Source organism: Oryza glaberrima, chromosome 4 (genome assembly GCF_000147395.1).
Source record: "Oryza glaberrima chromosome 4, OglaRS2, whole genome shotgun sequence".
NCBI lineage: Eukaryota > Viridiplantae > Streptophyta > Magnoliopsida > Poales > Poaceae > Oryza > Oryza glaberrima.
In genome coordinates, this window is record NC_068329.1 from 17,582,176 (window position 1) to 17,649,879 (window position 67,704).

Genomic DNA, 67,704 nt, shown 5'->3' on the forward strand with positions numbered 1-67,704 from the left:
TATTCTTCATTTTTACCTACTTACTTTTACAAACATCGATACAATGTCTGCTAAAAATGAACTTATTTACTTACTATTATTCTTCATTTTATCTACTTACAATTTATTTATGTTGTACTTTTACAAACTCCGATACGATGACTGCTAAAAATCAACTTATTTACTTACTTTGGTATATACGAAAAGGACGAAAAATGGACTTATTCCCGGACAGCAGGAGTAGTTAGGTCTCAAAGGATTGGCAAAGTACTTTTTTTTTTTTTTTGGAGAACTCAACTTCCTAAGGATTTTTTTTCCCTATAGAGCCCTTAATTTGATTAATAGGAAGATGATAAGAAATTTTCTATAGGATTGTATCCCTATAGTCAATTTCATAGGAAACCTCTTAGGGAACTTTCATTTGGATTATTTTCCTCCAGTGCAATCAAAGGATTTTCTTTCTGTTTTACATGTTTTCAATAATTGGATGAACATATTACTTTAGTTTCTGTGTTTTTCTTATATCTATGTTTTTACTGTACGTGTTTTAAAGGGTCCTGGTGTCGAAAATGACCGAGTATAGATGCAGTTGTAGCCATCTAGCGGAAGAACCCACCTGACAAGCTCGTAATTAATTAATTACTAGTAAACGTGCACGTGAAATCCACGTGACATAATATTTGATGAATAAATAATATGCAAGGAAAATATGGCGTTGTCATTGATCAATGTACGTGCATGCAATCTCTTGAATGGGTAGAGCATGCTAGCCCAGAAGCAAATCAACTTGAAATTCACAATCGCCACCATCTAGCTAAAAAATCTGAAATCTTAGCCTACTACTACAGTTTGAGACAAAATGAGGCACTTCTTTTATTCAGTTTGACACGTTGCAGTATTTACACCTATAAATAAATCCAAATAAACCCTAAAAATCCTTAGGAAACATCAATAACCGAGCCTCTCAAATGGAAATTTATCAGATCTTCTCATGGTAGCCTCTGCTATTGTGTTCTCCCTGTGCAAAATAGAGCCCAGGTTTGCAGAAGCTTACTGCCCCCGCGTCAACTTAGCTGAGCTGCAAACCTTCTTCATGAAAGCCCACATCCTACAAAATCCTAAGGCAGAAGTATACGGCTTAAATCCAGATATGCATGCACGTCTGTCTTATGTAAAGCAAAGCACCCATCTTAGCTAAGACAGAAATCCAGGATTGGGTAAGATGACATCACATGATTCTGTACAATTACGAAGAGCATTTGCTATCTAACTAATTACTTAGAGCAGTTGTTGTATGATTTCGTACAAAATTATATAGCTGTAAATATAGTAAAAAAAGAGCAATTCTAGATGAGATTTTCATATTTGAGTACAGATATACTTATGATATTTTAGTCCAATGGTAACATCTAATAGGAGTTACTAACAGCCAAAAAAAAAAACACATCTAATAGGAGTTACTAACAGCATCCAATAGAGATATCTAGCAATCTTGATGGACGGAGTTTGACATGAATAGGAGCAGTCTTACTGCTAGTCATCGTCTCATCTTCAAATAATTCTGAATATAGATATGGGCTGTGTTTAGTTCACGCCGAAGTTGGAAGTTTGGTTGAAAATTGGAACGATGTGATTGAAAGTTTGTGTGTGTATGACATGTTGATGTGATGGGAAAAGTTAGAAGTTTGGAAAAAAACTTTGGAACTAAACACACCAATGATAGTGATGATAATATAGTATAGGGATATAGATAAGCTGTTACTGATATACCTACTGCTAGTCCTCATGAGTTGTTCCTACATGCTAGCAATAGTGTTTTTCAAGATGCAGCACAGTAGATCTGAAAGACATGGAATTCCTGCTTCGGTGTTACCCATCAAACCATAGCAATTTTAGCAAGTACAGTTAAAATTAGCATCAATTCAAGCCAAATATCATACCATAGCAAGGTAACAGGAAATTCCAACAATAAAGTATTGTCATGTAGAAACGACACCTAACTCCATACAAATTACCTTTATGTTGGCCTTTGCTATATTTTTTTGCCGTATGTTTCGTTTTTCTTTAGATTCAGAGTTCAGTTGAACCCTATTTTCCTTTTTCTCATCACATGAATCCTGTATTTCTTGAACCTGCAAGGACCTTATGAGGAACAATTAGCAACTCACATGAAGAAAAAAAATGTTACTGACATCAGCAGCAAGACATTTTACCCAATCTTGCTGAAGATATCGGTGTGGAGCCCCTAATAGTGACCATGGTGGCAGTGGTCGAACAAATTTTTATTGAGTATTTCAACAAATGCATGGTCAACATTTTAGCAAACAAATAGTGAGCACGCTGCTGTACAAAAGAATGACTGGAGGGAACCATATAACAAATAGTTGAAGAAACATAATCTGGATGCAGGTGGATTCCTTGGGCTAGCTGCAGATAACATTTTCATTTTTGCTAAGGTGCAGAGCATGGACTAAAGTATGGACTCAAAGATTTGGAACAGAGCTCTAGAATTCATTAGAGTTTACCAACATTTAGAACAGAGCTCTAGAATTCACATTGGCTGGGATCTAAATACAAATAACATGTCAACACTCTGTAAATACAGGAGTTGAAAATAACAATATAATGCAAAATATGATGCAGAATGTATAATCAAACACTGCAACAGATTTTGTAAATACAGGAATGTATAGTGCAAGATCGTCTAAACTACTGCAACAGATTCTGTACGTGAATCAAACAATAGCCTAATGAGCACATTGCTTGAGATGACTGATAACCTGGCACAGCGAGCTACCTCCGGCAGCCTGAGGGAAGCAGCTCCAGCCAGTGGAGTGGGCTGCACTGGTTCCATGACCAGTCAACGTGAAGCACAGCGGACGCAGGGGTTATTGGTGTCGGCGGCAAGGCAGAGGCATGGGTGGGTTAGGACTTAGGAGTGCGTACCGAGGACAGCGGTGGCCGGTGGAGATGGCGGCAGCGACCGCGGAGGAGATCGGCGAGGCGGGCGTCGCGGTTGGCGTGGCGGCCGCGCGATGGCGAGGCGTCGGCAGTGATGCGGGCGGCGGCGCCGGTCGGAAGATGGCGGGGCGTCGGCGGGAGTCGCGACGCCGATGTGCACTGGGTGGGGCTTCGGCGGCGTCGGAATCTCCACCGCTCCACCTCTACCAAAGACTCCCCAAATGCTGCATCACGTCACATCGATGCTCCACCTTGCGAGCCGGCTACCCCGCCGATCTCCACGGACAGAAGCGCCGGGATGAGGGTGGGGTGCCGCGGGAGGAGCCGGCGGCGACGCGGAGGAACCGTCGGCCGGTAGATGCGGGGCGGTAGGGGTGACGCGATGTGGGAGGCGTGGTGGGGGAGGCGGAGTTGGGAACCGCCCCCGGTGGCGGCGGCGGCGAGGGAGGATGGCGGTGGCGTGGGGAGGGCCGTGGAGATGGTGGCGTGGGGGAGGGCGGCGTCGGTGAGGTGAGGCGGGCTCAGGTCCGGCGGGCGGCGCGGCATGGGAAGGGGCAGGGCGGCGATGGTGGCGTGGGGGAGGGCGGCGCCGGTGAGGTGAGGCGGGATCAGGTCCGGCGGGCGGCGCCGCGTGGGGAGGGCGGCGCAGCGTGGGGCGTGGGGCGGGCGGCGCGGCAGGCGGAGCAGTGGCGTGGGGGCGGAGATTAGCGATTTCTTGCTGTGCGTGGGGGATGGCGGCGCCGTGGGTTAGTTCCAGCGGGCGGCGCAGCGTGGGGATGGCGCGGCGCGGCGATGGGTTAGGTCCGCCGAGCGTGCGCGTTATTTTTTTTTCGCACCGTCTCTTTTTTTTTCTCCGTGCGTGGTGCGGTTTCTTTGGATGACAGATGGGTCCTACGCGACAGTGGATCAGAAGGATTAGAGGATTGCTGGATGAACTTGTACTTTTTATATTAATATATTAATATTAGTATAGATATAGATCACGTCCTCTTCCACCGTCGTCAATCGTCATACCACGGGCAGTGGCAGGTGAATCACGCGCGTAGACACGTATTATCGACTTGTGAGTTGTGAGGTGTGTGAGCGTGACCCCACTCTACGAGCGGATCAGGCAGGCCAATGAAAGGTCAGGCCGTCAGGGCAGAGCAGAGCGAGGGAGGTGTGGCGTGGCGTGGGCTTCTCTCCTCGCGCACTGGGCAACACCCCCACGCAATTACGCAGGCCGAAACCGAAACAGCCGAACATCCCCGCGAATTTTCTAGGTTGGCTCGCAGGCTAGATTCTTAATGGGCTTTTGCAGGCCGTGTTTCAACTTTGTTGGAATAAGTCCACCTACTATCCCTCAACTTTACGTCGAGTACTTGAATCTGTATAACATCCCTAATCACCAATACCAGAAATATCTACCCCTCAAGTATTCAAAACCATGTAAAGTAAGTCCCATGACATGTCATGTGCGGTTTGCTGACGTGGTATCCTAGTCAGCAAAAAAATATGTGAACATGTAAGTGGCCCAGCCACTGAAGATTTCGCTGCCAAGCAGCGCTCGGTGTGCTGCCTTGTGCCGGCGCTCCTCTTGCCCACCATGCCGAGGCAGCCTCCAGCCGACCGAGGCGTCGCCGTCCCCTAGCACCTCACGTAGCCCCCCCCCCCCCCCTCCCTCCCTCCTCTCCTCGCTCGCGCTTTCGTCTACAATCTAGAGATCAACTCAAATGGGAAAACTCCTTCGCCGCCGTTGTCACCATCGCCGAGGCGCTCCCCCCTTCTCATGCCCCTACCCCACTCATCACTTGGCCCACCCCCAATCCTGAGCTGGGCCGTCGTCGCTGCCTCCATCGGATCTAGGAGCGCGAAGTTGCCTAGATGCCCTCTTCCCCACTCCCGCTCCCGTCCCTCGTCTTCCATCTTGATCACACCGGGGAGGTTGACGCATTCGCGTAATTTTGTAGAGTAATATATTTATAAAAAATAGTAGAAAAACCTAATTTAAAATACCATTATTTTTTTCTACTAAGTGCGTCTTTTTTTTTTTACTTTATCGTTTTTATCATAAGTCTGTACGTACGATTCTTTACCTACTTTTTTTTTCTTCCGGTGAATAGTAGGTAAGCTTCATTGTTTTTTTTTTCAGTTGGTACATACATACAAAGTATTTACATTTTTTTTTCTTTTTCCAACCCACAGAATACAGGAGGAAGGTATCACTTCTTTTAACAAAAACAATACACTAATTTAATGGTCTAAAATATTGTGTCCACCAATTTAAATGAAAATTGATGGTTCGATAAACATTATCATATGACAACTTAAAAGTGTTTGTAGGAGTGTCACGTGGTGGTTTAAGAGCATTTATAGAAAGTTTAATAAATTTTCAGTATATAATAGATTTTTTTCAATCTTTATCGTGACAAGTAGCTGTTGACATGCTCTGCTATTCACATTCCGCTGTCGTCGTTGCATCTCCACATTCTACAGTGTGCTCCATGCATTTTGCCTGCACGCTGAATAATACCTGTGGACGGCTTAATAGTGACCGCTTCATGCTTTGCAGGTACCAGAAAGCGCCATGGGCCTTATCCTCCTCCACTTACCGATTATGGGGCGGCTAATATACCAAGTTAAAACTGGTAATCCCCATGTTTTTAATAGCTGGAAGTGGCTCTTATCAAAAGATTATATATTTGGCCTGCCATATGCTCTTTAAGTCTTGTCCTGTTCTAATATTCTCTAGCCTGTTGATAACTTGATATTGACAGGGTCAACCTTTTTTGCCTGCTGAAGTGGTAGGCAATGAAGTCTTCAAAAGAAAAGATGACGAAAAAAAAAAAGAAAGAAGTGGTAGGCAATGAGACATGGCTAGCATTTATCAATGTCAAGCTCTTCAAGGCACATATACTATTTTCTTCATCCATGAAGCCATCCAGAATGTGCTATGGGGCTCTGGAGCCTGAAAATTTTGTGGTCCTTTCCTTTCGGTGCAGCCCTACAGTGTGCAGTCCCCACATAGTGGGATATATTCCTCCAGCTGAGACTGCTCAGTGATTCGTAGAGATGAATCTTGCTATCCTAGTGCTGCCAAAAGTGATATAGGATTTCATGCTTGTCGTTTGGACTACAGTAAATTCAGAAATACTCATAACCAGACAAACCAGTTGGCTACTGGATGTAGTACTAGATTTTGACTCATTATCTTACCTCAAAAAAAGAGAGTTGATACTGGATTCATGTTTAGTGTAATTTAGGGCGTTGCACGAGTTGACAAAGCTGAACATGTCTTCTCAACCGTCTTCTTCCACTCTCAATTAAGCAACGCAAGATGATGGTTTTTGTTGCTTGATCCGATATCTGTATAGTTGAAAGGCCATGACCGCTTTGACGCTTTCGGTTGGACAGTTGGACAACTGTTCGGTGAAGCCACTCAGCCTCTCTCCTCTCCACCACTTCTCGAAATGCAAGGGCAACACGAACACCTCACCCCGAGCTTTGTGCGTCGTCGTGTGCTCGCTCGTGTAGTCGTGCGCCTAGACGTGGCCAGGATTTTAATCTTTTTTTCCGTTCGCTTTGTCCATCTCCTCCTCTCCCGTGCATTGCATGCAACATTCGAGCTTGCAGGACGTGTGGTTAATGGGCGTACGTGCTCCTGTTGCCACGACAAGCACTACCTCCATTTCCTCGCAAAAATTGCATGTCATGTCACTGCAGAAAAAAGAGGGAGAAGTGGGAAAGAACGGCTGCAAAAGAGGGGCAAAACTGTGTCTATATATACGTGGTGTCTTCTGAACTCTGGTGGATAAACCGCCCAAGTTAGCACCTTCACCAGCAGCAGCGTTCTTGCTCTTGGAAATCTTCTGGCCTTCGAAGATTCCTGCAGCCGTCGAGCAAAGAGGTCAGATCACTATTGCCCCAGCATGATTGCACACTTTATATATGATCGATCTTGTGATGGCTGCAGAGAATCGACATCTTTTGCCTGTCCTTTTCGCAGGAACATCTACTAGTCGGAGCACGGCCACTTTGGTTCCAGGGACCAAACTCCAAAGGGTTGAAGCTGATCTGCATATAGCAAAGTAGAGGTAAGATGGATTGTGGTTGGTCCATGACATTGCCAGTTTGCGACAATGCGATTAAGCTCAATGCCTATATATTTGCTCATTCTACAAGTGGCTTGACTCCAAACTACTCTCTGTTCTTGCCCTGTGGTTTCTTCTCCGTTTGCAGGCTTTATTGCATTGCAGGAAAAGATGGCAGCTTCTCATGGAAATGCGATCTTTGTTCTGCTGCTGTGCACTCTCTTTCTCCCGTCCCTTGCATGTGACAGCGGTACATTCTTCTACCCTGCATTGAGTATTTGTCTGAACCCTGTCTACTCTGCTTGTGTATTTATCTACTGTTACAGTCGTTTCCATGCCTTCATGAGAGCATTCAGAATTCCTTGCTTCCGTTTCTGCTGTCAATTTGGACAATTTCACAATCAAGTTTCGCAAATATTATCATTTTCTAACGTTATCGTTGATGTGAGATATGTGAATTCTTGATTGGAAGCAGGTGGCGTGAAGTTTGGGTACACTGGTTCTATCGGCCCTGACTTCTGGGGGAATTTGAGTGCCGACTTCACGCGTTGCTCGAACGGAAAGCAGCAGTCCCCAATTGACATCGACACCAACAACCTGGTTCATGAACTGAATATGGAGCCACTCCATAGAAATTATACCGCTGCAAATGCTACTCTTGTCGACAACATCTTCAACGTCGCGGTTTGTTCTGAACCAAACCTCTTGCACTGAACACTACTCTGTCCCTCCTCTGATTGTGCAGTCTTCTGATAGTTAGTCGTTTTTGTTTCCTTCAGCTGCGGTACGAAGAGGCAGCAGGGGTTCTGAGCATTAACGGGGTGAAGTACACGCTGAAGCAGATGCACTGGCACTCTCCTTCCGAGCACACCATCAACGGCTTCAGGTTTGCGCCTGCCTGCACATAACAGAGACGAAATGCAGACGACGGATGGAAATATGGAGTGGATCATCCTTTTCTGTGCTGATCAGTGATCACAATTCGTTGTAACTTTTTTCTCTGGCAGGTTCCCACTGGAGCTCCACATGGTTCACACCAACGAAAATGGCAACATCACCGTTCTGGCCTTTCTCTACCGATTTGGCAGGCCAGACCCGTTCTTCGAACAGGTAGATCACCCGATTCATATGACGTGGCTGCACGGTGCACACTACGATTCTACCGTTGAAAGGCAATAATTTATAGCAGCATGTCTTCCTCTGTTCCTGATATGTGGTGTTTTGCCCTTCATGGATGATAGATTCAGGATAAGCTGGCTGCGCTCAACGCGGAGGGCTGCAAGGCAGAGAAAGGCAGCCCGGTCCCTGCCGGATCTGTGAGCTTGCTGACGATGAGGCAGCACGTGCACATATACTACAGATACGTTGGGTCACTGACCACGCCACCGTGCGCCGAGAACGTGATCTGGAACATCCCTGCCATGGTACGTATACTACACACGCGCTAGCTTCATCTCCTAAAATTTTCCATCTCAGCTGCATCATGACAGCAACATGGCTCGCATCGCATTCTGCCAAGTCTGAACTTTGTGAGCACGAATGCTTACTAAAATGTTGCAGCCGAGAGAGATCACACCGCAGCAGGCCGCCGATCTGATGGCTCCCCTGGACGAAGGCTACCGCCGCAACAGCAGGCCGACGCAGCAGATGAACGGCCGCACCGTGCAGCTCTACCACAGGTTCTGGGGGAAGAAGAAGAGGAGGAGCTCCCCGTAGGCTGACGACGACGACGTACGACGACGCGCTGGCAGCGCCATCGATCCATTCCGGCCGATGGAGATCGCTGCGTGTTTTGGGGTCCCTTGTGTTGTGTTCTGTCCAGCAGTAGTAGTTTGTTTCTGAAGTCGTGTTTATAGCGTCTAGGTTTGCTTTCTTATTTTGGTTACCGGCCATAGATTGCCCCGGTTTTGCTAGCAGTCTTGAACTCTGAAGTTGTTCAGTTTGTCATTTAGGGCTTTGATTTCTGTACTAAGAGACCGGTCTTTTGTCACCCTCTTTAATTACCTACTAATGAAGAACTACTGAGTTCTCAACAAACGTGTGCTCTTGCCGTTGGTGCGGGGCGCTAGCGTAGTAGTGCGCGCACGAACCGCGCGATTGATGGGGAGCTTCAGCACACGCCGACTCGCCTACAGGCCCCCGTCCTGTGTGCAACCTCGGCCGGACGGGGGCTCGCGGCCGCGGAGACTTCGTCCGGGCCAGACGAGAGGCCCATCAGTTGGGCCGGAACGAGATGGCGAGCAAATTTGGCCAGTTGGGATGAGGAAGATTAACGACGTCCAGATTGGGATTGCGATTGTTACATTAACGAGAGGAAAGAAATGGGATGATTGGAAAAATAAGAGATGGATTTGGCCAGATTGGAACGGAAATATGTTTTAAAAATAGAAAAAATAGAAAAATTAGTTAATAAGGGCCCATCCGGGTTCGAACCGGAGACCTCTTGATCTGCAGTCAAATGCTCTACCACTGAGCTATGGACCCAACTCACAAAAAATTTTCTAAATCTACTTAAAAAACAACAAATATTATACTAATTAACTAAAATATATTATTGTAATTGTAGATCATGTTGTGAATTTGTATTAAATAAAACATGTCCTTGGAAAACACCGTGTAACTTCACATTTGACTTAAGAAGTTTGGATGAAATAGGAGTCCATGTCAAATACTACCACAAACTAATAGTTTATTGATTCGGAATTTTAGAACCAAAGTCTAAACAGTTCGCAACTCTATATTTATTGAATTATGAAACATGCTAAATTAAAACTCCGACATAAATACAATTAGATATACTTATTAATTCAAAATTTGTAAAATGTTAATATAACATGAAAACAACGGAAGATATAGTAAGATGTTCCATTATGTCTTTATTTTTTTTACTAATTTTACTTTCGAATTTTAAAAATTAATATTAAAAAGTCATAATCGTTTTTTATCTAATCCTATTTAGTTTGAAGTATAGGTGACGTATCCAATATATTATTAAAATTTAAATATTTATATTATTAGTACTAAGTACCAATTCAAACTCAAACATCACAATTATTTTATTTATTCATATGCTTATGAAATAAATAAAAAAATATTTACGAGTAAAAATTTTATTTACGTGTCCTGAACGACTTAAAATCAAATGTTGCAAATTAAACTATGATGAAAATAATTAAATTTAAAATTGAGTTTTAAATTTTAATCTTTGACTTATATCTATTCTCTACTATTATAAATTGAGTTTTTACCGATATTTTAATAAGTCATCCGATTTTTAAGTCCGTTCGCTCTTGGAAATAAATATCCGTGTATGAGTTGGATTTTAAATTCGTTTGCTTTGGAAATACAAAAGAAGTCGTATAAGAAATTTATTTAAAAAAGCTTGCATGCTAACTTGAGATAAAAATCGGACTCCTAATTGCAGCTCATGATTTTCTAAAAAAAAAAATCCAAGCGAATTCCTACAGTGAATTTCATCATAGCTAAACCGTATATAATAAGATTAAAATAGCATTAAACCGTTGCAACGCACGGGTATTTTTTAGTAAGCATAAAAAATAAGCAAGACAATCTTTTAGCCCCCATATGCACTTCCTTGTTCAAAATTCTTCTACTTCATATGGCCCTGTTTAGTTCCAAAGTTTTTTTTTCAAACTTTCAACTTTCCATCGCATCAAACCTTTCATACACACACAATTTTTTCTTTCACATCATACCAATTTCAACCAAACTTCTAAACTTCATTATGAATACAGCCGCGCGTTTGGGCATTCGGCACACTGCTAATAGCCGGTCTGCCGATGTTACCGATGGCTGCGTGCAAACTAAAAACAACGAGAAAGCACCTCCAAAACTCCCCGGCAAGCCGCGCCTCACCCAACCACTCAACCCACCAACGGTACTCGCTGCCGTTCCACACCGCACGGGCCTCCCCCTTTTCAAAATCTCCACGTCTTTTGTTTGGCGCTCCCCTTAAATCCACTTGCTCTGACTCTCCAGAAACTATCAATCGCTCACCCACCAGTCAGTCAGTGCTAGTAGCTGGCAAGGATGCCGCAAATCAATCTGGAGTCCCTCTTCTGCGGCGGCGGCGAGGCGGGGTCGAGGGTGGCGTGCGAGACCATCGCGCTCCCCGGCTGCTCCGACGCCCCAGCGGAGTCGCGCTGCGTGCGGATAGGGGACGGCGCCATCTGGGCGGAGTTGGCCGGCGGCACGGTGCTGGAGAGGGATGGCTCCACCAAGGGCAGCTCTAATCCCAAGGCGGCCGCTGCGTCCGGGAAGGGGAAGAAGGGCGGGCCACGGCCGTCGTCGGCTGAGTCGAGGAGGCTGCCGGTGACCGGCAAGGCGGCCGTCGTGATCTGCGGTCTGCCGGCGGGAAAGATGGTCGCGCAGAAGAAGCGGCGGTCCCCATGCCTTGGCCGCGGATGGCGCCGGGCACCCGCGGCGGCGGGGGCCAGGGTCTTCGCGAGCGAGGCGGTGGAGACGGATCCCGGGTCCCCGAAGGTTTCGTGCTTTGGGGCCGTGCGGTCGGAGAGGTCGCCGGCGACGGCGGCGGCGGCGCCTGCGCCTCCCGTGGAGGACGAGGAGAGGAACGGCGGGTGCTGGGCGAGCGTGACTGCCACGCTGCGTCACCTATGTCGTTCTTCCAGCAATCCGCTCGAAGGTGAGCTGGAGACGAACGAGTGGAAGGCAACGGCGACTTCGTCACCGACGGTCGCCGCTCTTTCGCCGCCGCGGCCGGTGGCGGTTGGGCTGGGAGAGATGAAGCGCCTTGCTTCACGGCGGTGGCCGGAGACCATGGCAGTGGCTGGGCAGGGACCAGTCTCGGCGGCCTGAATCTGGTATATCGACGGATCACGGTCCCCGAGGCAAACAACCATCCGTTCTTAGTACTTGGAACAGCATCTCCCGTGCTAATATCCAGTTGTTAACTCTGAAAAAAGTCATCTTTATCTTCTTCTGCTTGTGCATGTGTGACACTTTTCTTTATTGAGCAAGCTGCTCCTTGTACCTTGTGTTGTCGTCGATGTTAGACTAGATTAATCACTCACTTGACTTTCTACACTGTAGAACCATTGCAATGCATCAACCAAATTCTCTTGAGATGGTCTCTTCCAAATTTCCAATCAGGTATCCAACTAAAGCAAATCCAATTAAAAAAAACTAAAGCACTAATCTGAAAGATCAAAAAGGCATATAAACATCTGAAAAACTAAAAAGTTGCAAACTTTATGGGCTCGCACGCGAGACTAAAAAAGCCCATAACTGAGAAAAAGAAACTGGCCCAACACTTTGCCTCCGTACGATCCAGCGGGGCAACTCTGACACGGGCCGCGCCACCTTTTTTCGACTTGCGGGCCTTCCTCCTCCTCCTGGCTTCTGCGCTGCCACGGGCACCAACCATCTGCCGGATTCGACCGTTGGAATTGCTACCAACATCGCCGCGCAGCGCACGAGAAAATTAAAAACAAAAGCCCAAATCTCCAGCGTCACCACGGCACGCAGTCACGCACCGCCCTCTCGGTCTCGGCCTCTCCTTGGTGACCGTTGCGCGCACAGTCACTCACACGGCGTTCAAAACGCACCACAAAACGCCCCACTACTCCCCGAGCCGGTCAAGCCATAGACGTTGCCCACTCTGGTCAAGGCTCGAGAAAGCGAGAGAGTGAAAAGCGCCGCCGTTTCGAGAGAGAGGTGGTTGGTTGCTCGCCGTCGCCGTGACGAGATGGGGTGCATCTCCTCGAAGCTGCTCCCGCCCGGGCCGGGCGACGCGAGAGGGGGAAGCGGCGCGCGCGCCACCGTGCGTGGCCGCGTCGACCATGTGGTGTCCCTCACCTCCACCACCTACGGGGTGCTCGACCTCCACCCCAAGCACGGGGCTGCGGCTGCCGCGGCAGCGGCGGCAGCAGCGGCGGCGGCGGTGGCGTGCCAGGAAAAGGTGCAGGAGACTCAGGCTCAGCCGCCGCAGGAGGATAAGCCGATAAGCAGGGAGTGGAAGCGCGCGAGGCCGCCGCCGCTCGTGGTCCCGAGCGCCAAGAAGCCGGCGCCGGCGGGTAAGCTGGACTCCGGATTGGAGGTTATCAACGCCTGGGAGATTATGGCCGGGCTGGAGGACGCCGACGCCGCGGATGCGTCGCCGGCGAAGAAGCCGGCCAAGCAGCCGAGTCGTTGGTCGCCGGCAAGGGTCATCGCAATGGCCCTGCCGTCGCCCAAGAAGTCGGCGACGAAGCGGAGGAACACACCCGGGAAGGAGAACAGCCCGCTGCAGCGCTGCTCCGGGAACAACAACAGCAGCAACATCAACAAGACCGGCGACGTCAACGTCGACAGGGTCCTCCGGCCGTACAATTCAATCGACAACTCGAAATTGTCCAGGATGTCCAAGAGATTCTCTCCGGTGAGCGCTCGGATCGTCCGGAAGCCCGGGCCGCCGGAGACCGGCGGCGGAATGTCGTCGTCGCGGCGGAGCCTGAGCCCGCTGTTCGACCCGGAGCTCCTGGCGTCCATCGAGCGCGAGCTGTCGGAGGAAGGCGCCCACATCAAGCGGATGGTCGGGTCGGAGAAGCCCAAGCACCCGAAGGCGGCCCCACCGGCGATGGTGGCCGAGGGGAAATGCCCGCCCGGCGGCGCCGACGCGGTCGTCCTGTACACCACCACCCTCCGCGGCATCCGCAGGACGTTCGAGGAGTGCAACGCGGTGCGCGCGGCGATCGAGGCCCACGACGTGAAGTTGATCGAGCGGGACGTGTCCATGGACTCGGGCTACCGCGAGGAGCTGCGGCTGCTGCTGGGCGGGCGGGAGGTGCGCGTGCCGGCGGTGTTCGTCCGGGGCCGGCACGTCGGCGGCGCGGCGGAGGTGACCAAGCTGGAGGAGGAGGGCAAGCTGAAGGCGCTGCTGCAGGGCCTCCCGCGCGCGCGCGTCTGGTGCGCCGGCTGCGCCGGCGTGCGGTTCGTCATGTGCCGGGACTGCAACGGCAGCCGCAAGGTGCGCGTGGACGGCGAGCGGAAGGAGACGGTCCAGTGCGGCGAGTGCAACGAGAACGGCCTCGTCCGCTGCCCCATCTGCTCATGATGGATCCGGCGATGGATAGCTGTGAATCGTGTGTGATGTCCAAAGTTGTGGAGCAATTCGTGTCGTGTTGGGTTGATTCGCGTGTCTACCCCCGGCTGATGTTGGATTCTGGTTTGTGCTGCTTGTTGTGCTCGGCAACGGCTAACAATTGTATGCTCCCATCGGTTGGACATTTGGCCCAAAATGGCTTATTTAGCTTATTAGAAAATTAAAATTAATTTATAAGTAAAACTTTTGTAGATTTGTTCGTAGCGACTTAAAAACCAACATTAACAAAAAGTACGTTAAAAGCATTTCAAAATCAACTTCAAAATCAAGTTCAAAAATTCAAATTTTGGCTTATTCTTTGGTTGTTTAGGCCAAACGATGGGGCCAGTAATCTGTACCGATTACTATTCTTTCTTTACCACTTTGTGATAATTTAATTGCTTTTCATTCTTTCGCATTGAGGAGCTGAGAATTTGAGAATGCTGATGCTTAAGGCTTTGCTTGTTAGCCGAGAATTTGACAGTAACTGCATTGCTTGCACCCTTCCATTGCCTGTTTGCGTTCGAACAAAAGCTCAGATTGTGTGCATTCTTCGAATCCGGCAATCACGAGACCTGAAGTGAAATAACTGACGGTCATTTATGGAAAAGAATTGATTTTATAGTTGATACATCTATTTCCAATTGTTGCCCATTCAACCCATCTTTGAACTATTTATTTGCCATGTCCCCTTAAATAAGCCAAGATTTCGTTATATAGGACATGTTTGCTTTGATATCATGTCAAAATGTTAGCAATGCTAAGATCTAAGCATATTTTGGTAGTTCCAAATCTAAGCACGCTATATGTGTTATTTGGTATATTTTGGTAGCGTACCAAACATTAGCCAAAGTGTTATTCGAATGGCTAACAATTTGGTAGGGTATATTTTGATTTCAAATCAAAATGGCGCATTGTTCAGTGAATTTTGAAGCAAACATTTCGCCATTTCCTAGTATAAATCCACTACGGTGGTAATGGAGATGTTTCAGCTCCGTAGAAACCTAATTATTTTCTCAGATCTCTTAAATGAAATTAAGGAACAAGTAATTAGATCTAGATCGGTGGAGTATAATGTTATGTATGTACAAATCTAGGAGAGTAGTGGTCAGAGTACATGTGACATGTGAGTTTAATTTGGTTTAAGTTGCTCTAGTGTGCAAAATGTTTGTAGATTCACGTGTAAGAGAAAACTACCTCCTTGTCTACCCTGTCTTCTACTATGGCCGCGTTTAGTTCCATGGGCTAATGTTTAGCCCTCAACTTTTAGCCTCAAATTAGCCCTCAAGAATCAAAACAAGTAGGCTAATTTTGAGCTAATGTGAATTAGCCCCTTCAAGAGGTGCTAATGGGGCTAATTTTGTGTAGGGACCATCAAAAAGCAGCTCTCTCTCCTTCTCTCTCCTCTCTTTCTACTCTCTCTCTCTACCTTTTAGCCTTGAATTAGCCCATGGATCCAAACATGCTACCTTAGGCTAATGTTTAGCCTACCAATTCATAACTAAACATTAGCTCTCAAAATTAGCCCTGAGCTAATCTTCCAAACAGGGCCAGTGTTCTACTACTATCCTCTCTTCTTTCCTTGCTCTTCCGGCAGAGTGGCAGGTCCATCTTCATGCTTCTGAACATTGTAGTGTCCAAATCAAGCCAAACTCCTGGTTCAGTTAAGCCATCCAAGACGCTAGGAGTGAAAAGTCACACGGGTTTTCGTTTTGCCGAGTTAGGCTTGTCAAGCCCGAGTCTTATCTCACAAACTAGATTTTACAAACACTTCAATTATATAGTTTTAACTACTTCATCTGTTTTTAAAAAACAACATGTGAGAATGAATTTGGATAAATACATATCCAGATTTTTCAAAAATTGGTTTTTTCTGTGACAGATGAAGTAATTTATAATGTGTTTTTGTGTGTGTCCAATGTTCCCAACAAAAAATTGACACTAATGGGGTGTTTGGTAACTGGGGACTAAATTTAGTCCCTCTCACAAAAGTATAAGTTCCTATGATAGGGACTTATGTTTTTGTAAGAGAGACTAAAGTTTAGCTCCACTTTAGTTCCTCCAACCAAACACCACCTAAGTCATCAACAAACAACACGCTTGAACACGCTTGGACAACCTTGTAAATAGACAAAAATACAGAAATACTCCCAGTAGCAAAATGATATCAGCAACAACAGTGTGCTAATCCTTGCAACTTGTACCACATCGCCGCCGTACGATTGACATTGGATGCTCCTGATCGTTTTGCTGCAGCAGCAGAGCAGCCCGACACGACACGAGCGAGTCACACGGACCATCACGGTACACACCGTAAACTGTTACTCCACGCTGCGCTGCACGGCTTCCTCTTCCTCCCTCCTCTTCTTCTCCTCAGATCCCTCTCGCGGTCGCGGCCAACAACCACAGATCCACATCCCAAAGCTGCAGCGCGGGGGGCCGCAGCAGCCGCAGCAGCAGCAATGGCGGTGCGCGCGAGCCTCGCCTGCTTCCCCTCCGACGCGGCACTCCAGGAGTCCTCGGGCATCCCGTGGGGCGTCGCCGTGACGCCCTTCTCCGCCGCCGACGAGCGCGGCGCGGCGCCCGCCACCGGCGCCGAGGGCCACCTCCTCCCGCGCTGCGACTCCTGCTACGCCTACTTTAGCACCCTCTGCCCGCTCCACCGCTGGTCGTGGTCCTGCGCCATCTGCTCCGCCGACAACGACCTCACCCCCGACGCCTCCGCGCGGTACGCCCGCGACGGCGGCCAGGACCCGCCCGAGATGCGCTCCGCCTTCGTGGACCTCCTCCTCCCTGGTATGGATCATAGTTGTCGATGTTCTCATGTAATGCAATGTGGTTGCCGTGTGATGATGAGGAGCTGATGTTTTTTTTCCTCTCGGCAGGGGAAGAGGGAGAGGCGGCGACGACGACGCCAGTGTACGTGGCGGCAATCGACTTGTCCTGTAAGATCTCAAAATTCCTTCGTCTCGAAACGTTTTAGAGGTGGTTGGCTATAAAATGCATGAAGCTTGCTTAATAGTCACTACTCACTAGTCAGCATGTGAGCCCCTTTTTTTTTGGGGTGCCATAGGAACGTGAATTTGAACTGAACATAATAACTTGCTATGCTCATGCCATGGATTTAGTCTAGTAATTGATCAACATGAGCAATGGTTCCTGTTTGTAACACGTGTGGATGTGTGTTTGCAAGCATGCTTGAATTGTAGAAAAAAAAGGAAATTAGCGTTGCAACATTTTGTTGATTACTGTGAACAGTTCTGTCAAGTTCTGGATCCATTTAGTTGATCGAGTTGGTTTTTGCATATGCATTATACCTTGATGGATGGCATCCAAATTCATTTGATCATTCCATCTTAATCCTATTGCTGTGATAAGTTAAATTGGACTCACTGTATCTATTGAAAGAGTATTGAGATTTACATGAAAATAACATTGATTTCTTTCAGCTGCAATCTTTCTAGACTTCCCGACTCATTTTCTGTAGATCTTATTTGTTTAATCATATTGTATTTTAGCTTCGGAGGAGTTCTTGGAGCTAGTCAAAAGTGCTCTCCTAGCAGCTCTTGAAGGTGAGATCCAGCCACAAGTTTTTAGGAGCTAGTACTAATCTATTGTGGACATCATAAAGTTCATGAGCTTCCTGTGCAACTATGTGTGCACTGATCCTTGTGATCCCATGCAGCTATCCCTCCAGGATCATTGTTTGGGCTTTTGACATTTAGCAGCAAGATAGGTTTATATGATGTTCAAGGTCCGATACCGATTGTGAAGAATGCTTTCATCCCTCCTGATTCTGATGGTACCTTACTTGTCGACCTTGAAGATGTCATGCCGCTTCGTTCCTTTTTGGCTCCTGTATGTATACCATGCTGTTGATTGTAGTTTTGCCCTTATTCGCAATTCCTTTAATCTATGATTTTGTCTTTTACTGTGCTTTCTGCCCCTTCCTAGAATATTCATATCTGTCGTATGCTTATGTCAGTTATGTCTTAACAGGTCGACGGTTGCAAAGATCGCATTGCTGAAGCACTTGAAACAATTAAACCAACATCTTCCTGGGAAATAACAGCAACTGCCTCAGAAGTCCAGGATCACGCGTTGCATCATGCCCGCGGTTTTGGGTTAGCAATGGATGCTGTTGTCAACTACCTATGTACAGAGTACGGAAGTTTGTTTGAACTTGGTATGTGATATCTTGATTACGCTATCATTCTATTGTTTCATTTGTGGCTTATCTTCTTTTTGAAGGCTGTACTATGTTTGGTGGCGATTGACCTTGCCTTCTACTATAATGTTCTGTCCTGATTTTAAACAGCAAGGATATTCACATTTTTGTCTGGTCCACCGAATTACGGGCCTGGCCAAATAGAAACAAGAAGTGACGTGGACCATAATGCTGCTAAAATGCTGGGATCCGATCATACATTCATTTCTGAGCAGACAAATTTCTACACAAATCTGGTAAGTCTCTGTAATTTTTGCTCAATAAATTACAAGAATATTCTAGAATATATCCTAATTGGCATATCACAGGCTGCTAGTGCTGTTCAAGCAGGTGTATGTGTGGACCTTTTTGCAATTACAAATGAATACACAGATCTTTCTTCCTTGAAAGTTCTTAGTGTTGAGAGCGGTGGCTCATTGTACATGTATTCAAGTACAGATGAATCAACACTTCCGCAAGATATGTAAGTTTGCTCATCATCTGAGTTGTGTATCTCAATGTAATCATCAGTTCAACTTTATTGCTTCAAGATCATAGGTCCTTCAAATTTTCCACAGCCCAAGGTTTTGATTTATGTATGCTTGTACTCTTCTTCTCTCTCTGTTTGCAGAACAGTTAAATTGATAGAATTCTGATGTTCAGTGTATCCTGACAGTTGATCCTAATATTCCTCTCTGTTCAAGTTCTGGATCATATCTGACTTGTCTAATCCTTAATAGCCCAATGAATATTTAAATGATGGTTTTGCAGTACCCTGAATGTCACATACTACAACTATATGTATGTATGCGCAGAATGGCCTAAGTACAATGTACTGTTTATATGCGTAGATTATTATATATTACAAAGCAGCAATTGAGTTTTATCCTTCATTTTGCAGATACAAAATGCTAAGCCGTCCTTATGCTTTCGGATGTGTGCTGCGTTTGAGAACATCTTCAGAGTTCAAGATTGCTGATTCTGTAAGTATTATGAGGGATGTGCAACCCCTTATTCAGTTATTTGAGGTCTTTTTTATATGTTCTTGTGGCTGATATTGTTTATTTTTGTTTTTTTTTTCAACAGTATGGCCATTTCTTTCCGGATCCTCAATACATGCATGTTCAGCACATAAATTGTTGTGACTCATTTGCTACCTACGTCTATGACTTTGAGTTTCAAAAGGATTCTCAGTTTTCCAGGTAAAAGGCATTCTGTTTCCCGACCATTTCCTGAATATGTGCTTTGCATGTGTTAGTATGTTATGGTTTTTGTCTGGAAGTAACTGGGCACTTTCCTTTGCTGTGGCAGATGGAAAGTTCCATTTGCAGCATTGATTTTTATTACTCCCTCTGTCCCATAATATAACAAGCTAGTACTGGATGGGACACATCCTAGGACATGAATCTGGACAAGCTTGTCCAGATTCGTAGTCCTAGGATGTGTCCTATCTAATATTAGGTTACTATATTATGTGACGGAGGTAGTACTTCCTCCGTTTCATATTATAAGACTTTCTAACATTTCCCACATTCATATGGATGTTAATGAATCTAGACACATTAATATCCATATATCTAGATTCATTAACATCCATATGAATGTGGGCAATGCTAGAAAGTCTTATAATATGAAACGGAGGGAGTAGTAATTTTGTGGTCAACACCATAAATACTTGTTATAGATTTTTGTAACAGCATTCTCTATTTGTTGTGGCAATATTGTGGTCAATATCATATGATATGACGCATGAGTGAGGAGTTGCTTACTAGTTAGCATTTGAAAACAAAATATTCTGGCATAAAGACGCCAATGGATCTAAACCCAATCTATTCTGATTCTTGCTGTATTGTGTATTCAGCTTATATTTGGTTACCCATTAGTTTACTATAGGCTAAGGTATCGTGTTTAATTGTTAGGGCCATTTGTTTCCTTAATGTGGAATCACCGAATCAGTACAAGTCTTCAGCCAAACAGTTAAATTATCATTCTAAATGTATCTTCACCATCCTTACAGTATCATCTTTGTACCTGCAGGAAGTCAAGCCCTCCTATACTTCAAATTGCATTCAAGTACACAACGATTGTGCAACAGGGTGATACTTCTGATGATGTCTCAAATTCTGTCAGCAGGTAACTGCCTACAGCTTTTTTTTTCGGGAGTACGCAAAAGGCTTGTGTATCATTGTATTAAGGAGAAGAATTAAGAGTTTTACAACCATTGGCAAGCTGGGAACAGCCTGCTCCAACCAAATTACGGTATTAGCCGATCTGGCCCGGTTTTTCCCCACTAACCAATTACGTTACAACCACTGAAATCTCACGAAATATCTGGTGACCATAGATACAATAGACCATTTGTAAAATGTTACTATTCTTGCCATTTGCAAATGTCCATACTGCGTTTGCAGTAAATTTTTCAGTGATCTTTCTTTAGTATAAGTTTGTTTTTCTTGCTTGGCAAGTTTTCTTTTACTTGTTAGTGTGCAGATGTGATGTGCGAGCTACAATTTTATAGATAAACTCCCAAGTATACTGTACACATTGTACCTGGATGATAACATATTTTTAACTTAAATACATTGTTCAGATCAAAGTTCACCTTGCAAAGGCGGCTAAGAGTGCGGACTATCCAGTACAACATAACTGCTAATATCTGGGACCTGTATGATTTTGTTGATCCAGATGTTGTATTGACTATACTAGTACACCAGGTACAACCTTTTCTTTTCACATATTATTTTTAATGCAAGTTCAATGCATAAGATGTTTGTTGTAACGTGCAAGTACACATGCTCTTAGTGGAGCAAGGATACTCTGCTTGCATAAGCACTTTAGTTCAGAACATGCCAGTTACCCTGTTGCAAATATTCAACCCAGTAGCTAGCAGCGTCATCTGTATCAATGCAAGCAAGTTTTTACCACATCTTTATGTAGTATAACTGCATGCATTGTCTAGACTCTAGAACAATGTTGTGGTATCATCTGGGTGCTATGATCAAATGATGATATTACCATCATTTTGATTGTATCAACCATCTGTTGCTACTTGCTACAGGTTATATAACAACTTATGATTAGCTTAATTGCAATTGCTACAAGAAAAGTCTGAAGATCAATGTCTCTGCATTTATATTGAACATTGATTTTACAGTAATGTAGCCAAATGTCTGCAAATATATATGTTCATTTAAAGCTTCTAAGCTTAGGTATGATTAGGCTACACCAGTCAGGGCTGGTTTGTCTTGTTCCATTTTTTTTTTAAATGTTCAGCCTGGGGTGTCTTGTCTCAGTCTGTAGCTTGGCACATGGCTGATGCTCTGGCAGTCTGGTACTTTCTGTTTTGGCGTAGCTTCATCCAATCCCAGTAAGTTTTGAATTACTAGTTTCCAAAGTGCACTGTGAGGTTGTGTCATGTTTGTGTGCAAAAAGTGAGCTAAATTTGACTCACAGCATAATGAATTGCAGTCTAGCTTAACACTAATGCTTGAAATCAGCTTGTTTACCGAATGCAGTTATAAAGGCGACATACTATCTGATTTCATTAGCATCCTTAACCTAGATCTTCCCTTTCTGACAAATTAGGGGGAACTAGACATTAAGAAGAGCGACACCTAAATCTGATTTGAATAAATAGGACATGGACTTGGCCACTTGGGTAATGTTTGTACACTCAGACCTCCCAGCTAGCTAACTAACTTAGCTCAGCTCCTTAAGCTTAAGCTTGATGACTAAACAAACAGGAGGAAAGGTTGTTCATCAAACCTATTTTGTATCGATACATAACATTCTACAATGCAAGTTGGTGCTACCAAGGAAAGATTATTTGAGGATTGAATTTCCAGGTTATTTTGGCTTCGTTAAGTGATGTGCTAGAGGCAAGGATATGGCTCCGTGATTGGTTGGTGAATTTCATTGCCCAGTACAACAAGGCATACAAGGTCGTTAGATCTGGTGGAACTGGGATGTCTGATATTGATGTTGATTTCATACACTGCTCACAACTGCAACCTCTGTCAAGACTTGTATTTGCTTTTCTATTAAGTCCACTGCTTCAGCTTCACGGTCAAGGTATTCATCCAGATTATCGGACATATTTGCAATGCCTCTTCAGGTAATATATATTTTTCCACCATGGAATTACTGGAATGATGTAGAAAAAATCAATAGGATTTCATGATCTTCTTGTGCTGTGATTTTTCTTCTCTCAAATTCCTGTCCACTCCCGTAATACTGAGTTATATTTGAATATAGATAGCTTGGATCTATGTCACGGCATATTTCATAGTAAACATGGGTGCTTATCATGTAGGCAAAGTATTTATGTTTCCGCATATGACAGCATAGTACATGACATTCGAACCAAGTCTTGGGTGACGATAAAATTGTATATAGATAATTCCATTCTACCATATACTGCTGATCACAATTATTTCATTGAAACATTTAAAATTCAAATGTTTGATTTGTTACCATTGTTTCCTATCTGAGTCATTGCCATAGCTTTGGCCTATTATCTAAAAATTTTGTAGTACTCTAAATAGACTTACTTTATTATCTCTTTATTTACAGTGCACTGGAGGCATCATCGCTTCGCCAAGCTATATGTCCTACATTGATTTCATACTCTTCTCCTGATGTAGAAGCAGAAGTTAATCAGTCACTAAGTCGAAGTGTATTCAACAGTGAGAGCCCGATTTTCCTTCTTGATGCCTACACTGATCTTCTGGTGTATTACTCACCTACAGTCAGTAGCACAATCCCCTTCCCTCCTCCACGTGACTGTGAGTCTTCCAATCCCACATAAGTTATTTTTAAGGCAGTTGCAGTCTTGTTTTCACTCACTGAATTTTTTTCACTCGGCACTGATGTTTTAGACTTGGCCTCATAATATTACTGTCAATTAATTAAATTGTCTTATCACCTTACTAAAATATGTTTGTTTCCTAAACCACTCACGTTTGGTCCAAGTCCCCCAAAGGATTATCACAGTGGCCAATGAATAGACACAGTGACATCAGATTTTATGAAGTATAGGATGATGGATGATTACTCTCATTTAGTGTTGGAAACACAGAACATCCATTAAAGGATGGAATTTACTCTCTTTAGTTTTTTTTTAATTTTTAAACAAAAGAATGGATAGGTTACTATTAATGATCAGTGATATTTATCTATATCATGCATGCACTAAAACTGAGATGGTATTTATAGGTCTGTTGAGATCCAAGATTGATAGATTGAAGCAAGAAAGGAATATAACCCCCAAGCTTGTCTTTATCCATGGTGCACACGATGATACTACAGCATTCGAGAGATACCTGATTGAGGATCAAAGTGTCGATGGTTCTTTGGTAGCTAGCGCCACAGGTTTTAGATCGTTCCTTGAGGGCATCCGAAGCAGGATAGCTGAGTACAGCAGATAGGCGCCCGTTTCAGCCGTTGCTTGAGCTGCCCAGTATTCAAGGATTGATTTTTCTTGCTATCATGGATCCGCTGCTCCCTTTGCCTTGAAGCCATGTTGTTCCTCATCTGCTCTGTATCCATGGAGGTGATCTACCAGTTCTCGCGGGACTGCTAGGGGAACCGATTTTTAAATGCATTTGTAAGTTCAGACTCTGCAATGTTTTACAATATGAACATCCACACCGGCTGACCGGCTTTGCATGGTGGGTTGGACTGTATACTAGAGAGCATATGCATATTTGATACATGTTTGTTTAGGCGGCGATTTTGGCCGTGTACTGATGTGTTCCTCTTACATAGTACGGTTATGGTGCATGCAAAACTAGACGTTAACAGTGGATGTCTTTGGCAAAGTAATGAAGCTTTCTTCTTCCTTTTTTCTTTTTTGCTCGAACGAGGTGTGCTGCAACCTCAAGCACCATGAATTGGTGTGACACCATGCGTTCATCTGCGTTTGGTGATTGTCAACTGATGGATTGATAATGATCCGTGCTCCAGATCATGTGGGTCAGTAGGTCACTCCGTTTCTTCACAGTGAAAGCACAATGCAGAAATCTTGTAAAAGAAGCCCTTTGCATTAAACCTCACCCAGTTTCGGACTGCTGCCTTGGGGTGAGCTGAACTGGCTGTCTCGAGACAAGAAAGATGACTTTGTGATCTCCCGCAATTTACCACCTTCCAACAAGACAATTCTATCAGCCATTAGGATCATTTCCAGCCGATGAGCAATGACAAGAACCTGAACAAGTCACCCAGAGGCGGTAAGGACACCTGCCGAAAAAAATTGGAAGGGGAATGCGTAGAAGTGGAGAAAGAGATACACCGACTCTTACAGTGTGGTTTGCCATTAGATTCGTCAATGCTTCTTTCACTAGTATCTCAGACCTGCTATCCAAAGCTGATGTTGCTTCATCCAATATCAGTACGGAGGAGTTCTGATAGATCGCCCTTGCAATAGATAATCTGGGAAAAAAGGAAGACACGGCTACCGTGAAAGGTTAAGAAGAATATTTCAGTTAAAAAAATACCAGCTATTGTGTGATTACTGAGTAAAATGTTTCATTTGTTACAATTTGTGATACAATATACCTTTGTTTCTGCCCACCACTAAGGCTAGAACCTTTTTGCCCTACATATGAATTATATCCTCCTGGCAACATCTTAATGAACTCCTCAGCATTGGCAATCTTAGCAGCGTTTTCAACCTTGCTCATATCAATAGCTCCCATGGGGTCTCCATAAGCAATATTTTCAGCAATTGTTCCAGAGAGCAGCATCTATAAAAACACAATGAAGTCAGTAATACATTAATATTGCAAACTGTTGTTGCTCCAGCATGCATAACATAAATATATCTGAAATATGTGCAATAGTTGCATATGTGAATGGTAACAAAGATGTTCTTTTAAACACCATGGATGAGATATGTAAACGGAAGTAACAAAAGAGGAGAAAAGTTCAAGAGCTCCATGGTTGAAATTCAAACTTATGATTAGGCACTGCATCAAGAGAAACCAACCAAAGGAAATAGAACATATTACATTTTCACCCTCAGTTGTAGCTGACCAGGATGCTACTGTTTAGCAAAAGTAAGACAAATTAAAATGTAAAAAATATGGTTCCTGTTTGGAGAATAACATCATTTGAGGATACAACAACAAAGAGGGAAAATAGCACAGAAGTACTTACTGCATCCTGTGAAACAAATGCAATATGTGTTCTCAAGCATTGTAATTGAATGTCCCGGATATCACAGTTGTCCAGAAGTATATATCCTAAGATGCAAGCAAACCAACAGCAGCTTAGAAGATAATGACACAATTTAAATAGCCAAGAGAACAGGAGTGCTGTCTGTTGAACACTTGAATTTGTGGTAAAAGGCAGCAACATGTAGCAGGACAATTTAGAAAATTCTATTCCGGTGTTCAGTGTGATACCGCTTTGTGGTTGATAAAGTCGAAGGAGTAATTTGGCAAGAGTAGTTTTCCCTCCACCTGAAGGTCCAACAAAAGCAATAGTTTCTCCTGATCTGATATGAAGATTCACGCCATCTAGTATTGGCGGCATGCCATCAATATATTGAAACGTAACATCATGGAAGTTAATGTCCCCCTTGACATATTTTAAATGAACAGCGGTTGCTTTATCCCTCACCTACAGCACACAAGAAGCAATTAGTGACTTTGAATTAGGGCATACAGAACCAATAGCTGTGCCTTAATCATTTCCTTGATAGCAGTGTTTGAAAAATGCAATATTTTTCTCAGATAACTAGAAATTTTGTGATTGACCTACCCAAAAGAATAAGTACCTCAGGGATGAACCTTGTTAGATCAAATATGCGATCCAATGCTGGTTCTCCTTGCTTATATTCATTGTATGCCTTCCCAAAATCCTATGCACAGAATAAATTCTAATAGGAACTAAATCAAGATGGTTTACCATATAAAAAAAATGGTGCACGAAACCCAACAGAATTGGCACATGATTAAAAGAACATACAGCATTACTTAACAAAAATGTAAGTTTAGTATTTATTCTTTCTAAATTAATACATTGAAATATGCTTCAAATTCGCAGGGAAAGAAATAACTTAAAAATCTGTTTTTACATATTTAATTGCAATGACACTTCGATTATTCCTCTGGATGTGAGAAATTAGGTCCAGGGAAAATGTTGAACTTGTACTGACATGGAATACAGAGGAAATATGTAAATAGTTGTACACAAATTCCATGGATATTGTCAATGTATCCAATAAACATACTTCATATTTATTCATCCACTCTTACATTTATTTTGTAATTTTGGATATAGGGAAGTGCTACTTATCGCAAAAGATTAAAAAATTGTCCAGAAGATGACATATATGTTAAGGTCTAGGGTTTTTATGGGGTAAACACCGCCAGGAGGATAGCCGGGCGGCGACGATTGCTAGCGATGAGATGTAGACTTAGGTTGGGGGAGACGGGAGACTAATGCTGATTCATTGCTTGATCCAAATGACGATACAATCCATCGTTGATGGAGGGAAGGACACAATCTAGCCCTTCCGTACCGTACCGTCTACAAGGAGAGGATACCGTTCCCTCAACCTTGCCCTTGGGCCTTGGCCTCTTGCCTCAATGCCCATGACATATATGGTAATAATAATTTATTTAAACTAAATGTCCGGTAGGATTACCTGAATAGGCTCAATAGCTAGAGCAAGTGCTGTCAGGAAAGAAAGAAAGCCCTCACCATCAAAGAAGGTGCCTGAAACTGCTATTGACCCAGCACAGAGCACTACCAGGCCTCCGATGTAAGTTGTTCGAACAACCTGAGGTATGAAAGCCTTCATCTTCTTCTTACTTAGATTATTCTTTAGATCAACAATAACTAAATTTTGAAATCTCGATATCTCCTTGCCCTCACCATTGTTTGCCTTCACAGTGAGCATCGATGGAAGTACCTAAAAGGAAATTCATTTAAAAAACAAACTCTGTAGGACTACAGACATCACTGAATAATAGAAAATGAAATACCATACATCATTGAGATAGACTGTAAGCATGGCAAGACTAATGTGAGCCTCTTTGGATATTTGGCGGAGTCTTCTGCCAAGACTTGCAATGACAAGCCACATACATGGAATTACCTGCATATGTAATGTAGAGAGAATTAAACAGTATACATTGAAGCAACTACAAAAGGATGGCACTATAACTGTATAAGGTGTGAGATCTGTTCGGATGTTACCGTTGCGGCAACCATTGAGAGCAGGGGATTGATTGTCACCATTTGATGTCCCATAGCTATCAACTGCAAGCTTGTTGGCACAATAGTCTGTGTCAAAAGGAAAAGAGTAATTAGAATCCATTTTTGGAGGCCTACCAATTGTCAATGTAATCACTTCATCAGCAATTCTGCAGGATGCCTTGAATTACACCTAAACCCTGAAGCTAGTAAACAAGATCCATTACTCCATGGGTATAGGCATTTTAAGGAGGTAGAAAGGAACAGTGACAAAATCAACAATTATGCTGACTAATGAGAAGGCATTCCCACACACAGCTAATCCACATTTGATCAGATTGATGCTCATCTAGATCTAGAAACATGTCGACATACTAGAACCTCATGCAGGCATTTCCACAAACGGTTATCGCTCAACTCAGACGAGTCACTCGCAGCAAAGGAAAATGTTAGTCTCAAGGAACCTCACATTGAGGACAGAGTACACGGCGTCCGCGACGTCGTCAGCCTCGTCGGTGATCCGGTGCGCGATGTCTCCCGCGGATAGTCCTCCACTGCCCTCGAAGAACGCGAGGTCACGCGCAAGCACCCCCTCGAACGCGCGCTCCCGCAGCCGCCCCGCCGCCCGGAGCGCCGCCTCCCAGAGCAACGCCTGCTGCACGTACGCCGCGGCCGAGCGCGCAGCGGCGAGTCCCGCGAGCGCGAACCCGCCCTTGAACGCCTCCGCGGCCCCGCCCCCGCAGGCCGCGAGCGCTCGCGGCAGCCGCCCCGCGGCGGGCACCGCGCGCGAGAGGCAGTACACGGCCGCGGCCGCGCACGCCCACCCCTTCACTATGGTCCTCCACTCCACGGCGACGAAGGGGAACGCCTCGTCGAACAGCGATGGCAGCGGGGAGTCGCGCGCCGCCGTGGCGCGGAGGCGGAAGGAGCACGCCGACGCCGGCGTTGCGGGCAGAGCTAGGGTCCGGGCGCGGACACTGCCTCCGCATCTCCGCCGCGATACGTGTGGGGCTAACGTTAGGGTTTGCGAGGAGATGGGAGTGTGAGGCATCGGTGTCGGTGTCGCCATGGCCGTGGCGAGAGCTCGCGGCGCGGCGCCGTGCGGGAGCAGAGAGGCGTGGCATGCGATGCGAGTTGTGCGGGAACAAGAGGCTACCGAGTAAAACGGCTCGGTGCTGTCACAGTCAATGCCAGGTGGGTCCCAGAAGTTATCTTCAAGGTTACTGCTAACTACCTCCATGTTAGCCTTCGGCTCAAATGATTTCAGTTTTCGAAATACTCCTAATTAATGTTGAAACGGTGAGAAAAAAGAAGTGAATGTCTAATGGTACAGATTAAGGGGCTGTTTGGATGCTATATATAATTTTCATTTTCGAAACAAAACTATACTATAAAGTTTTAAACAATAAGCTTTGGCACATGTGAGCTAATGCACATTTTCTGTTTCCCACTGTGTGTTAAAAGAGTGTGAGGTCTAGATATTTGTAAATTGTGAAGAATTGTCAACTGAAATGGATCCAGATATTAGAACATATGTGACCAGTTCCTTTCTTCATGTCCATGTCACCATGTGAGTTTTATTTTGTCAAACCTCAAAAGCCCAACTTAAGCTCACGCGCGTGTGATTTATACTGTTTGTTAGAGAGATCACCCGTGAGGGGATCAAGTTAGTTGATTCCGTGTTCAACCAAAATTTTTGTTTTGTAATCTTATAATTTTTTTTCCTGGTTACGATCCTCTGGTATTGTAATCTTTTAAATCCTCTGGTATTGTAATCTTGTAATTTTTTTTCTACTTACGATCCTCTAGGATTGTAATTTTTTTCTGCTCTATTAATAGAACTTCGTTAAAAAAAATTCGCTTTGTTCTGTTTCTTCCTTGTGATTCCGCGCGTTATCTTGCAGAAACCAAAACTGAACAGTTCTCCGCGCAGCCGTGTCTGGAATTCTCATGCAATGGAATACTAGATCGGAACAAGCATGCATGCACGAGACGCATTTGAACAGATCGGAGATTAAGCTGCAAGCCAATGCATGTATTGATTAACGGCAAGATCATGCACATTATCGCAGGAAGGAGAGGAAGAATTTACGGTGCTCTAAAGACCAAAGAAAAGGAAAATTCTGTCTGATCTACTGATCAAGACTCGAGGGCGCGGTGTCCTTCCCTTCCTGATCCTACGCGTGGCCCCGCGCCGGCGCCGCCACTACGGCGGCCGGCCTCCGGGTGGATGAGCAGCTTGAACCTGCCGTCCTCCTTGCACGGCTGCAGCAACTCCTGCGACGGCAGCCGCATCTCCCGCAGCACGAGCCGGCCGGCCTCCCGGTGCGCCCGGAGGCTCAGCCACGGCCGCCCGCCCTTGCCGATCACCGATATCGGCGGCGGGAACGCCCTCCCGCTCCTCGTCCTCCTCAGCACCATCACGGCGTGCTGGTTGTCGTCGTCGTCGTGGCCTACGCCTTCGCTGCTGCTGCTGAGGAGGACGTGGTGCGGCCTCTTGCACGGCGGGGCCAGAACGTCGACCGCGGCGACGGCGGCGCCGACGTCCTCCATGGCGGGGGAGGCGGCGGTGGCGTCGTCGTCGTCGTCCGGATCGAAGCTTTCGGCCCCAAGTGCCTCCGTGAGGAGGTCGAGGCCGCCGGAGTACGGGAGGAGGTGCGGCGGGGGCCTTGATTGTGTGGCGGGGCGCGGCCCGAGCCGCTGCTCCTCGGGGGCTTTGTAGCAGTGCAGCGGTGGTGGCGGTGGTGGTGGCGCCATGGACAAACGGACGGACGGGCGTCGCGCGCGCGGCGGTTCACGTGGCGGCTAGCAGAGCGCCCGCACGCGGGTGGGCGCGAGCTATATATATCTGCGATGGCGAGAGACGAGACGGCGAGATCGCGCGGCGCCGATCGATCGAGAGCGAGTCAGCGGGGGCGGATAGGGGAGAACGAAGCGTGCGCGATCTGATCGACCGATCTCTCTCGCGCGCGCGCGCGCCGCTCTTGCACTAGAGAGTAGAGATAAGACTACGTGGCACGCCAAAACTGTCCTGAATTCGTGGCAAACGGAAAACGGAAAGAACGTCCCGTCTCCCGCGCGCCCGGCGCGCGGACGCAGCCGCCGCGCCGAGATGAGAAGAAGCTAGGCAAGCTAGAAGCCCCTATAAAATAGTACCATTCACCTCACTATATCATTGATCATCCGAGTCCTAACTGGGTCTCACTAAGCGAGGTAAGTAGTGTGTTAGTGGAAATGGCGACGGCGAGGGCGAGGGCCGCGCTGGTGTTTGTGGCTCTGCTGCAGATGGCGGCAGTGGTGGTGGTGCGCGCGTCGCACGTCGTCTACCCGGAGCTCCAGTCGCTGGAGGCGAAGCACGTCGACGGGAAGCTCCGCACCGGGTACCACTTCCAACCACCCAAGCACTGGATCAACGGTACGTACGATGATCGATTTGCGTTGTCCTCTTTGATCGATATAATACTAACTTCGTGTTATTCTCTCCTATCTGTTTCCTCCTCCGTACACGATGACCAGATCCGAACGGTACGTAAACGGCTAATCACACGGCCGTAAAAACTAGCTGAAAATTTGTTCGCGTATGGCACGAAGTACTCCTACGTACACTAATGTGCATTGGATGACATGGTATACGTGTCACGGTGCAGGTCCGATGTACTATAAGGGCTTGTACCATCTGTTCTACCAGTACAACCCCAAGGGCGCCGTGTGGGGGAACATCGAGTGGGCGCACTCGGTTTCGACGGACCTGATCGACTGGACGGCGCTGGAGCCGGGGATCTACCCGTCCAAGACGTTCGACGAGAAGGGCTGCTGGTCGGGCTCCGCCACCGTGCTCCCCAGCGGCGTGCCGGTGATCATGTACACCGGCATCGACCCCGACGAGCGGCAGGTCCAGAACGTCGCCTACCCGGTGAACCTCTCCGACCCGTACCTCCGCGAGTGGTACAAGCCCGACTACAACCCCATCATCAACCCGGACGGCGGCATCAACGCCAGCGCGTTCCGCGACCCGACCACCGCCTGGTACGGGCCCGACGGCCACTGGCGGCTCCTCGTCGGCAGCAAGGTGAACATGAAGGGGCTCGCCGTGCTGTACCGGAGCCGGGACTTCAAGAAGTGGGTCAAGGCGCACCACCCGCTGCACTCGGCGCACACCGGGATGTGGGAGTGCCCGGACTTCTTCCCCGTCGCCGTGGCGGGCGGGAGCCGCCACTACCGCCGCGGCGTCGACACCGCCGAGCTGCACGACGCCGCCGTGGCGGAGGAGGTCAAGTACGTGCTCAAGGTGAGCCTCGACCTGACGCGGTACGAGTACTACACCGTCGGCTGGTACGACCACGCCACCGACCGGTACGTCCCCGACGCCGCCTTCCCCGACAACGACTACGGCCTCCGCTACGACTACGGCGACTTCTACGCATCCAAGTCGTTCTACGACCCGGCCAAGCGCCGCCGCATCGTCTGGGGCTGGGCCAACGAGTCCGACACCGTACCCGACGACCGCCGCAAGGGCTGGGCCGGCATTCAGGTCAGCATCGCGTGGGCCTGCCTGCACACGTACGTTGCCTCCGTTTTCATGACTGACGATGCTTTTGCTGGCTCTCTCTCAGGCGATACCGAGGAAGCTCTGGCTGTCGGCGGACGGGAAGCAGCTGGTGCAGTGGCCGGTGGAGGAGCTCAAGGCGCTGCGAGCCAAGCACGTCAATGTCACTGACAAGGTCATCAAGAAGGGCAACTACTTCGAGGTCACCGGCTTCAAGTCCGTGCAGGTCAGTGGTGCACATAGCAACATACACTAGCCACACCTGCAATCTACCCGGTACACTGACATGGATGTTGCGTGCGCGCATCGATCATCTCTGCAAGTGCAGTCGGATGTGGATATGGCGTTCGCGATCAAGGACCTGAGCAAGGCGGAGGAGTTCGACCCGGCGTGGCGGACGGACGCGGAGGCGCTGTGCAAGAAGCTCGGCTCGGACGTCGACGGCGGCGTGGGGCCGTTCGGGCTGTGGGCGCTGGCCTCCGGCGACCTCAAGGAGAGGACGGCCGTCTTCTTCAGGGTGTTCAAGGCCAACGACTCCTCGCACGTCGTCCTCATGTGCAACGACCCTACCAGGTGCGTTCCGTGCTTCCCGTGTTCAGATCTCAATCCTTAATTTGCTGACGTCACTGAACATAACTGATGGATCGTTCGCCCAATGGATTGATCACGTAAATAAACAGGTCATCGTACGAGTCGAAGATCTACAGGCCGACCTTCGCCGGCTTCGTCGACGTCGACATCGCCAAGAACAAACAAATCGCCCTCCGGACATTGGTGCGCATGCACGATCGTCGATCGACCTCGATCTTTGTGTTCAGCAACAGTGGATTTAATCTCTTGGCAAAAACACTGATCGATCGACTCTGCTTTTGATGAACTATATATATATTTGTGCATCAGATCGATCACTCCGTGGTGGAGAGCTTCGGGGCGCGCGGCAAGACGTGCATCCTGACGAGGGTGTACCCGAGGAAAGCCGTCGGCGACGACGCGCACCTCTTCGTCTTCAACAACGGCGAGTCGGACGTCAAGGTCACCAACCTGGACGCCTGGGAGATGAAGACCCCGAAGATGAACGCGGAGGAGTAGCAGCAGTAGCAAGCAGCACATCAGCCTAGACATGGTGGTTGTAGCAGTACTGGTAGAGTAGCCGCCTAGCCGGGCGTTTAGCTAGCTACTCTCTCCGTCCCAAAATAAGTACAGTTTTAACACTGTTCATATCCAACATTTAACCGTTCGTCTTATTTAAAAAAAGATTATGATTAGTATTTTTATTGTTATTAGATGATAAAACATAAATAGTACTTTATGTGTGACTAATTTTTTAATATTTTTCATAAATTTTTCAAATAAGACGGATGGTCAAAACACTGAGTACGCATATCTATGGCTGCACTTATTTTGAGACGGAGGTAGTAGATACTAGCTTCTTTAGCTGAGATTTTGGGATAAATTTGGAGGCTGCAGTGTAGTGTTTTGATGCATTGTTAGGGAAAGAAATGGTCTGTTTTGTATCATAATTGTTGCACTCAATGCGTGAAGAAAGTATTGCTGGTCATGAGTGAATAAAAGGTTCCGTGGCTGTTTTTTTTTTCATCTGATTTTTCTCGTGGCCTAAACGGCTAAACAGTTGTGACTTACTGATGACAAGTTTGTAGTTCCTCGAGTCCCATTTTGCTCCAATCATCCCTATCGCCGAAAAAGCCTTTTCTTGGGCCTTGTCCTATATGTATACTTTTGGGCTAGATTTCTGGATTAGATTCAGCCCAACTCAGTGTTCTTCTCCGGAGATGTAGTCGCCATCGGCCCAAGCTAAGTGGCCAAAAAACGTCCGTATTTGTACACGGAAAAATCTATACGTACTAAATTTTTCTTACAAAATGTTTACAAACTCTGATGTGTCAAGCTGTGAGTAAATCTAGATTTCTTGCAACTTCTATCTAGTTAAATCAAACGGTTGAGAAATTTGTTAGTAAAAGTTTTGTAAGAAAATTTTAGTACGTGTAGCAGTACTCTTTGTACACGGCGATGGAGGCATCACGGTCCTCGTAGGTACAACCGTACAAGGTAAGGCTTTCCAAGAACTTTCATTTGTGCTCGTAACACAGTTGATGCTACACGAATTTCCTATCTCTCGACGGCACAGTTGATGCTATACATACATATGGCAAGTTTGCGAGACGATCTCATGTCCTGATGTCCACTCAGCCTGCAAAGGGAATAAGTCCACTTTGGCTCCTTTAAAAGTGACCCGAATCTAATCCATGACCCTAAACCGTAAAACCAGATATCTCGACCCCCGAACTATCGAAACCGGTGCAATTTGACTCCCTTGGCAGTTTTGGAGGGTGGTTTCGGTGACGTGGCGCTGACGTAGCGGTGTTGACCTAGTCTGTGGGGTTGACGTGGCGCTTAAGTGCCATTTGAATTAAAAATGGATATGTGGGACCCGTTTGTCATTCATGTATTAAAAAATGTGGGGCCCACTGACATGTGGGACCCGTTCTTCTTCCTCCATTCTCTCTTTGTTTCTCTCTCTCCCCTTTGGCCGGCCGGGCCGCCAGGGGAGCACGGGCTGGAGCGGCGGCGGGTGGGGGCCAGAGCGGCGGAAGCTAAAGCGGCGGCGGCGGTGGGAGCGGCGGCGGATGGCGCTCGCCCTGCAGGCCGACTGCTTCACCAGTGACCTGAGCTAGCTCATCGCCAACATGATGTCCGGGTCGGTGCCGCTTGACGCAACACGCAAGCACAAGTATCCCCGGGAGGGTGGCCATCTTGGGCGTGTTCAAGCGAGACAAAATTAATTGCTCCCCTCTGCCTACTCATCCTATTCTTCAGTGGATGGTGAACGACCTGCTAACAATCAATTTTATCTCTGGTTAGTTGCTAAATGAATCAATTTTATTTCTGGATTTTTGTGATGCTTGTGGCCTTAGCAGCACTAGTTGAAGGAGACGCAACGGGGGATGAGTTGGTGGCGATAATGGGGCTGGCGCGGGAGTTGACGGCCACGCAGCGAGCTCGAGCAATGACTTGACGACGTCGTCGTTGCAATGCTGAATGGCGTAGCTCGATGGCGGCCCTCGCCCCTAACCAGCTTGACAGGCTCGATGTCGGCCGTGTCGTCAGCTTGTCGCATACGCCGGATGCCCGGATCATGTTGTTGCAATCGGCTGAGAGGCCAGAGTGCCGGATCTTGTTATTACGGACGGCGGGAGGCAGCAGAGGGAGCAGGGAGCTCGTTCCCCGGTGAGGGCGCCGTGCCGGTGGAGGTGAGGACTGGGGTTAGGGCGCTTAGGTGCCGTGCCGTCGACCGCCGTCCCCCTGCTCGATGTCATCGGCGTCGGCGTCGGCGCTGCTATCCTCTCCCGCCTCCTTGCCGGTCATCGAGCTGCCCGTTGCCGCTCTGGAACCCGCCGTCAGCTCCAGCCCGCCGTTGCTGCTTCAGCTTCCGCCGACCGCCACCACTCTAGCCCCCGCTGCTCCAGCCGTGCTCCAGTCCTCGCGGCTGGCCAAAGGGGAGAGAAAGAGAAAGAAAGAGAGAAGCAAGGAAGAGGGGAGGAAGAATAAAGATAGAGATGATGACATGTGGTCCCACATATGTGTTTTTAATTTAAATGCCACCTAAGCGCCACGTCAACCCTATAGACCAGGTCAACACCACCACGTCACCAAAACCGTCCTCCAAAACCACCAAGGGAGTCATATTGCACCGGTTTCAATAGATAGGGAGTCGACATACCCGGTTTTACGATTTAAGGTCATGGATTAGATTCGGGTCACTTTTAAGGGAGTCAAAGTGGACTTAATTGTCCACAGTCTGCTCTCGAGAGAGAATGTGGTGAGAACGTGCGCATTATTGGGAGGTCGATCCATCATCGAGCCAGGATCGAATAAAGGCGGAGCAAGACTTGTGCGAAATGAGGGCGTGCAGACGTAAAAGCCATGTCAAGTTGACGCTGAAAGTTCCATCACGCTCATTGGCAGTGCTTCTGGCAGCGCACTTTAGACGCCCGCCTAATCATTTCGGCTACAACCAGTAACCTCGCGCGGACTACTACTGCTTCATTGGCATAGCATGGCGTATTTTTGTAGATAATAGAAATAGATTACATGTCCGGCTTCTGTCATAATATATACAGCCATAAGTTTAATAGTAATAAAAATGTAAGATAAAAGTAAATCAAAATAAGAAATAAGGTGATGGGACAAATCCCCAACTCCCATTTATTATTGACTAGCGTTAAACCACATAAAATATTTTAGCTAGCAATTTTTATGGAACTACGCTACCCATAGTGTAATAAGAGAACCTTGGCATAGCATGGCGTATTGGAATCCAACTTTGCGACGAACGTGTGGTGCAACGGCGCTGCAGTTGTTTAGTGCTAGCTAGAATATGCATATACTTCTGGCTTCCAAGAACTTGATCATCTGGACCATCGCAAGCACTCCCTCTACAGAGTTGAAAAGGAGCGGTTTGGCCGTTTAGGATCACCAATTAAAGCGGCAATGCCCTAATGCTCTGCTTATACATTGTCAATTTTATTGTTTTCAGGATATACGCTACACAAGACCACCTGTCGATCTAAGCTGCGCCCGATACATAGAACGTGATTACTATTACGGGGAGGTTAGTAGTAAGGCAGCTGGTCAGCAGTAAGGGACAAGCCGTTCCTGCACGCATGCAAGCGCACGATCCGTGTCTGGCTAGGGGTGCGGCAGATCGACCACTAGCTAGTGCGTGTTGGCAATTGAACTGGTGTTGCCGCTGCGCAACTTGGCTCGCGCGGTGCGAATCCGCCGCAGCGGCAGCTCGGAGCCGATTTGGGATCTGCAGGTGGCTGCATCCCTGCATAGTACTTACTTATTTTGATTACAAGACTAGGCATCAGGCGCTTGAATGTTTCAGTTATACGTGAAAGAACAAACTGTAAATTGTGAAACAAAAAAAACCAATATTTGAAACATTTGAAAATAGTTACTACGAGAAACAAGCGTGCAACAAACCAACATTATATTTATATATAGATGGACGTTGGACGAAACATCTGAAGAAGTGAGTGCAACATTAGGAAGGGAAAAAAGAAGAAGAAATAAACAACTTTGTTCCATGCAACGTAAAACATTGGACCGGTTCCACTGACCGAAACATCGAAAAAGATTTCTAAAACAAAAGAACTTAGGTATAAAACTAAGACAAATTTCAGTTCAAATATTCTGCTTCTCGCACATGTAACACCAGGTTGTAAAGGTTAAAACATCATTAAAAAATACAACAGGTGTACCAATATAGCCTTCTTCCTCCTATTGGATTTGGCGTTCTCCCTTGAGCTCATCATCACCACGCTGGTCCTAAGTTGATGAGCTTCGATTGCCACTGCCATCGTGTGGTTAACTCCGCTTGTTCCCACAATTTCTGCTACCCTTACACACTTCCCTTGTAGTGGTGGAACTAGGGTTGCTAGAGTCCACGTCCGTTGTAACAAGTCGAAAGCCGCGATCGACCATCAGGCTGGATGAGGGTTTTGTGCCGGTGCTGAGGCAAGTCCCCTAGACTATGGCCCTGTTTAGATTCGGAGGGCTATTAAATAGTCCTCCGAAATCTTGATATTTAAGAGTATTAAACGTAGATTACTGACAAAACCCATTCCATAACCCCTAGGCTATTTTGCGAGACGAATCTAACGAAGTATATTAATCCATGATTTGCTACAGTGATGCTACAGTAATCAGCCGCTAATTATGGATTAATATACATCATTAGATTCGTCTCGCAAAATAGCCTAGGGGTTATGGAATCGGTTTTATCGGTAATCTACGTTTAATAATCCTAAATAGTAAGATTCCGGAGGGCTATTTAATAGCCTATGTTGTACAGGGTATATGATGCTTATGCTTGATCGGCCATACTCCAAAGCCTCCTTTGGGTGAGCCTCCTAGTGTATGATAGGACACGACCACATATATGAACACTCAACCCCTGAACACACACAATCTTTAACATACGCTTGTAAGATACTCCCTCCGTCTCATAAAAAACGAATCTATAACCGGATATGATATATTCTAGTACGATGAATCTTGACAAATGTATGTCCAGATTCGTAGTACTAGGATGTGTCACATTTTTTTATAGGACGGAGGTAGTATATAGGTCCCTTAATTTTTTTTTAAAAAAAGAGGTACACTATAGACAAATCTATCTATTATATTATTAAAGGAATAGAAAAAGGAGCCTCCACGTTCGCTCTTATGGTCTAGAAATTCTCACATTAATCGGAGAAAAAGAAAAAACAGAGTTCATATAGAAATACAATTTAGAAAAAGCTGAATTTTGGAATTAAAAAAATGAATATTAGAAGAGGAGACTAGAGTCCATATAGAAATACAATTTAGAAATAGTTGAAATTCGGAATTAAAAAATAAGGAATATTAGAAGAGGAGACTAGAGTCCATATAAAAATACAATTAAGAAATAACTGAAATTCAGAATTAAAAATAAAGAATATTAGAAGTAGAGTATAGAGTCCATATAGAAATACAATTAGGAAATAATAGAAATTCGGAATTAAAAATAAGGAATATTAGAAATAGAGTATAGAGTCTATATAGAAATACAATTAAGAAAAAAAAAAGAAATTCGGAATTAAAAAATAAGAAATATTAGAAATAGAGTATAGAGTCTATATAGAAATACAATTAAGAAAAAAAAATAGAAATTCGGAATTAAAAAAAATAGAATATTAGAATTAGAGTATAGAGTCCATATAGGAATTTAAAACTAACTAAAATTTGGAATAAACATAATAAAATTAAAGTAGAGTTTAGAGTCCGTATAAAAATACAATTTACAAATAACTAAAATTCGAGATTAAGAAAAACATGGGAAGAAGAGTTTAAAGTCAATATAGGAATGCAATTTAGAAGTAACTGAAATTCGAAATTAAAAATTAAAGAATATTGAAAGATAAGTTTAGAGTCCACATAGAAATACAATTAAAAATAATAAAAATTCAGAAATAAAAATAAATAATATTGGAAGAAGAGCATAGAGTCTATATAGAAATACAATTTACAGAAAATTCGGAATTAAAAAATATATATTAAAAGACGAGTCTAGAGTGCATATAGGAATATATATAATTTACAAATAATTAAAAATTGATATTAAAATAATTAATAACTAACACGTATATAAAATACAATATGAATATTACCCATTAGTAGTTTCGTAAAGTTATTGCAAAATTTAAAATTATATTGTTAATTTAATATATTTGAACAATATATTGAGAAAACATATATGCTATTATATGAGAGAAAATATAATGATGCTAGCCGCGCAAGCTGCGCGGGCCACCATGCTAGTTCATAGTGAATTGTGAACACTGATTTAAAAACAAACAGATTAACAACCACATCGTTTGGCTTATTCGTGGAATAAGCTAAATGGCATATTTGCAAACGAAAAGTAATTTGTGAATAAAACTTTTATATACGTGTTCTTAGCAATCTAAAATCAAAGAGTGAAAAATAAACTTCGATAAAAAAAACCCAAAATCAGCTTCAAATTTAAGGTTAAAAATTTAAATTTAGCTGATAAGTATAAGTATAAACGAAAAGATGAGGCCGTAAGTTTCTAGACATGAAAGATCAATAGAACGGATTGACATTTTCGTAATGGCCTGTAGATAGAGATATAAGCCACGAGAAGGAGCAGTGCTGCTCTCTTCTTTACAAGCTAACTTCAGTGTTTTTATACATGAAAAATCGAATTGATATCTTTGGGTTGGTTCGGATTGATAACGATCTCCATTCAACTTTTGCTTTTTGTTTCCCAATACGTTATAGATGGCTTTGTGCTCCATGCGGTGACCATGTTAGGAAAAAAAAGTATATGGATTTAGGCTTGTTTGAGCTCCAGCTTATAAATCAGAGCCAATATGAAGACAAATCCCAAATATATATATATATATATATATCAAAAACATGAGAGAAACATGCAGGTCACGGACGTCCCAGGGCACAAATAATGTTAGGTCGTCCACACAGTAATGCGGCCCGCCCGGGCCTGCCATTCTTCTGCCCTTTTGTCCGACTCAGCAATCTTTGAAATCTCAACGCTTAGGGGGAAAAAAACAGCGTCTTTTCCATAATGCATCTCTTCACCTTCGCAGTATAAATAGGACCCCCTCTCCTCTGCTCCTGCTCATCCTCCTCTCCTCTTCTCGCTCTCACTTCTTGTGCCCAAGTGTGAGAGCAATGGGAGTTCTTGGTAGTAGGGTCGCTTGGGCATGGCTGGTCCAGCTGCTGCTGCTCCAGCAGCTCGCCGGAGCGTCGCACGTCGTCTACGACGACCTCGAGCTGCAGGCGGCTGCTGCCACAGCGGACGGCGTGCCGCCGTCCATCGTCGACTCTGAGCTCCGGACTGGGTATCACTTCCAGCCACCCAAGAACTGGATCAATGGTAATGTGAACTAACTGAAATGTTGCCAACTTGCCATTGTTCATGCCAGAACGCCGGTCAGGCCGTATGATTTGCAGGTCATAGGGCACCACTTGTGGTTGTGGATACTGGATAGATGAGCAAAGGGAACAGAGTGCTCTGTTCTTGAGAATTGAGACGCAGAATCGTGCAGAGTAACTAGTACAGTTTTGACGACGTTGTGTAGAACATCACCTGAACTAAATGGCTCAACTTGAGTAATTTATAGTCAGAGTTGAAAATATTGACATCATAGTCATATCAAATGTTTGGCACACAACATAAATTACGGACAGTACACTAAGGCATCAGTTTTTATGTCCATTTTGTCGGGTCAGCTAGTAGAGTCAACGTTAGCACCCACGCGGTCACGCTGAAAGAAGTAGCTTCAGAAGCATCTCACAGTAAACTACTGAGAGTTTGCCATCTCTTTTTCATGAAGCTCACACTTAGTCCCTTCGAACTGCTAACAGATATACTACCTTGTTCTACTTTTCTTGCTAATGATTCTTGTGACAAGGCTTAGTCCTAACCGGCAATTTTCTTGTGCAATTATTTGGTGGGGGTGTGCTCTGCTCTACACTGTGATTGCTGCTGCGTCATCAACATTGGAAACCCGCAGATCCGAACGGTACGTCGTTTTCCCACCCTTTATAATATATCCTGTCACGAATCTCTGTCTACTAGTAGTAGTACTAGAACTTTTATGCCTTGCAACTTGCAATTTCGTTGTACGGGAGAGGACTGTAGTTAGTGACGCCTTTCATGGTAGGATTAAAGGTTCAAAGCACATTTTAGCACGAAAATGGTAGGCGCACTGGGACTCCACATGCAGGCTTGCTTGTCGACCGTGGGGTACCTAGCCCCTACCACGGCTGATGACCACAAAGTTCAGAAAATCTTAACTTCCTCTCAGAAAGGGAATTAGCCAAAAGTTCACCTTTTTCTCGTACGAAATGAAGCATCTATAGTTCTATAATTAATCGTGAGCAGTGTAGAGAAAAATGCAATGTACACGCGCGATTAAACTGAAATGGTAATTGATTTCAATGTACTACTAAGACTGAAGATCATTTCTTGATTTGGTGAAACTGAACGGGTGCATGCAGCGCCGATGTACTACAAGGGGTGGTACCATCTGTTCTACCAGTACAACCCCAAGGGCGCCGTGTGGGGGAACATCGTGTGGGCGCACTCGGTGTCACGTGACCTCATCAACTGGGTGGCGCTCAAGCCGGCCATCGAGCCCAGCATCAGGGCCGACAAGTACGGCTGCTGGTCGGGGTCGGCGACGATGATGGCCGACGGGACGCCGGTGATCATGTACACCGGCGTCAACCGCCCCGACGTCAACTACCAGGTGCAGAACGTGGCGCTGCCGAGGAACGGGTCGGACCCGCTGCTGCGCGAGTGGGTGAAGCCCGGCCACAACCCGGTGATCGTGCCCGAGGGCGGCATCAACGCGACGCAGTTCCGCGACCCGACCACCGCGTGGCGCGGCGCCGACGGCCACTGGCGGCTGCTCGTCGGCAGCCTCGCGGGGCAGTCCCGCGGCGTGGCGTACGTGTACCGGAGCAGGGACTTCCGGCGGTGGACGCGCGCGGCGCAGCCGCTGCACTCGGCGCCCACGGGGATGTGGGAGTGCCCGGACTTCTACCCGGTCACCGCGGACGGCCGCCGCGAGGGCGTCGACACCTCGTCCGCCGTCGTCGCCTCGGCGCGCGTCAAGTACGTGCTCAAGAACAGCCTCGACCTGCGCCGGTACGACTACTACACCGTCGGAACGTACGACCGGAAGGCCGAGCGGTACGTGCCGGACGACCCCGCCGGCGACGAGCACCACATCCGCTACGACTACGGCAACTTCTACGCCTCCAAGACGTTCTACGACCCAGCGAAGCGCCGCCGCATCCTCTGGGGATGGGCCAACGAGTCCGACACCGCCGCCGACGACGTGGCCAAGGGCTGGGCCGGAATCCAGGTAATTAACCGCACGTCCTGACTGCATACGTGCATGCCATTTACATGTCCACCATGCATGCTGCCATCTTCAGATAGTCAATATCACCATATATTCCCTCCGTTCTAAAATGTTTAACACCGTTGACTTTTTAGCACATGTTTTACCGTTCGTCTTATTAAAAAAAATGTGAAATATATAAAACTATATGTGTACATGAAAGTATATTTAACAATGAATCAAATGATATGAAAAGAACAAATAATTACTTAAATTTTTTGAATAAGACGAATGATCAAACACGTACTGATTTTAATGGTGTTAAATATTTTGAAAAAAAGAGAGTATATCTTAAAAGTCAAATGGAACAACACTAGCAGCTCAATTTTGCTGGTAATCTTTGATTGAATCGTGTGTTTGTGATGTGATGTTTTAGGCGATTCCGAGGAAAGTGTGGCTGGACCCAAGTGGGAAGCAACTGTTGCAGTGGCCAATCGAGGAGGTCGAGAGGCTGAGAGGGAAGTGGCCGGTCATTCTCAAGGACAGGGTGGTCAAGCCAGGGGAACACGTCGAGGTGACCGGGCTACAAACTGCACAGGTATTCCTTTTTGCATCTGTAATTCTGTAAAACTATTTTTTTACCCCAAAAGGGCATTCGAATAAAACTGCTCACACATCCATGGTTCTGTGCATGACAGTAGTAATTATTAATAAGTTATCCTGTTTGTTTTTGCTGTGTCCTGGACCGATCTTTATCTTATCTGGCACGCCTGAAGTTGTGTCCAGTGTGCAGTGCCCACTGAACACCAGCTACTACTTGTGCCGTGTCGCTTTCTTCTCGTCCCCTTTTACCATCTCCTGCACACTTTGCTCGTACTTAACTGATCTCACTGATTCTCTCGTCATCCGCGCATGTCACGTACAACTTCCAGGTTGCAGCGTGATTAGTGCACATATCACTAAGACACTAAACAACATAATTAGAGAGATAGTTAAGGAGCTCAATTAATGTGCTCTGTTGGTGACGTACGTGAGTAGGAGCTGTGATCTCTGATAGCAAGTTTAATAGTATAGCTAACTACTTGCTCTAAATTATCTATAGTCAATCTAATAATAAATTCATATAATAGTTACCTATAAACATATACTAAATAATTAATATATGATTCCACATGTCATACACATATGCATCTTGAAGTCCGTACTATAATTTGCTGTAAATCTATAACTTGTTGTTTTTCTCTCTCCTCTTTTATCTCCTCGATCGAAATGTGTTTATAGCTGGCGTATAGTGTGGTATTGTCCCTGGTCTGATGAAGTGATCATGCTTCTGTTTGGTGGGGTGCAGGCTGACGTGGAGGTGAGCTTCAAGGTGGGGAGCCTGGAGGCGGCGGAGCGGCTGGACCCGGCGATGGCGTACGACGCGCAGCGGCTGTGCAGCGCGCGGGGCGCCGACGCGAGGGGCGGCGTGGGGCCGTTCGGCCTGTGGGTGCTCGCGTCCGCGGGGCTGGAGGAGAAGACCGCCGTGTTCTTCAGGGTGTTCAGGCCGGCGGCGCGCGGCGGCGGCGCCGGCAAGCCCGTCGTGCTCATGTGCACCGACCCCACCAAGTACGTGCGGCTTTTGCACTTTATCGGTGATTGATCGCACTACACAATAAACAAAATATTGCCTTGACTCCGTTTACTGATTTTTTGGTATGGTGCGTATGCGTGCAGGTCATCGCGCAACCCGAACATGTACCAGCCGACGTTTGCAGGGTTCGTTGACACGGACATCACCAACGGGAAGATATCTCTGAGGAGCCTGGTACGTACCGTTCGGATAAAATTATACCTCTTAAATATTGTCCGATACCTAATAAATATTAATTGGCTAATAACCTATTTGAATGGAATGATATCTTTGAGGTATCGTCTGATACCTATCTGATAGGTACCTCATAGGTATCACCTCGTCCGAACGGGTTACTGTTTTGTAACATTCACCTGGAAAAGGTTCATAAATTGCAGAATATGTTTTGATATCTTGTGTCTCTCTTGTGCAGATCGACAGGTCGGTTGTTGAGAGCTTCGGGGCTGGAGGAAAGGCGTGCATCCTGTCGAGGGTGTACCCGTCGCTGGCTATCGGCAAGAACGCGCGCCTTTACGTTTTCAATAACGGGAAGGCGGAGATCAAGGTGTCGCAGCTCACCGCGTGGGAGATGAAGAAGCCGGTCATGATGAATGGAGCCTAAACAATATTTGAAATTGAGAGAGATAGATGCAATGCATGATGAGAGCTACCTTCAGTAGCTAGCTAGATTTTTGAGTTTCAGCGGAAAAGAAAAAACTGATTGCCCTTAATTATGTGCTAAATCATGCCCCCTTGTGTAAAATGGTTTCAGTCACACGTGTTGTATGCATATGTACCAAGGGGACAGTTTGAATGCATGGATGCCATTAGGACTAATAAAGATTGATGCTAGTATAACCCATGAGTGCGCACTGGTGTTAGATGCACTCCGGTTGTTTTATTTGTCTTAAGATATCATCTTTCAATGCGTAGACCAGACCACTAATATACCAGAATATCTGAATTTTTTTTATGTGTAAGTGGAATCACTGGATTTGTCCCAAAAACCTAATTGCATTTTCAAAATTTCTTTCTGGATAACGACTTAATAGTTTATAGAAATTTGCAATTACGAAAGAAAAATAATTGTCAAATGTGTGTACAATCATCCTGATAGGCTCCCCCCCTATGAGCGGAACCAGTTGAGTTGACGAACGAAATTACGATGAGTGCGGGGGGAAATGGAAAAAGTTTATGTACCAGGAAACACTGTGAACCGAACATATAAATCCCCCAACTTTACAAGATCGTTCATTCACTGCTAAAATAGTTTTGCAAGGTGTTTTTTATTTAATTTGCATATAGATTGGACAAGCTTGACTATGTGACATACACATTGGACATGTGTGTGTCAAAATCTCTACTTATTATTTTCCCACTTGTTCTTTCTCACCTACAAATAAATACTAATATAATACTCGTATGATATTACTGTAGAGCATAAATTAAGGACCAAGGATTGACAATGTGTAAATGTGTTATGTTAGTTATTTAAAACCATTCATTTAAACATCCAAATACGCACCATCACTGTCTACATCAATGTAGGGGTAATATAATCAGTATTTCAAAATTTAAAGGGTAAGATGTTCGGTTTTAAAATTTGTGGTGTTAAAAGGACTTTCATTCAAAGATTAAGGGGGTATATAGACTGTTTGAAAATACACACAGAGATAAATTTATCATCGACCACTGGCAAGTTCCATCAAAGGACTCTAGTTCTTTTTCTCAAAAGGTGAACATGAGATCACCTGACTGCAACATAGTTAGGTATATGGGCTATTGTGCGACTGAAAGTTAACAACCATGCCAAAAGATCAGGGCAAGGTAAGATATGAGATTAGATAACGTTCTTTCAATAAGGAAAAAAAGATGTCATTTGATCAGACATCTATCTTGTGAAAGCCAACGGTTTTTTTTTTAAAAAATGGCCAGCGCGTGAAGTGCAATACAAATGGCAACATACAGTTCGTGGTTGTGAGGGCTGAACTAATCTCGGAGTGGATTACTTTTCTTTTGAAAAAAGTACATTGGGACGCACATATTAATTCAGTATTTTCTCTGTTTAATATTATAAGTTGCTTTGATTTTTTTTCTATTGGTCTAATCAAGTTTTAAAAGTCATGTAGCAACTGATCCCTATAACATTAAATTAGTTCAATTAACTAAATAAATATTGAATACATTTTTATAGTGTTTGTTTCGTGTTAAGAATGGTACTATTTTTTATAAGCTTAGAAAAAGTCAAAAGCGTCTTATTTATAATATGAAATGGATGGAGTAGTTTATAATCAACACTAACTGGTAACCAGCCATCATACTATATATTCTTTCCATCCAAAAATATAGGCACAAATATATTTGAAAAGGTCTTCTAACTTTTAACTGATACATTTAGTCCCATTCATATGGCTTATATAGTTATTTATAATGGACATGTTATTCATAATATACTGTGAAATTAATTAATGATCAAAGCTCCATGTTGAAGTCTTGAAGACCATGTAAGAAAACTTATATGCATTCTTTTTATGGAGGGAGTAATCAGTATTGCCTACAAGTCAGCTTCTCTCGAAGTGGATTACTAGCGAGGCCACAAAACTTTAAAAAGAGAACATCGCAATAAACAGTCCAATGGTGGGTTGTGGATCTGTCTTCATGAACACTGAGTACGACCAAGATATATTATTTATCTAAAAATAGAGGCCTTTACGGTCTTGCTCGATCTATATTAATTCCACAAGCTCGGTCCATGCATATACTCTAGTTTCATCACCTGTTATATATGGCTGTCCCTAACTGACCACTCTGTCAAAAAAAAAGAAGTACACACATCGTCGTGCAAGTGTCCGGTTACGTGCAGTTCATTCATTACATTTGCCTTATGTGCAAGATTTTAATTAAGTGTACATGCAGTGCTAGTTTTTACACAACTAATCTGTATCACTATACCGAGACTTGGGAGGAGCTGCAGTATTGTTGTCATTGTTCGGCACTTACATGCATACTGGGCAAAAATTAAGCAAGTATACAATGTTGGAAGCAACATGCATGAACACACAATCTGTGTGTTAGTACGTAGCTGGACATCACTGAACTTCCTTTCTCCATCCACTGTAGTACAATATACAACAACTTGAGGTATAATTGACGGAAACTGCACATGCATGCTCGACCGATCTCATCTCATGACCGGCACAGATCGATCATAGCATCTGACAGAGCCATATCACATCCGAGGCCCACTAGAGTGCATGCACATACACACCCGCAGAAATAATTCGGTAGACTGATGCGATCGGTCTGCTCGTGTTCAGCGTATATGCAAGAGAGTGAGACAAGTTCACCATAGTCTGGTCCTGTCTGTGGCCACAGTACAGGCCACTAGCACGCGGTGATGCAAGCTGAGAGCCTGAGTGCACACTATCCATTGACCATTTTTGGTCGATCAGATTGCCGGCCGGGAGAGGTGGGAACCCCGGGCAGTGGAGGGTTGCAGGCCGAGGGGACACACACCGGATCAAGCAAATGTACCACTCGGTAGCTGATTCGTTGATGAGTCATGGTCTACGCAGCGGCAGCAGCAGGAGCAGACGGCCACTTGCGTCGCTGCAGGCAGCAGGCTCCGGCGGGCGACGGAGATCGCGCAAGTGCAATGATAAGTCGTCGGCCGAGTAAATATGCAGACGCCTAGTGCGATTGGTGCGACGATGCATCGCAAATTTAGGAGAAATTATGCAATAGAAAAATCATGTATTACAATGCAAATCTAGAAACTACCCTAGAATATAAAAATGAATACATGATATTTGTTCACCTCATCACGAGTAAAATTTTACCAGGCGTTTATTTTTTATCTTACTGTAACTAGAAACTACCGTAGAATGTAAAAATGGACGCTTGAGATTTATCCACGTTCACAAATATAACTTTAGTCAGAAATTCATTTTTCATAGTTTTTAGATTTTCACATACTATATTGTATGGTTTGTACTACGTAATTTTTTCCACCTTTGCATCGTTTCAAGTAGCGGGCATTCGCAGAATCGCAGGGAAGTGAAAGGAGGGACGGCTTGCCGGTTTGCAACGAGATCGTGTGGCTTCCAGCTCAAAGGTGACAGTGTAGATAGGTAGGTGGTGGTGAAACAAATGTGGAGGCGATGATTCGAATGATTCGGTAGCCGTTTCAGGCTTTCAGCACGGCGAGGTAGTGGCCGGCGATGGTGATTGGTCATCGGTGCTGTGGGTGCGTGGTGCTGCCCTTCTGCTTTGCAACTGCCTGGTTCAAAGGGAGGCAAATCCGCAAAGGGTTGGCACGATGCGTGCAATGCCCCGCTGGAACCGCATGCTCGTGGTGATGCCATGGGCAACGGCTATCTCCCTCCATTCCTTCTTCCTTTCGTCGTGTAATATACAACTATAATTTCAGAGTTTGACAATATCTGGTGGTCTGTTATGAGAGCATGTATTGTCATATACACGTAGGGCGTGTTTGGTTGCCTGCACATGGGTTTGCTCGCACCCGCTGGTGCAAGGAGCACGTGTTTGGTATCCCGCACGGCCTCCTAGGCCTGGTTCCACTCGTGTAAATCTCCCTTCCTAGCTAGGCCCAAGGGAAACGCTCGATTTAAGCTTCGCTCACCATCCTGGCTGAATGCGTGCAGATGCGGGCACGCGCGGGTGCAGGCGGGGATGCGCGGTCCGCGCGGATGCATGAGGTAGGGGTATTGAGATTCTTTACAGTTGAATGCATAATGCCTTTGTCACTTACATGTGGACTTAGAGATTATTGGACCCACATGTCAATGTCAAAGTCACGTGACTTTGACTGCAGAGGATCTTGATCCGAGGCAGGGGGGTTGAAGCATTCACTCACCTCCTACTCACATTTGGTCCTCGAGGCCACTGGGTTCACCATCATCTCCGTCGTCATCGTCATCACCACCTCAGGGAGTTGCTTGCCTGGTGGAGCCTCTCACCACTGCTTGGCGTGATCATGTCGGCCCCAAACTCCGCCGCCAGATCCAGTAGTTGGTTGTGTTGGCCGGATCTGGACGCTCGAGCAGCGTTGTTGTCATCGCCGGCTTCATATTTCTCCTATCCTCGCCATCTTCCTTGCGTCTGTCCTTCCTAATCCGGCTTGCCGGAGCACCGGATGACTAGATCTGGTAGGGTGAGTGTCGATTCGAGGAGAGGGGCAGCGACCTGCGTGGCATCAGATGATCAGATCTTGGCGTGGCTAGGGACGCGAGCACTGAGCGGTGCGGCGGTGGAGGGGAATTGCAGAGCGGACCACACTGAGTAGTTGGCTGGCGATGAGATCTACGGGATACTTTTCTCCTTTCCTTGTTTCTTTTCTCACTTAATTGGTCAGCAATAGGGGATACTTTTCTCCTTTCTTTGTTTCTTTTCACTTAATTGGTCAGCAATAGTGTGAGGATCAATTCACCAATTCATTTTCCTTACATATTCACCGATTCTTTTCCTTATTTGCGTATTCAACAGATACAAACAGAACAAATTTTCTTATATATTAAACGGTTAGATATTTATTTCATAAATTGCATTAGGGTAATCTCACCCAAAAAATAGGAGGTAACCAAACTTAGCCTTCATGCATCTAACCAAACAAAATCTCTATCATACTGTATCTCCTGTGCAACCAACCAAACAAAATCTCATGCTAACCAGGCTGATCCAATACGAACAACCAAACACCCACATGTGTATCCTCTTGAGCTGGACAAACACATCCTGGATGAGAGAGATGGGCCAGGTTAGAAGGATGCAAGCAACCAAACACACACCTGTATTGGACGCGTAGCAACAAAAAGAAAAAAAAAGAAGCTTCCAAAAAAAAGATACTTCCTCCGTTTCACAATGTAAGTCATTCTTGTATTTATCACATTCATATTGATGTTAATGAATCTTGCATTTCCCATATTCATATTGATGTTAACATCATCCAATATGAATTTGAGAAATACTAGAATAACTTAAATTGTAAAATGGAGGTAGTACAGTTCTTCAGATTCTGCTGTTCAACCCTGTGCCTCAGCCAACATGGCGTACAAATTGAGGCGATACAAAACCATTCAGCCGATTCTCCTGATCAAAATATGCAGGTCGACTACGAAAACAGATTAGAAGATAATATTCTGAAGGTGACTGCAAAGCAACTTAGTGATTAGTGATTGAACCAAATTGAGCTAAGAACGGATTCAAGACATACAAAAATAGACTTAACGACGGGAACACGGACAGCAGGTCATATCACGGCAACAGCAACACAAAACACAATCAGATAAACATTAGTTGTGATAACAGCAACCAAAATTTAGATAATCGGCTTTATAGGGGGAGGTCATTCATCTTCTAAAGAACATAACATAGCTCAAAATTTATAAATCCACATCCGATGCTAAGATCATAATAGAGTACAGAACAAGTTGCAAGGACAAGGATAGATAGCTTTGTTTTCCCCCCATAACAGGCACTACACGGAATTACAGCCTCCTTCCTCTTCTGCCACCCTTTCTGCGGGTACTGTCAGTTGGGACTGGAGTAACATCCTCTGTTTCACAAATTAAGAACAGAAATAAGATTAATTCTTCACAGAAATCGTGAGGGAAATGGTTGTAAGTTCAACCTGACAATAATTGTAAAAATAACTTAGGAGGCTGATTAACACTGAGTAGCTAAGCACTGAGCATAACGAGTAGATAAAAGGTAAACAAAGCCATCTTTTCAACAACAAAAAGCTAGCACAGGTTCAGCATCAACCATACTAAGTACAAGGCTAAATTAAATGTACAGCCATTCTATTCTAGATACTATGTATGTCAAACAATAGTATAAGAAATTGAATTATAAACAGTAGTATAACCAAAAAAACCCATGCATTACAATGCGCAGTCCGTTAGCAACTCTAGGATAAATTTCCACAAAAATAGTCAAACACAATTAATAATAACAAATGCTAGATAACCACCAAGGTGCCAATGGTGCAAGGAAATTAATGGGGACTATAAGATTACCAATGCGTCCAATCTTCATGCCAGAACGTGCAAGAGCTCTAAGCGCAGATTGAGCACCAGGACCAGGAGTTTTTGTCTTGTTTCCACCAGTAGCACGGAGCTTAATGTGCAGAGCAGTAATTCCAAGCTCCTGTACAGGGCAACAAAACAGTAAGTATCAACTGACAGCAGACAATTAATGTTTCAGTAGGTATTTTTGTACCTTGCATCTCTGTGCAACATCCTGGGATGCAAGCATGGCAGCATAAGGGGATGACTCATCACGGTCAGCTTTCACCTTCATGCCACCTGCAAAATACAATTTTGTAACTATAACAGCAGAGATCTACAAGATATTCCTTTTAAAAAGAACTGGATCAAAGCATTTGCACGTAGTTTGAATCAGATTTCAAATGGTCTGATGAACCATGAATTATATAGAACATCAACATCTTACTGATCTCAGAGCATACAAAATGGCAAGACAACCATGGATCATAAAAATGCATAAAATCACAATTTTATAGGCATCTATAAACATAAACGCGATTACGTTATATATACAACTGGTTCAATATTGATGCACCGTCCTCAATTACTGAAAGAAACTAATTACATTATGAATCCTAGCAAGATACAACAAGTGGTTCTAAGATAAAAAAAAACTTGTGACCAATGAATTCTCATGCCAAAACCCAACGAAGATTAAAAAATATTAACACCCTAAAACAAATGGGCAGTGAGCTGCATCCAGTGAGAAACTTCAGATAACTCCATAATTATAAATTCATAGCAACTAAAAGGTATGGAAAATTGCACAGCTAATACACAAAAAATCTTCAAACAAAAAGAGAAGCAGTTGTAAAATAATACGACATGTTCCCTTCCAACATGTAGAAACCTCCATTTTTAAGTGGCAAAGAGTTGCAAGAATGAAGGACTCAGCAGGAGCAATGCAGAAAGCAGAGGCTCCATACTAACCAAACACCACAGGAAACCCAAGCCACAATGGAAACACCTGACGAACAAGCGGGAAGAGAAGAAGTTCCAGAGAAAAACTCTCAGGTCCATCATTGTTAATCTTGCATGGCTATGACTCGACACGCTCCCACAGAACAAAAGGGAGGCGATCTTAAGGGCCATGCTAACAAATAAAATAATAAAGTCAACAACCAAACAGATTAAAGAACAGATGTGGCTAGACAGTCTACATGGAGGTTGCAGCCAACTTTGCTGAAAACTGTGAGAGCACTGAAGATCCTTGGTGAACCCGATGGCAGCTGGGATGCTGACCCCCCCAATCCATGCGAAATTGAATTGGGCAATTAGGACTTAGTATAAATAAGGCTTCCTGAGGCTTACTCCAACATAGAGTGTATTCACCTCAAACACAACAATTCATTGTGCAAGGGTTTGCAATGCAAACAACTGAACAGAAGCAATGCAACACGTTGCGCAGATATGACTTTTACACGCTCACAAATGACAAAACGTAGGCGACCTCAATGGCCACACTTATGAGACAATTGCATGGCCAGTAACCAAAAGGAAAGATCAATTCATATGCAGTTAACATGCATGATTATCCTCTGCTTCAATACATTTTTTTACAATAGAATATACTCCTATCTCTGAACAACAATGCATGATGGATGTTTATAACAAACATCACAGATGTTGAACATGGAATATATACCATAATAAAACACAACTGGCCAAATGACCAGGTCAGTCGAAAGTAACATGTTTTCATTCGATCAAATCAATCTGAGGGTCAAACAAATAACATTTTGCTAGCTTAACCTGCTCTGCTTGGAAACATGCCCATAAGAACTTAACCTCGATTTACCCAGCAGCCGCGATACATAACAGCCACACATTTCTATTGACTACTACAATGTATTATATTACCGCTGTTAGATGCAACAACAGCACCATTCCAATTCACTCATTCGATAGTAGTAGATTAATAAACTTCACAATGCGATTGGCCCAAAAATACACTAAACTTTAACAATAATAAGCATTGTTCTCAAGTAGGGAAATTACCGGTGATGCGGACGAGCGTCTCCCTGCCGGACAGATCCGTCACGTGCTGCAAGGACGAAACCCAAGTATGAGACCGCCATAGCAACGAGCACAACACACCACGCCTTAACATAAATTAGGCGCAAAAACAGAAACAAAGGTCTCGGGATCTCACGATGAAGGTGTCGTTGAACGACGCGAAGATGTGCGCGACGCCGAAGACGTACTCGCCCTCGCGGACCGTGGGGCCGAGCGTCACGTTCTCCTCCTTGGGCTCTCGCGTCTTCTTCCTCCCGGACTGCACCAAGCACAAACAGCGGCGGCGGCGGCACGCATTCCCGGTGAGCAAACGAGACCTTCGAATAGGCAATACGCCGGAGAAGCGTAGATCAGAAATGAATACAGAGTGATGGGATGCATTACCATGGCTGCGTCGTCTGTGCTCGCGGCGGCGGCGGCGGGGAGGAGGAGGAGAAGCAGGCTAGGGTTCGGAGGAGACCGGCAGGAGGTGTGAATGGCCGAGTGCGTGCACGCATATAAACCCTCGGGTGGGCTGCACTGGCCATAATGGCCGTTCTATTGGGCCGAGTGTCTGAGGATTTCCCATGAGGGCCGCATATTGGGAGGAAGGGGCTTTTAACTAAAACTAAGAAAGCAAATAGTAGTCTAATTTTCCTCCCTCTGGCCAAGTCTTGTTCGCATCTGTCAACCACAAAATCACAAAATTCAAAATGGAGGCTACCACAACTAATATATAAAACCAACCAGGTTATCATCATTGATGGTTTGGATTGCCTTTTTTTGAATTATACATGACACTTTTTGTGGCACGTTAACATGGGATTTATTCGATATGGTGCTTACGGGCATTATAGTAAAAAAAAAAAAAGTTGCTAAAGGTCCACTCGTCAGCACATTTTCCTTCCTCCCCTCTTCCCCCTTCCTTCCATCAATCACGGACAACACCATGAGCATGACAGAGGAGGAGCTCTTAATCGCCATCAAGTGGAGCTCGAGGTGGAGAGAAGGGAGAGAGTGGGGAGCTCACGGTGACCGTTGTCACCTCTGACCTCGAACCTCCGCTCCATCGTCGAGCCAACTCTGTCGTCGGCGCCTCTTTTTCCGGTGGTCGGCACCATCTTTCTCTCGTCTGCCGTTGCCACTAGTGCATCCAGCGGTGGAGGGGAAGAAGAGAAAAGAAGAAGGGGAGGGGGAAAAAGGGGAAGGGAAAGGGAAAAATTTTGCCATGTTATCTTCCAAGTGGCATGTCACTCACGTGAGCAAGACTAGGTCAGAAGAGGATTTAAACTAGGATGATATAAGAATAAATCAAGTTTAGGGATCTCAATACGTAATTTGCAAATTCGTGGATATAGGTGAAACTTACTTACAAGTTTAAGGTCTGTCGGTATAATTTATTTATGATATAGACAATACTACTATTACAAGGGGTGCATCTTAATCCTATAAGTAACTAGTGTATCAACAAGGCAGTATATACAAAACAAAAGGTTCCTTTCGTAGCAATATTAAGGCTCAAAATTGTGTAAATGTGTGATCACAACGGGAGATAAAAAAAAGTGCGAAAAAAAAACACTCGTTGACAAACAATAAGAGAAAGTATAAAATAAAATAATGGGAGATAAAGTGAGAATAAAAAAATCAACACCTTTAAAAACAAGAGAAAGTAAAACAAAAAATTTGACAGCTGTGGGATTTGAACCCACGCCCTTTCGGACCAGAGCCTAAATCTGGCGCCTTAGACCACTCGGCCAAACTGTCGCAGCTGTATTATGTTTTCACTTCTCGTATATAATACTCTAATGCACCACTCATAATTTGCCACAGGTGACACCAAATGGTATTTTCATTCGATGCACTCATGCGGAGTACTTTACGTTATTTCTTAGCTTGGTGACAAGCTACCCCTTTTGCAATAAAATGGGCAGCGGGGTATGGATGCCAACTGAACAACTGACATTGTGTTATTACCATTTGATACCGATGTCTCTACAATCGGTTGCACTCAGCCGCAGCTTTGCAACTGGTCTCCGCATTAATCTGGGGCTCAAAAATTAAAATGGTCCCTCCAATCAATCCAAAACCAACGTTCTTTAGTCTAGGTAGCACATGGAGCACATACTCCACACGATTGGGACAGGTTAAAATAAACAGAGATTAGCGGGGAAAGCTTACACAATTTAATCCAGACCGTGTATGGTGCATTAGCTAGCTTCGATTACCTACTTGCAATCATTGAGATTCTGTGTTCGGTGATTGTCGTTCACGGACGTATCAAGCTCAAGATATCAATTTGAGTTGCTACGTCTGCAGCGACATTGTTATCCTGTATATGTATGCAGATGTTTATTTGGGCAGATTCGGTCCAGCTTACTGAAAAAGGACACGAATTTTATAGGACCTCGTATGATTTTTGTAGGGGTTAACTTATATACTCTAGAAACGCAGGAGGCACTAATCTCTTTTCTAGCTTAATTAAAAGACGCGTACACACACCACACTCACGCATCAACGAGTAGTGCTTTTACCACACGCACAAAGAACACAACGTAAACACAACAATAAAATTGTGTACCACTATATACTCCGTATCTTATGTTTGGACACGGTGACTTGCAACCATAACTTTATCACACACACGGACACACCTCCTGTGTACATTTCCAGCACATAACAGAATTAAACCCTAAACCAATATCTAATTTAGCTCGAGTACCTTTCCGACCAGACAAAAATACCTAGTTCCTCCTAGGATTTTTGGCGCATATATAAATATGCTAAATACAGTCTGTCAACACAAGCAAAATATAAATCCATAAACTTATCCCCTAATTCATCCGATGTCTGCTAACGACCAGATAGACGAATCCTAAAGAAAGATTATGTGTTAAGAAAAAGCAACAAACAGTGTACTGAGAACGTATTTTTGTAGCTAGGAAATGGTGCGAGGCGTATCTCTGCATCTTTCAGCGCAATTTCTTTCACGGCTTATCTACCGGCCCATGAATACAACGCGAATGCGAGAGCCGAGAGAGGCCTTTTTGTCATCCAGCTTTCTGATCCCACACCTGGCAAACCTATCATGATGCAACTCAACAAAGGCATGACTTAGCTTGTATAATTAATACTAGTACCTGACAAATCATGCTTGGACAGAATAATCGTATGTCGCTGTTGCCAATCACGTAGGAGTACCTTGCAAAATAACACACGTCTGACATTTGATTTGAAATACATACTCGCTCTGTTAAAAATAAAAAAAACAAAATTAGTATTTAATGTGATACATCCTAGTACAATGATATATCTAGATTTATAGTAGGATGCGTCACATTCTATACTAGGTTAGTTTTTTTAATGAAACGGATGGAGTACGTTCGAGCGTACAAGAATCACGTGCAAGAATAATCATAAAGAATAAATAATGCATATAGTGTACACTCACCATATACAGGCAGAGCAACATTTCTTGACATTTCCCTAAGGAAAATACACGTTTTCTTTCTTCCACTGAAGAAAATAAATTTACGCCTACGTAATGAATGGTACTTCCTCCGTTTCATATTATAAAATTTTTTAGTATTGCTCACATTCACATACACACACACATATATTATATATATATATATATATATATATATATATATATATATATATATATTAATTAATCAATGTAGATATATGTGTGTGTCTAAATTCATTAATATCTATATGAATGTAGACAATGTTAGAAAGTTTTATAACCTGAAAGGGAGGTAGGGAGGTAGTAATAGGCAACTATACTGGTGCTGTTTAATTTACGCCTACGACTAAGGTCACTGTGTCATTTTTAGCGCACGTTATACTACTCCTACGTAGTACTAGCGAGTGTTGCTGTTTTGTTTTTTTTTTTTCTGCTGTGCTACTCTAGTACTACGTCTCTACGCTACGGTACGCAACGAATGGAGGGCGTGGAGGCTGTCAGGTAAGACGTCAGTACAAAAAAAGGACGCACACCCAGCAAATTAACATCGTCGCGCCCAGGCGCAGCCGCAGCTAAAACAACAGCACCCCACGTGTGGCTGCGCAGCAGCGGCTGCATGCCTGCATATGCGGCCTGCAAAACGCCGTCATCTTGCCTGAATTTTTCACATTTTGGTCCTTTTAAAAAACTTATTTCGCAAATAGACCCCTGAAAAAACTTATCCCAGAAATGGTCCTTTTTGGGGCGCCAGAGTGGCTGGCGCCGTCATCCAACTGGACGGCGTCAGCCTCTCTGGCGCCGTCCCCCTGCCGACGTGGCGGGGCGATGCTGAGGTGGCTAGGGGGAGCGCGCCAGAGTGGCTGGCGCCCCCCCCCCCCGAAATTTTTTATTTTTCTTTTATTTGTCGATATTTTTTTCACGCTTAGGAACACACAAGAACCAACCATAGAAAAATTGAACTCAAATGGGCATAATATGTGACCTGTAGAATTTTTCCTATCCTCTCCTCTCTCTCCGAACTAGTGCAGAGGAGAGAGATGTGCAAATTTTTTATTTTTATTTTATTTTTTTGATATTTTTTTCACACTTAGGAACTCACAAGAACCGACCATATAAAAAATAAACTCAAACGGACAAAATATGTGGCATGTGGAATTTTCCAAAGATCTACCGAAAAACTTCTCTCCTCGAAAACACAATCTTGCAAGCGGAATTTGGAGGTTTTAATATCGCCGAACCCGGCAAAGCTGGGGAAAATCGGATGTAACTTTTTCTGTAGATGTCCGTGGATATATTATTTGCCTGATTCTGAGTCCGTATGAGAAAGTTACGCCTATTTTAATAAATAACATATTTTGTCCGTTTCGGTAGAGTTTTGGAAAATTCTACGAGTCACATATTTTGTCCGTTTGAGTTTATTTTTTATATGGTTGGTTCCTATGTTCTCCTAAGTGAGAAAAAAATATCAAAAAATGAAATAAAAATAAAAAAAATGCATCTCTCTGTACTGTAACTTATGGCTATAATTTCATGTGGTTATATTTTGAATTAGATTAAGTAATTTCATATAGTGATAAAGTGCATTATGTGCAACATGTTGTTTTACTAAAGAAGTTATGGTCCAATTTTACAAAAGGAGTTATGGTCTAATTTTAGTGAAGGTGCAAAGTAGACTAAGTGGTATGCTAGCTATTTTCAGACTTAGCTAAGTGGTAGTTCGAGTTTAAATTTTTTTATGGTTGGTTGTATCGTGATCCTAAATGTGAAAAAACATCCGAAAAAATAAAACAAAAATGACACCGGTGCAACTCCATACATAAAAACAGAAATGGAGGCGAGGGGTGGGGAGGGGGGGCGCCATCTGTGCTGGCGCCCTCCTCCTTGGGGCGGCGCCAGCCATGTTGGCGCCCTCCTCCTGCCACGTCGGTTCGCGTGTGCCACGGTGGCAGGAGGATGGCGCCAGAGAGGCTGGCGCCGTCCCGTTGGACGACGGCGCCAGCCTCTCTGGCGCCCCAAAAAGGACCATTTCTGGGATAAGTTTTTTTAGGGGTCTATTTGCGAAATAAGTTTTTTAAAAATCCAGGTCATCTTGCGGCGCTGGCGCCGGTGCGGGGGCCGGGGGCCGTCGGAGCCCGATCCAACGGCGGAGGAGAGGACGGCCGGCCGGGGCCCTGAGAGACCGAGACGTCGCCGTCGGGAAAAGGGTGGACCGCGCGAGACAGCGAAGCGTGACGTAGCGCGCGGCGGTGGGGGGTGGAGTGAGTGCGGGGGACAACCGGACAAGGGAACGAGGCTTGGAGGAGAGGATTAGATTCTGCTTCCTCTGAATCTGATCAATGTGTTACTCGGAGCTAGTGCCATACTGCCAATCTGCCATGTCCACCCAGTCGAAATGATTGTCCCACAACCGGTTTATCTCTAGGCTGATCGTACGTTTGGTTTGAGTTTGATCCGTTTAATTGGAGTGTATGTTAAAAACTGGAACTTTGATCCAAGCCACCCTGAGTTTGATCAGTTTCTGTTCGGGTACGTTTCTTCGCTTGGAGTCAGAACGGGGGAAATTATTAAGCACCACACAAAGTCAGAAGTATCGGGTCTGTTCACTTTAATACCATTTTTAACCATACCTTTTCTTAAGCTAAGTTGCTAAAAAAATTGTCTACATTTAGTTTGTTGCCAAATTTGGTAAATACATAAAAAATCCTATCAAAATTTAATAATATTTTTATCTTGTCAAAACTTGATAAGGTTTATTTTGCTTACAATCTGAACAGGCCTATCACTTCGTCACATTAACATGCCCTTGCTTTAATCTCCTGATGATCATCGAGCACCGGCGCCAAGATCACTCACAACAACGCCATCGCACTAAATAAACAAGAGGCAGGCACCAAATGGACCTGGAAGATCTAACGAATAAGGTCTAGCGCACCCTACTCAACCCACTCTCTTGCTTGATTTGAGGTTGCATTCCGACGAAGAGCTGTCATGAGCCACTAACGACGACGAAGCTTGACAACACGCTTGGATTCCAAGATGTGATTGACGAAGGGAGCAAAGATCTGTAATGTGTTTGAGGGTGGATTCCTATTTTGAAGTCAAATGCTAGTACGCTACCACGAAATTCCCAATACAATTAACCACTCCAAATGGAGCATATTAGAATTCTCTAGGTTGTAATTTGGGGTTTTTGATAGTTGATACACAAGAGTAGGTTTCAAAGGAAAAGTCTATACATACTAAATTTTCTTACAAAATATTTACAAACTCTAATGTGGCAAGCTATAAGTAAATCTAGATTTTTTTTTAACTTCCATCTAGTTAAATCAAACGGTAGAGAAATTTGTTAGTAAGAGTTTTGTAAGAAAATTTTAATACGTATAACAGTGCTCGGTTTCAAAATACAATTAATCAACACTAGAAAACTATAATAATCGAGTGGTTACCAACAAAACGGGTAAAAAAAATTAAATTATACCAAAATTTAAATTTCAGACCGTGTTTTAGAACTTAGCCGGTATGGGCCGGTATGGTTTCTAAACATGTTCGTTTGGATAAAGGTTGATAACCTAGCGATTATTTAGCATTTTGGAACCCTTACTCTAAAACCATTTTAAGTTGATTATCTTGTTGTTCTCATTTTATTTTTACGCAAAAAATTAATGTGAGTGGACGTATACCATTATGATGCTACTTCTAACTTTATAGCAAGTTGCATTGGATTGTTCTCATCTATCTATAAACTCCAAAACGGCTAGTCTTCAGTTGCATGACTCATGTTATTATCTATATCTTTCATTCTATCACTGGGTTATCATTAGGCTTGAGGGCCGCTCCACCAACTCTATCCAACTGCATGGTAACCGACTACTTCTATCACTCCTATCACGTCATTCTTGCTATAGTGAGATAATATGGTCCAACAGCAACATCGATATCACACTTTCTAAAATTAATTGGAGTATGTTAAAAACTGGAACTTTGATCCAAGCCGAGTCTGATCAGTTTCTGTTCGGGTACGTGTCTTCGCTTGGAGTCAGAATGGGGGGAATTATTAACCACCACAGAAAGTCAGAAATATCACTTCGTCACATTAACATGCCCTTGCTTTAATCTCCTGATGATCATCGAGCACCGGCGCCAGGATCGCTCACAACAACGCCATCGCACTAAAAAAAACAAGAGGCAGGCACCAAATGGACTTGGAGATCTAACGAATAAGGTCTAGCCCTGCTCAACCCGCTCTCTTGCTTGATTTGAGGCTGCATTCCGGCGAAGAGCCGTCATGAGCCACTAACAACGAAGCTTGACAACACGCTTGGATTCCAAAATGTGAATGACGAAGGGAGCAAAGATCTGTAATGTGTTTGAGGGTGGATTCCTATTTTGAAATCCGATGCTAGTACACTACCACGAAATGCACAATACGATTAACCACTTCAAATGGAGCATCTTAGAATTCTCTAGGTTGTAATTTGGGGTTTGATAGTTGATACACAGGAGCAGGTTTCAAAGGAAAAGTCTATACGTACTAAATTTTCTTACAATATGTTTACAAAGTCTAATGTGGCAAGCTATAAGTAAATCTAGATTTTTTTTAACTTTCATCTAGTTAAATCAAACAGTTGAAAAATTTGTTAGTAAGAGTTTTGTAAGAAAATTTTAATACGTATAGCAGTGTTCAGTTTCAAAATACAATCAACACTAGAAAACTACAATAATCGAGTGGTTACCAAAAAAAAAGGGGTAAAAATGATTAAATTATACCAAAAATTAAAATTTAGTTTGTGTTTTAGAACTTGGCCGGTATGTTTTCTAAACATGTTTGTTTGGATAAAGGCTGATAACCTAGCGATTATTTTAGCATTTTGGAACCCTTACTCTAAAGCCATTTTAAGTTGATTATCTCATTGTTCTCCTTTTATTTTTACGCGAAAAAATTATTGTGAGTGGACGTATACCATTATGACATTACTCCTAACTTTATAGCAAGTTGCATTGGATTGTTCTCATCTATCTATAAACTCCAAAACGGCTAGTCTTCGGTTGCATGACTCATGTTGTTATCTATATCTTTAATTCTATCATTGGGTTATCATTAGGCTAGAGGGCCGCTCCACCAACTCTATCCAACTGCATGGTCACTTCTATCACGTCATTCTTGCTATAGTGCGATAATATGGTCCAACAGTAACATCACACTTTCTAAATTTTAGAATAAGTTTATAAAAATAAAGAAGAAAAATAAAACTACCAATATCAAAGCAACGGATCTTGTCTTCCATTCATCCCCCATGTATTAGATCAAATCGGATATCATGTAGGAGTAGTAGTTGTTATGTGTGTGGGCTAGATGATATACACTTTAAATATGACCGTGATGGTATGCTTGATCTAGACTTAAAATTATAAGTCATGGCATTCACAGAGATACATTCTAACTGGATAATCCTTATCTTAACACTGTGGCAATTAACCCGGTCCCTTGCATCTTCCATCCATCGGCTCTGGTGTACATGCATTATCCATATCTCTAAATTTAGCAATCACTTATCCTATATCTCTGCTCGTACTAATGTACTGGAGTCTGGAGTACTCTCTTAGTACCTTATATTTATCTAAATTGGTTTTTTGTGGGATGGATAACATGCTATAAACAACCACCGGAGTTGAACTCGGCTCAACTCGTACGCACCGGCGCTGCCGCGCCTTCGCCGCTCAAACCCATCCGAACTGACCCGACCCCTCACGTCCAGGTCCAGCACGAGCACGCCGAATTCGAATCACACGATACACACACGCAGCGGAAAACCTGATCCAACCCCACCCAGAATGAACAGTATCCAGTGGGGCGTCCACCTGACCGATTCAACCGCCCCCCCTCCCCCTCCTCCCTTATCTCTCCCCTCTCGTCTCGTCTCGCACGCACCCGCCACGTCCACCCCCATACGTGCCAGAAGCCTTCCGAGGAAGGAAGCGAGGTTGAGAACCGAAGGCGGTGGGCCCCACCCCGTCAGCCTCTCTCCTCTCATCTAGCCGCCGCCTCTCCCCTCGCCGGTGGTGGGTCTCGTCTCGTCTCGCCTCTCCCCCATAAAAGCCAAACCCCCGCAAAGCCTTGCCCCTCCTTCTCTTTCATCTCGCCTCCTTCCCCCCCACACCACGTCGCGCGCTCCTGCTGCGCGGACGAGGGAGGAGAGGCTACGCCTGGCCCCTGGCTGCATGCGCCGCCGTTGTGACTGACCATGGACGAGTACAGGCCGCGACGGTCGCCGGCGAGCGAGCGGTTCATCGGGATGTTCGCGTCGCCGTCGTCGTCCCCGACGGAGCCCTCGTTCGTGGCAGGGGATGAGCTCCACGAGGACGACTTCCTGTTCTCGTCCTCCCCCGCCGCGCCGCCCTCGAGCGCGCGGCCGGGGGAGGGGCCCGGGAGCCCGAGCCGGGTGCCGCAGGGGCAGGTCGGGCTCCTCGCCGCGTTGCACGAGGGGGACAAGAGGCTCCTGCTCCGCCGTGGCGGTGGGGGAGGAGGGGGCGCGGCCGCTGCCGCCGCGGCTTCCGCGGGGACGCTGCTCCGTCGCAAGGCGACCATCGCGGCCGCCGCCGCCTCGGCGTCCGGCGGCGGCGGCTCGTTGTCGCCAACCCAGTCCCCGACCTCTGCCGCCCGGGCCATCCCGATGACCCCGAGGCCGAAGAGCACCGGGCCAGCGGCGCCGTACCACCAGTCGGCTCCGGTGAAGGTGCCCGTCCGCCCGCCCCGGAGGCAGGAGATGTTCAAGTGGGACGAGCTCGACGACGACGACTTCCTCCGGAACGGCGACGCCGCCATGCTGCCCCCGCACGAGATGGTCGCGCGCGCGTCCGCCGGCGGGGCCGGCCCGGCCGCCCCGTTCTCCATGCTCGAGGGCGCCGGTCGCACGCTCAAAGGCCGTGACCTGCGGCGGGTGCGCGACGCCGTGCTCCGGCAAACCGGTTTCCTCGACTGAATTCCGCAAAGGTGATGTGGCTCTGGCTTTTTGTTCAGGTCCGCATGCTCAGTGTCGTAGATCGGTTACATTTTAGGGTATAATTCTAGTGGGTTATTGGTGTAGATCGAGAAGTAAAACCAGATGGTAAGGCAACAAATTGAGTTGGTTTTTTTTTAATGCAACTGCTTGCAATTTTGGTGCCCTTGGAGGTGTGTGCGTGCGTGTGTATGTGAGTGTGATATTACTGTGAGTTTCAACAGTAATGAGAACTGGTGTCCTGCGTTTGGGAGCTCTCTGTAATTCAGGAGGAGCAATTTTGTTTAAGGTTTTTAACCTGTTAGGTGTATCTATCTTGATAATTGTCTGAGACCTATGGTTGTTATCTCTTAGAAAATTTTGTTCTTTTTTATTGATCTCTTCATGACTTCATATCCCAATTATACAATTTCTGATGCACAAGTGTATTTTATTTTTGGCTTGCGTCTGATGTGCATTATGATATGCATGATTCACTCATTCATTATTTTTTACCACTGTTTCCTGGATAGTTGCATATTTCTCTTGGTCAATGTATGATACCCCACCAATACGATTCATATGTCCAATATAATTATATGTGGCTTTCGATGATGCCATCTGAATAGCAGTGCAGCATGTTCATCCGGCCATTCAACTTCATCCTTCATTCCAAAGCATTATTGTTTCTGTTGTTCCATGTAAGAATTTCTGTTGTTTGTTGGTGCTTGAATCTGTTTTCTGAACTTATCTTAGTACTCCTCTATGCTTGAATGTTGTAACATCCTCGGTAGGCATACTAGAATTTGGGTGTTCACCATGACTGGTAGATTTCTTTAATGAAGCAATGACTGGTAGTGGTAGTTATATTTAGTTTTTACTAATTTTGGTGCTATGATGGCAACCACTTTGTCTTATTGAACAAAAGGGATAAATACTAACAACTCGATTGGATCATTTAATGTTGTTTTCCTTGTGTCTTCTTCAACGCCTAATGTGTATTAGTTATAGTCCTACTTACCTTAGCGTTTTTAGTGTCCTCTACTCTAGTCTCTTTTAGTGGCAGATTAAGGCCTATGGCTGCTGTTGATAATGCTACAGTAGAATGAAGCTACTACGAAGTCCCTCCGACCATGGACTACATGGAGTACATTGAATTTCAGATTTTCTGTTCCTCGGATCATGGAGTACATGCATTGCATCTCAGATTTTCTATTGTTTTGCAAAATCCATAATAGTTTATTGACAGACAATGATATTTGAGCAAATGTGAATCTGACTGATTGTTATACTGAAATAATATGTTGTGCAGTGATTATCTTGTACCCGACAGTCATGAATTCTGTTGAGCAATCCTTGTTTTTGCTTGTTGACGTTCAACAGTAAAGCAAAAGAAAGGATATGGGTGCTAGGCCTGATGCTTTATGTCTTTATCAGATATAGTTTTCAGGCAATTTGGTTAGGTTTCGACTGTGAATCACTTCATCCACTTTCAGTGCTCCTCCGTTGGGGAAAGTTGGTTCTGTTGCTCTTTTCTGGCTAGATTTTGCTTTATTCCTTTGCGCCCTTCTTTTCCCCTTGTCAATTGCTGATTTGTGGGTGCGGTGCTTTAGTCAATAGCTGGACTCTATTCAGCGTGCCAATTCAAGGATCAAATGGATAAAACCCAATCGAACCAATTGAATTTGCAACGCCTTGCTGCGTGCCATTCTGTCTGTGGGGCTGTGCCGGGCTGCTGCTGGGCATGAATTTACTGTCTGGTTGCTCCATTCAATGAGAACTAACTGCACTGCATCACACATTTTCTTTCGCCGGTCACCACAAGAATTCTATCGATATCTACCTGAAGCAATGGCAGTTCATAGTTTCATATTACACCTCTTTGTTGCTAAGCTGCTTTCTAGGATAAATAATGCAACCTTGCCCAGAGCTAATGCCTACTAGTACTGAAGAACTGCCAGATGCATGGCTACCTATCGATGTGACTCGATTTCCATCTCGGCTCCTGCTAGTCACGTCAGAAGGCGATGCATCGACCTCTCCTCTTCATCTAATCATTTTCCTAGTGCTTCAAGTCTAAACATCGGTCGACATTTGATCACATCTCATTTAGCCACAAGCGCAATTGAAGCGTGAAATTAACATCACCAAAAGCTCTCGATTCAGAGCTAACTGAATCCAAGGCTCAAATCAGTGGCTTTGCACCTCATAATGGGCCGGCCTGGTTAGGAAATCTAACACAAGACTCGGCCCACCACCGAGCCCACCTCACTCCCCACGGCGGCGGCGGCCGCCTCCGCTCCCCCGACTCCCCGTCTCCTCCGCTCCGCCCTCCCGCCGGGCAACGCTCGAGAGTCGTCGAGTGGAGTGAGAAGATCGAGGAGGTGGGAAAAAGAGAGAGAGAGAAAAAAAGTAATGCAAAAGCAAACTTGTTTCGCAAGACTGGCTCACGCCGATTCACATGGCTGCGCGCCCGGCTCCTCCTCGCTGATCCGTCCGCCTCCCGCCTGCAGAGTCCCCAAAACCCAAGCAAGCGCGGCGCCATAGCTGCCTCCTCTCCTCCACCTCCTCCCATTTTGGGCGACGCGGCCGATGGAGCCGCTGGGCGGGGGCGGGGGCGGGCCGGCGGGCGCGCCGGAGATCTTCGCGGGCGGCACAGGGGCCCGCGGCTCCGTGCGGCGCGCCGTCGTCATCGGGAACGGCTGCGCGGGCGCCGAGAACCAGTGCCTCGGCCTCCTCCGCGCCCTCGGCCTCGCCGACCGCCTCACGCTCTACGTAAACCCTGCCTCCCCTGATCATTTTTCCTGCCAACTTTTGGTGACAGTGTCATAAAATCGTTGGTCACTGGAGCTGCGGATTTGATTGTTTGTGTTTAGTCCGCAACTGCATTAGTGGATCCTGTGTTACTGATGTCAGGTGGCAGTTTGCGTAGGACTTAATGATTAACTAGTGATTGTCCTTTATATTTCTGATGCAACATTGGATTTGCTTTTTACCCAGTAAGTAAAGTAAGAGATGTGCCTCTAGGATTTGGGGCTGTTTGTTAATTGTTAGTACCACTTACCATGATCTGTGCCTAATTACCATGGGTCAAGTCTACAACTCTGCATTTGATAGTGGCAGAGAATGGGAAATCAATCCTATAATTTCTGTTGGCATGTATTCGCCTATTCGGTATGTATTGGTGTTATCTTTATGAATTGCTTCAATAATTCAATATGCTAAAGTGGTTTTGCTTTGCCATGTGCTGCAGATGAGGGGCGTGTGCAATTTAAACTCCAATCTCAAGTTTACTCTGAAATGGCTTATCAACTTTTATGATTACTAGATGCAGTACCAGACTACCAATTAATTGTTGTCCTGTAATTTGTTATTTGCATTCACTGCATTTGTGGAGGTTGCAGCAACTAGCAAGTAGTACATTGTTGTGGTAGAAACCATATAAATCCTTTTATTCATAACCTATTCAAATGGAGGGTAGACATTATTTATTTATAAATTCAGATAACTATGCCGCTAACCTCTGTTCGTAAGGCAGTTTTTTAGTTCTTACGGAACCTTAGCTTTACTTTGTGAACTTGTTTCTGGTCTTGCAGCGTGCTATAAGGCCAACAGGAGGAATCAACAAGTGGCTGCACTTCCTCCCGATCTCCTTGCATAAGTTAGTGGACCAAGTACTCAGACAGATGTTTTCTAGTAACAAATTTGCAACACTATTTCAAGGGGCAAAAATGGCTCAATATACTGTCTGTAATGGCCAATCCCTTGGATTATCTTCTGTCCTAGAAGCAGATACCAAAAGGATAGTTACCATGGTCAATGATACCTTTGAGAAGTAAGATCCCATCGCTTATATTGGTGCTGTGCTGTTTGTGCACTATTTCATATTAAGCTTGAAGTCCATTCCACAACTTCTGTGATGATGATCTCTTTTATATAGCTTGCCCATAGTTTAGTCACCATAATCCCTGTTATATGCTTGGTAGCTTGGCAGCTCTGGAATAAAACAGAACTGAACATTTTCATTCTGAGCACATGTTGCCCCTGAAAGATTTTAAGAATATGTTCTGTTGATATCA

At 45.0% G+C, this 67,704-nt stretch overlaps 11 protein-coding genes and 2 non-coding genes across 14 annotated transcripts in view; 8 read left to right on the plus strand and 5 right to left on the minus strand.

Annotated features, from left to right (window-relative positions):
• The first annotated feature begins 6,730 nt into the window (after positions 1-6,730).
• Positions 6,731-9,035, plus strand: LOC127769889 (alpha carbonic anhydrase 1, chloroplastic-like). Of its 2 annotated transcripts, XM_052295549.1 has the most exons (8): positions 6,731-6,826; positions 6,926-7,013; positions 7,159-7,260; positions 7,486-7,694; positions 7,790-7,896; positions 8,018-8,120; positions 8,252-8,434; positions 8,571-9,035. In XM_052295549.1, exons 3-8 carry the CDS (start codon positions 7,182-7,184, stop codon positions 8,724-8,726), a joined length of 837 nt encoding a protein of 278 aa, XP_052151509.1. In that variant the 5' UTR covers positions 6,731-6,826; positions 6,926-7,013; positions 7,159-7,181; the 3' UTR covers positions 8,727-9,035. The 2 variants fall into 2 exon arrangements, with proteins under 2 accessions (XP_052151509.1, XP_052151508.1); XM_052295548.1 differs by lacking the exons at positions 6,731-6,826; positions 6,926-7,013 and having other exon boundaries at positions 7,045-7,260.
• A 387-nt stretch (positions 9,036-9,422) lies between these two features.
• TRNAC-GCA (transfer RNA cysteine (anticodon GCA)) lies at positions 9,423-9,494 on the minus strand. Its single transcript has one exon. It is a non-coding gene; the product is annotated as a tRNA-Cys (tRNA).
• Positions 9,495-10,873: 1,379 nt separating this feature from the next.
• LOC127771507 (uncharacterized) lies at positions 10,874-12,264 on the plus strand. The gene has a single exon (XM_052297428.1). The coding sequence runs from the start codon at positions 11,061-11,063 to the stop codon at positions 11,844-11,846; it is 786 nt and encodes a 261-aa protein (XP_052153388.1). The 5' UTR covers positions 10,874-11,060; the 3' UTR covers positions 11,847-12,264.
• Positions 12,265-12,501: 237 nt separating this feature from the next.
• LOC127769849 (uncharacterized) lies at positions 12,502-14,616 on the plus strand. The gene has a single exon (XM_052295508.1). The coding sequence runs from the start codon at positions 12,736-12,738 to the stop codon at positions 14,080-14,082; it is 1,347 nt and encodes a 448-aa protein (XP_052151468.1). The 5' UTR covers positions 12,502-12,735; the 3' UTR covers positions 14,083-14,616.
• Positions 14,617-16,449: 1,833 nt separating this feature from the next.
• Positions 16,450-24,064, plus strand: LOC127770279 (uncharacterized). The gene is made up of 14 exons (XM_052295940.1): positions 16,450-16,905; positions 16,995-17,054; positions 17,628-17,681; positions 17,795-17,967; positions 18,109-18,295; positions 18,428-18,573; positions 18,646-18,800; positions 19,218-19,299; positions 19,403-19,518; positions 20,354-20,449; positions 20,907-21,030; positions 22,162-22,430; positions 22,889-23,100; positions 23,531-24,064. The coding sequence occupies exons 1-14, from the start codon at positions 16,572-16,574 to the stop codon at positions 23,740-23,742; spliced, it is 2,220 nt and encodes a 739-aa protein (XP_052151900.1). The 5' UTR covers positions 16,450-16,571; the 3' UTR covers positions 23,743-24,064.
• LOC127770280 (ABC transporter B family member 29, chloroplastic) lies at positions 24,015-28,657 on the minus strand. The gene is made up of 10 exons (XM_052295941.1): positions 27,987-28,657; positions 27,521-27,607; positions 27,312-27,419; positions 26,967-27,233; positions 26,094-26,177; positions 25,720-25,936; positions 25,472-25,557; positions 24,872-25,059; positions 24,616-24,745; positions 24,015-24,521 (listed from the first exon to the last, which is right to left on the minus strand). Exons 1-10 carry the CDS (start codon positions 28,584-28,586, stop codon positions 24,360-24,362), a joined length of 1,929 nt encoding a protein of 642 aa, XP_052151901.1. The 5' UTR covers positions 28,587-28,657; the 3' UTR covers positions 24,015-24,359.
• An 870-nt stretch (positions 28,658-29,527) lies between these two features.
• On the minus strand, positions 29,528-30,289 carry LOC127771592 (uncharacterized). The gene has a single exon (XM_052297519.1). The coding sequence runs from the start codon at positions 30,272-30,274 to the stop codon at positions 29,657-29,659; it is 618 nt and encodes a 205-aa protein (XP_052153479.1). The 5' UTR covers positions 30,275-30,289; the 3' UTR covers positions 29,528-29,656.
• Positions 30,290-30,710: 421 nt separating this feature from the next.
• Positions 30,711-33,329, plus strand: LOC127770711 (beta-fructofuranosidase, insoluble isoenzyme 3). The gene is made up of 6 exons (XM_052296523.1): positions 30,711-30,932; positions 31,165-32,048; positions 32,131-32,289; positions 32,392-32,636; positions 32,744-32,837; positions 32,964-33,329. Exons 1-6 carry the CDS (start codon positions 30,752-30,754, stop codon positions 33,150-33,152), a joined length of 1,752 nt encoding a protein of 583 aa, XP_052152483.1. The 5' UTR covers positions 30,711-30,751; the 3' UTR covers positions 33,153-33,329.
• Positions 33,330-40,285: 6,956 nt separating this feature from the next.
• Positions 40,286-44,980, plus strand: LOC127770712 (beta-fructofuranosidase, insoluble isoenzyme 2). Its single transcript, XM_052296524.1, has 7 exons — positions 40,286-40,530; positions 41,171-41,179; positions 41,658-42,529; positions 42,945-43,106; positions 43,857-44,116; positions 44,225-44,315; positions 44,554-44,980. Exons 1-7 carry the CDS (start codon positions 40,326-40,328, stop codon positions 44,740-44,742), a joined length of 1,788 nt encoding a protein of 595 aa, XP_052152484.1. The 5' UTR covers positions 40,286-40,325; the 3' UTR covers positions 44,743-44,980.
• Positions 44,981-50,435: 5,455 nt separating this feature from the next.
• On the minus strand, positions 50,436-53,686 carry LOC127771914 (40S ribosomal protein S14). Its single transcript, XM_052297859.1, has 6 exons — positions 53,588-53,686; positions 53,340-53,462; positions 53,186-53,231; positions 51,360-51,445; positions 51,158-51,287; positions 50,436-50,694 (listed from the first exon to the last, which is right to left on the minus strand). Exons 1-6 carry the CDS (start codon positions 53,588-53,590, stop codon positions 50,627-50,629), a joined length of 456 nt encoding a protein of 151 aa, XP_052153819.1. The 5' UTR covers positions 53,591-53,686; the 3' UTR covers positions 50,436-50,626.
• A 1,180-nt stretch (positions 53,687-54,866) lies between these two features.
• TRNAL-UAG (transfer RNA leucine (anticodon UAG)) lies at positions 54,867-54,946 on the minus strand. Its single transcript has one exon. It is a non-coding gene; the product is annotated as a tRNA-Leu (tRNA).
• A 7,644-nt stretch (positions 54,947-62,590) lies between these two features.
• Positions 62,591-64,022, plus strand: LOC127769970 (uncharacterized). The gene has a single exon (XM_052295630.1). The coding sequence runs from the start codon at positions 62,891-62,893 to the stop codon at positions 63,626-63,628; it is 738 nt and encodes a 245-aa protein (XP_052151590.1). The 5' UTR covers positions 62,591-62,890; the 3' UTR covers positions 63,629-64,022.
• A 1,875-nt stretch (positions 64,023-65,897) lies between these two features.
• The window catches only part of LOC127769819 (mitochondrial fission protein ELM1-like), a 4,708-nt gene continuing 2,901 nt past the window's right edge, over positions 65,898-67,704 (plus strand). The window contains exons 1-2 of the mRNA XM_052295476.1: positions 65,898-66,400; positions 67,222-67,460. Coding sequence (XP_052151436.1) covers positions 66,218-66,400; positions 67,222-67,460 — 422 coding nt within the window. The 5' untranslated portion in view covers positions 65,898-66,217. The remainder of the gene's footprint in view (positions 66,401-67,221; positions 67,461-67,704) is intronic.

Excerpts from the sequence above, each read along its gene's own strand:
- LOC127769849 (XM_052295508.1), top strand. The coding sequence starts at position 12,736 with ATGGGGTGCATCTCCTCGAAGCTGCTCCCGCCCGGGCCGGGCGACGCG.
- LOC127770711 (XM_052296523.1), top strand. The coding sequence starts at position 30,752 with ATGGCGACGGCGAGGGCGAGGGCCGCGCTGGTGTTTGTGGCTCTGCTG. Across the intron at positions 30,933-31,164 it reads ACCCAAGCACTGGATCAACG|GTCCGATGTACTATAAGGGC; the intron begins GTACGTACGATG and ends GTCACGGTGCAG. Across the intron at positions 32,637-32,743 it reads ATGTGCAACGACCCTACCAG|GTCATCGTACGAGTCGAAGA; the intron begins GTGCGTTCCGTG and ends GTAAATAAACAG.
- LOC127769889 (XM_052295549.1), top strand. The coding sequence starts at position 7,182 with ATGGCAGCTTCTCATGGAAATGCGATCTTTGTTCTGCTGCTGTGCACT. Across the intron at positions 7,695-7,789 it reads ACAACATCTTCAACGTCGCG|CTGCGGTACGAAGAGGCAGC; the intron begins GTTTGTTCTGAA and ends TGTTTCCTTCAG. Across the intron at positions 7,897-8,017 it reads CACACCATCAACGGCTTCAG|GTTCCCACTGGAGCTCCACA; the intron begins GTTTGCGCCTGC and ends TTTCTCTGGCAG.
- LOC127770279 (XM_052295940.1), top strand. The coding sequence starts at position 16,572 with ATGGCGGTGCGCGCGAGCCTCGCCTGCTTCCCCTCCGACGCGGCACTC. Across the intron at positions 20,450-20,906 it reads GTCTCAAATTCTGTCAGCAG|ATCAAAGTTCACCTTGCAAA; the intron begins GTAACTGCCTAC and ends TACATTGTTCAG. Across the intron at positions 21,031-22,161 it reads TGACTATACTAGTACACCAG|GTTATTTTGGCTTCGTTAAG; the intron begins GTACAACCTTTT and ends TTGAATTTCCAG.
- LOC127770280 (XM_052295941.1), bottom strand. The coding sequence starts at position 28,586 with ATGGCGACACCGACACCGATGCCTCACACTCCCATCTCCTCGCAAACC. Across the intron at positions 25,558-25,719 it reads ACTTTATCAACCACAAAGCG|GATATATACTTCTGGACAAC; the intron begins GTATCACACTGA and ends CTTGCATCTTAG. Across the intron at positions 25,060-25,471 it reads CATTTGTTTCACAGGATGCA|ATGCTGCTCTCTGGAACAAT; the intron begins GTAAGTACTTCT and ends GTGTTTTTATAG.
- LOC127770712 (XM_052296524.1), top strand. The coding sequence starts at position 40,326 with ATGGGAGTTCTTGGTAGTAGGGTCGCTTGGGCATGGCTGGTCCAGCTG. Across the intron at positions 42,530-42,944 it reads AGGGCTGGGCCGGAATCCAG|GCGATTCCGAGGAAAGTGTG; the intron begins GTAATTAACCGC and ends GTGATGTTTTAG. Across the intron at positions 44,316-44,553 it reads AGATATCTCTGAGGAGCCTG|ATCGACAGGTCGGTTGTTGA; the intron begins GTACGTACCGTT and ends TCTCTTGTGCAG.
- LOC127771507 (XM_052297428.1), top strand. The coding sequence starts at position 11,061 with ATGCCGCAAATCAATCTGGAGTCCCTCTTCTGCGGCGGCGGCGAGGCG.
- LOC127769970 (XM_052295630.1), top strand. The coding sequence starts at position 62,891 with ATGGACGAGTACAGGCCGCGACGGTCGCCGGCGAGCGAGCGGTTCATC.
- LOC127771914 (XM_052297859.1), bottom strand. Across the intron at positions 53,232-53,339 it reads CGTTCAACGACACCTTCATC|CACGTGACGGATCTGTCCGG; the intron begins GTGAGATCCCGA and ends TCGTCCTTGCAG. Across the intron at positions 51,446-53,185 it reads GACGCTCGTCCGCATCACCG|GTGGCATGAAGGTGAAAGCT; the intron begins GTAATTTCCCTA and ends TGTATTTTGCAG.
- LOC127771592 (XM_052297519.1), bottom strand. The coding sequence starts at position 30,274 with ATGGCGCCACCACCACCGCCACCACCGCTGCACTGCTACAAAGCCCCC.